The sequence below is a fragment of the Euphorbia lathyris genome, chromosome 9, assembly GCF_963576675.1.
Source record: "Euphorbia lathyris chromosome 9, ddEupLath1.1, whole genome shotgun sequence".
Taxonomy (NCBI): domain Eukaryota; kingdom Viridiplantae; phylum Streptophyta; class Magnoliopsida; order Malpighiales; family Euphorbiaceae; genus Euphorbia; species Euphorbia lathyris.
This window is the reverse complement of record NC_088918.1, coordinates 36,522,790-36,583,737: the sequence shown is the minus strand read 5'-3', so window position 1 is coordinate 36,583,737 and position 60,948 is coordinate 36,522,790. Positions and strand designations below refer to the sequence as shown.

General features: G+C 37.0%; 2 protein-coding genes across 2 annotated transcripts; both read right to left on the bottom strand.

Annotated features, from left to right (window-relative positions):
- Positions 1–248: 248 nt before the first annotated feature.
- Positions 249–4,499, bottom strand: LOC136205183 (replication factor C subunit 3). The gene is made up of 11 exons (XM_065995679.1): positions 4,300–4,499; positions 4,083–4,193; positions 3,853–3,885; positions 3,332–3,497; positions 2,978–3,159; positions 2,411–2,547; positions 2,165–2,263; positions 2,004–2,073; positions 1,844–1,918; positions 1,034–1,079; positions 249–508 (listed from the first exon to the last, which is right to left on the bottom strand). Exons 1-11 carry the CDS (start codon positions 4,381–4,383, stop codon positions 450–452), a joined length of 1,062 nt encoding a protein of 353 aa, XP_065851751.1. The 5' UTR covers positions 4,384–4,499; the 3' UTR covers positions 249–449.
- Positions 4,500–15,994: 11,495 nt separating this feature from the next.
- Positions 15,995–36,021, bottom strand: LOC136205725 (probable polyribonucleotide nucleotidyltransferase 1, chloroplastic). The gene is made up of 25 exons (XM_065996463.1): positions 35,647–36,021; positions 33,297–33,365; positions 32,558–32,664; positions 32,416–32,458; positions 30,809–30,892; positions 30,281–30,345; positions 30,041–30,197; positions 28,345–28,401; positions 27,574–27,687; positions 26,074–26,337; positions 25,747–25,821; positions 24,573–24,686; positions 20,625–20,717; positions 19,923–20,101; positions 19,572–19,755; positions 19,401–19,448; positions 19,136–19,208; positions 18,730–18,803; positions 18,519–18,626; positions 18,351–18,445; positions 18,107–18,170; positions 17,708–17,761; positions 17,574–17,615; positions 16,528–16,889; positions 15,995–16,398 (listed from the first exon to the last, which is right to left on the bottom strand). The coding sequence occupies exons 1-24, from the start codon at positions 35,935–35,937 to the stop codon at positions 16,599–16,601; spliced, it is 2,745 nt and encodes a 914-aa protein (XP_065852535.1). The 5' UTR covers positions 35,938–36,021; the 3' UTR covers positions 15,995–16,398; positions 16,528–16,598.
- Between the last annotated feature and the right edge of the window lie 24,927 nt (positions 36,022–60,948).

The window sequence follows — 60,948 nt, the reverse complement described above, 5'->3', positions numbered from 1 at the left end:
CCCTTGATATTATAATCTACATAAAAGATTGTAACAAAAAAAATCTATAGAAAAGATTATCAATTTTAGCTCACTTATTTTGTTTATATAATGTGTAAATGAAGATTGCAGTTGTTGGTATAGAATCTGAAATTTTGGACTATATATCAGTTCTTTTTCAACCATAATTTTATTATTGTTGCAGATTATCAAGTGCTCAACTGATAAAAAAAAAAAAAAAAATTCAGGGGCAAAATTGAGATTCAGGATAAAATCTAAGCAAAATCACTATTTATCCAAAAGATATACTATAGCCTTAACAATCTCAAGAGCTCAATTCAATCTTCAAAACTTCCGTTATTCTTCAAAAAGTGGGCTAAATAGCAATTACAACACAACCACAATTAGAATGCAGATTCTCAGCATACTTAATTAAACATCCATAAATGCTGATGTCTTCTTATTCTTTTTCACCCAAATGTTTCAATAAGGAAAGCTTTATAGATGCTCATGAACTTGGCCACAAAAGCTGCAAAGTTTAATTTAACACTTAACCTCAGTAAAGCAATACACAAGGACAGATAAATCAAGCAGTTAAGTTAAGTTAAGCTATGTAATTACCAAATGCCATCAATTCAATCATTTTCATGTGCTTCCCAAACCACAACACGCTCCACCAAAGATCTCATACATTTTTAAAGGAAAATAGCATCCTAAGGCCCCTAGCTTTTCCAATTTTTATTGATCAAGCCCTCGGTTGTTCGGTTTGACACAATGAGCCCTCTATCGATTCTAATCGCACACATTCAGTTAACAAAGTTGAACTGTAAGAAATGCAATTTCACGCTCTTTCAATTGAATTTGATGTTCACAGCTACCGAATTTGGTAACCGGGAGCTTAATGGTCAAGGTCTCCGATGCTCAAAATGAAAGATCAAGGGCTCAAATCAATAAAAATTGAAAAGTCTAGGGGCTTCATTTTCTAAATAAGACCATAAACAGAGCATGCATTAGATTTTATTATTACTAAAAATTCCAGCAATAAATTGAGTACCTTCGAGGTGAAATATGGCTTTCTGTCCTAGTCGCATCCTGTGTTCCTGCGGGAAACAAGAAATTACACAGTTGAATAGAAGAAGAAAACAATTGTAGAATTAAAACAGAAAAGAAAAATAGAAACATCATATCCTTCACTTCACAGCTAAGACAAACATTCAAGTGTAAACACAATGATAATAATTGCTGGTTCACTTAACTGTTCATTTTGCACAAAACTAAACGGAATCTCTCAACTTCTGATTCTCAAATTAATTCAATTTCACCCAAGACAAGGCACCCCTGAATGTTTGTTATATTTATCTACTGGTGACTTATGAATTATGACCCCTTAGAACGAAATCTCACTTTCATCTAGATGACATCACTTGCAAGTTGCAAATGGATGGATATGAAGAATCAACATTTGAAATTAAACCTGAAACATGACTGACTACTAGTACAAATAGAGAAATCTTCCACAGGTCCCACAGATAATCCATAATTTTTGTAAAAAATGTGGGAACTACACAATAATAACAATCTCTGAAGTGTAAAAATCTCTGCAGAAAATTCATTGTTGAGTCTTTTCAGACATTATCAGGTTATGCTCACTTGCAAAATATGTCAAAAGGAGAAAAAAAAACATTGATCTAAAAAGCAGGTTTAGGATTTTGCAGCAAAAAATGTTAAGGTAAGATCAATATAAGTATAACCTAATTTATGTGCACATATTGACAGTCACATGACAGACTGCAAGGTTTAAGTTGCATCTGATCATAAGTAGGAGCAAGAATGGAAGTGACCCTTGTTGCAAAAAGCTACTTACATAATATGCTGCCCAATGGGAGACCTCATGCTTTAATTCCTCATCTAATTTCTTCAATAATTCATAAAGCAATCTCTGAGATAAAGAGAAAATGAATAAAGTTTCAGCATTAAAATTGAAAATGCGATGCTCAGAAAACTGCGTCAAATGGGATATTTACCTTCAAAATTATCTGAGGAGGAATACAATTAATAAGTAGTTCATACAACTTTCCTCGAACTTGAAAAAGCCTAACAGTTCACAAGGCTTGTACAATAAGAATGCTGGAATAGATAAACAAGCAGTTTAAACATTATGAAATATTTTCACAAATAACCAGACCTTTTAGGACTCTGCTCCCTCATTATATCAGATGCTATTTCAGAAACATATTCCTCCCAGTCCATAGGAGGTATGGCTTGATTACTTGTAAAAGGATACCTGGAGCAAATTGCAGAAAGCCACAAAACCATTACAAAAAACCCTTTTACACAATAATTTCTAGCAATGCAATTGCCATTTAAAGTAAAAAGAAATGGAGAAACACAATCGCTATATATAAAAAAAAGGTGGCGTGCTGGCACTAACTGCTGGACACGGCAAGTCTCAAATGACAGTATAGCTCTCCTCAAACTGCGATTTGATTTTTCAGCTACACGGCCAGCAAATCCAGGAGGAAGTTGCAGCCCTTCTTTCTTCCCAATGAATTCCAATATCTTAACAATCTGAGGAAGGAATATGGAAAATCATAATATGAGTCAAACAAAAAGAACTTAGAATACCCAGTTTGCAAGACTATCTGAAAATTTTACAGAATCGATGCTACCAAAAAGGAACAATTTTCTGAGCTTTTCACCACAGCTGCTACAAAACAACCAAACCCTTGGTGTGGTAAATAAATCTCTCCCTCAACCTAACACCATCCCGGTATGTAGAAGCTAGGAATTCTTGCACTTGTAAGCACCTTCGACACACTCCAACACCGCACCCAACATAAACACCCCCACCCTTGCCAGCACTCAGACACACAAAATCAAATAAAAAAACATTACCTCGTCCAATTATATTCACTTTTTGGTCAACATGCTTTATTTAACTGCACTTAACTGATTCAAAGGTAAAAATACCCAAGAAGACAACAAAACCTTTACTCACCTGTTCCTCTGAAGGTGCATTTATTCGCACATTCAGACAACGAGAGTGAATCGCTTCGATAACCTTTGAAGAACCATTGCAGCATAGAATCAACCGGCAAGAGGAACTGTATTTCTCCATAGATCTACGAAGAGAATGTTGTGCTTCTCTTGAAAGCTTGTCAACCTCATTAAGCACTAGTACTGAAATATCAAACGTAGAACAACATCAGAGCACTATTGTGCCAAGTGAAAAACTATAAGACAATTGCCAAAAGAGAGAGAAACTAAAGCTGAACTGTAAGGTCTATGAGATGTGTATGTTGCTTATGTTCACTGAGAGACAGAAGTTAGGGAAGAGGTGAATTGGAATTACCTTTATATCCTTTTTTCCCTTTTGCATCAATGGGACGATTAGCCATGTCCTTAATTAGCTCTTGTACTAGATATCTGTCCTGAAAGCCTGCATCAGCAGGACTCAGCTCAATGTGATTTGTGCTTGACAGCATGGTAACCTCCAGTTCAATAGTCCTACTTCCAGCCTGATGGTATTACAAAAGCAAATGAGTTTATCTTTTAATAAAATAATCATCATAGCTGCATTTAACACTTCTGTCAAACCTGCAACGCTATATGAATTCAGAAACTAATATAACAAACACTTCAAGCACTTAAATCCTATATTTGAACAATTACTTGGAACATTTAAAACCACACTCATGCATTAACAATGAAAAAGTATGATCTTACTGATGAAATATACAGATTAAAATAGAAAAGCTAGCTGCAGATACATATCAAAATAGAGGAGCCTAAAAGTAATAACAAATATTTCAGCTATCCAGAAACCCATTAAGCAAATTAAAGTGGGAAACAAAAGGAGAAAGAGAAACTTACATCGATTTTCCAAGTCCTATTTTCCACCTTCACCTGCAACAAAATAAAAAATTTAGTTAACTGGTCGGGGAAAAAAACGAAATCAAACAACATCGGCAGTTCTGAGAAAATTACACATCATGTTAACAAAGAAAAAAAATGCCTCACAAGTTCATTCGACTCACTTACTCCAAAGCCAAAGACAATACTTTAATCAGAAAAATGTTACAATCTAAAGAGAAATTCTAGACCTTTTCAGCACTGGGACCAAAAATCTGACGAATAAGAGCCATGATTAGGGTTTTCTTGCCAGCACCAGAGGGACCATAGAAGAGCAAATGCGGAAAATCTTGTTCCGCGACCTTCAAAATCAGAAAACAAAAAGAACCCCATTAGCGCAGTAAAAACCTAGAATAACTCTGAAACAGATTGGATCAGTTAGAAATTTGAAATTAGGCAGAGGAGTACCAGCTTCTTGAGGTTTAGGGCAATGTCTTCATGGGCCATAATCTGGTCAAGGGTTTTAGGTCTGTACTTGTCCACCCACAACATCTTCTTCTGCTTACGATTCTTCAGAGAAGAGACTAAATTTTCTGCGAGAGAAAAGTGGCGGGAAAAAGAGTTCCTCCAGGCACCAGTTGCAGAGTGTAAATATGATTAAGCAGCCAATTTTGCACTCCATATTATTTGCTCTTGTATTTTGGGGGATCAAATATCAATACTGTCCCTTAGTTTTTCTCGAATTTCATTTATACCCTTCTAAAATGAGATAAGTACCAAAATATCTCATCAATAGCATTTTTATCTCTAGTAACATAAATAGTACAAATATATCTATTTGTTTAATGTGATATTCATTTAATTATGCGATAACATCTACCCGTGAGTATTTTCATTGGAGAAATTTAACTAATTTTGACTGAAAAACTAACCAATTTATTAAATTTTTTTATCACATTATAAAATTTTTGACACATGACATATAAGAAAAAACAATAATTTTTTATATAGACTTAACATGTAGATGAATAAGAAAAAAAATCAATTCCCATCTTATCCATATATTAAATCTGTATATCATAAAAATAATAAATCAATTTCTACATGTTGTCAAAGATCGTATAATATGATAAAAAAAATTTAATAAATTAGTTAATTCTTTGAAAGAGTAGTTTATTGATTGAATCAGATTCATAAGGGTGTGAACGAAGTTTTACTCATATAACATCTATTTCAATGAGGCATAGTGACTAGGTTCATGAAATTAAGATGAGACTTATATTTGTAGGAAATATAGTGGGAGCACATAATGATTTTATGCGGAGAAAGAAGTAGATAACCAGAGCCTCAATGATTGACTTCTATTTTTTAAAGAACGGAGGTTAGTAGATGGTGCTCTAAACCCAGATTCTTGTTAAGTAAAATGCTTACACAATATGTAAGATGAGTTTGCTATTTGAAAGTTCCAAACAACTTTTGAGGTTCTCGATCAGATCAATGTACCAATTCTATCCTAACTTTTTTCACCATGATTTCCTTAGATTTTCCTCATTTTTTATGAGAATTGCTAGAAACATGCACAAGCAAACTATTTAGTGAACAACTTGCAAAATAGACAAAATTAAAGGGAAATATGCCTTGAACAACATCTGATTATTTCAAAACAACCATGAAATCTCTAACATAAACTAGTATAATTTTCTCTCATCCATAGTCGTTTTGAGGAAAATATTTCTGCTTTTGCTTGGTGTCTGAGAAACATCACATGAGTGGCATTGGAAGTCATGATGCACCCGCATTAAGAGGCAGAGGCAGTCATGCAGAAAAAAAGGAACCATGGACCAAAGAGGTAGAAGGTCATTAAAGCAAAAATTGACAAATTACTCACTTGAGAGCACATCGAGACAATACACTTTCCTCGTGGCAATCAAATGTGGTCTTAGTAAGAAAGACTAGTGGCAAATAGAGAATGTGCATCGACTTCCCAAATCTCAATAAATTTCAATAAAACATGTCCAAAAGACTTGTATTTCCCCTGCATGGACATTTTAATAGACTCCACAGCCGGCTACGTCGTTTACTCCTTGTAAGATGCAACAAATGGATATCACCACATCCCAGTGGCCGAGGGGGGCAAGGAGACGATGTACTTCATTACTCTAAAGGGAACATATTGCTACAAGAAAATGCCTTTCGGTCTTAAGAACACCGAAGCAGCCTACTAGCAGCCGGTAAACAATATCTTCAAATACTTGATTGGAGATCAAATAATTGTCACCATATTTGAATTTTCATGGTCCATATCTCATAATTGTCATCATATATATGCATGTATATTAATGCCTAGAACATACATAACATTTTTAACATAAAATTAATTATAAATTAATAACCGTTAGAATAAAAAAAATTAACAATGTCAACTATGATCTTCTAAAATCTCAATATTGTTTATTAACTGCTTAAGAATCTTTTTAAAGTTACATAAAATTTGAGTTTTTACACTAATATCAAATAAAACTCCATCCTACCCTTACCTAAACTTTAAACTTTTGATTACCAAAAAAAAATAAAACTCCATCCACAACTAAAATAGAATATAATAATAACAAATATTATTACAAAAATAACGTTATTAAATTCATTAAATTATAAACAATAGTCGAAAGATTTTTAGTCGAAAGATTTTTTCTAATGGGCTCTGCTAGGGTTTGGCTCTGATTGGGGCTCTCTGCCGCCGTTCTTCCTTTCTGCCACCGCTGTTTGGAATTTGCAGATCTGTGGCTTACGATTTAGGGGGCTCTGCTTGGGTTTGGCTCTGCTAGGGGCTCTTCTCACAGTCGCCGATCTTCTTCTCTGCCGCAGCTCTTCTCCGCCGCCGTTTGGAATTCGCGGATCTGTGTCGCCGGTCCGCTCGTTCTTTCTCTCTCTCTCTTTCATCATCGCGGATTTGTTCGTCGCTCTGATCACTTTTGTTGCCTGCCGCCGCCTTCCGATCGGCTTTGTGGAGTGCAACGTCTTCTCTTTGGTCTCTGCGTTATCGATTCTTATTTTATTTGTTGAAGGTTTCCACTGATCCAAAAATTAATTGATTAATTGTTGGAGGATCCCACAGATCTTAAATAATTAATTGATTAGTTGTTGGAGGATTCACTGATCTTAAAAAATAAATAATGATCAGTGTTAGCAAAATTAAAATGAACATTAAGTAAATCCCTATGGTTACTACTCTCTTATAAGCAACTCTTTCAAAATAAAAAAGAGCAAGTACAAAGGGTAATTAAAAAATTTACTGGGCGGAGATCCGAAAACTTCTCCTGGGCGATTTTGGCGATCTGCGTTTGGCGAGGGAGTAGTGGGTGTCTGGCATCTGTGTCCTGTATTTGATCCGATGAAGGAGCGTGACTGCTCGAGGGAGAGGGAGAGAGCAAGGGTGTTGCCGGGGGAGCGCCTTGGGGGCCGCTTCTGGGCGGGCAGAGATGATGGGAAGGGGAGCGGAAGTAAGGTAGGGCTGGCAGGGGAGAGAGAGAGAGGTGGTAGTAGGGTTGAGGGGGCGGCCGGTTCTGCTAGGGGGGGATTCGGGGATTCTGCTGGTGTGGATCTGTGCTCGATCCGCAAGCGGGGTGAGCAGCTTGATTGCGGCGAGTCCACTGGAGATGGGAGGGAAGCACTGATGGGAGAAAGCGAGCATGTCCAGGAGGCCGGGCAAGGCGAGCAGCTTGATTGCGGCAGATCCGCTAGAGATCAGAGGGAAGCAGTGATGGAAGATAGCGAGCATGTCCAGGAGGCCGACCAGGCAATCCAGGCGAGCAGGCCGGCAGTCCAAGGGATTATGCCGGCAGTCCAGGAGGGCGGGCCGGCAGTCCAGGGGGCTGCGACTTTCATCGTTTCCTCGTCCGACTTGGTTGTGGCGCCAAAGACTTTTAGTGAGGTTTTAAAGATTAAGTCTAACGAGAAAAATTTGGGGAGAAACTGCTGGAGAGATACTGTGATGGGGGTGGTAAAGGAAGAACCCGTGTTAGATGAGGAATTTGTTAAGGAGGATTCAGAGGAGGCCTATTCCGACTCTGATATTGAAGATGGGGATCAGGATGACCCGTTATGTCCTGTAATTCGCCTATCTTCGGCAGATAAACGCGCCCTCAGGTCTAAATGGAAGTTAGCTCTAATAGTTATTGTGCTTGGTAAGAGGATTAGTTTCAATTATTTCGCCCAGAGAATCCAGGCGCAGTGGGCTAAAAAAGGTAAAGTCACCATTACTGACTTAGAGAATGACTATTATGTCATCAAATTCACTAGGGCGGAGGACTTCAATGCTGTTATTAACGGGGGCCCGTATATTATTTCTAATCACGTTCTGGCTTTAAGGTCATGGGTTTCAAATTTTAATCCTCATGATTGTTCTGTTAATAGGATTCTAACTTGGGTAAGATTCCCGGACTTACCTATTGAGTACTATAATGAAAGCTTTCTTAATAAAGTTGGTGGTCTTGTGGGGAAAGTTCACCATGTGGATAAAACCACCATTGGGGCAGTAAGAGGTAAGTTCGCCAGGGTCTGTATCGATATCGATCTTGCTAAACCTCTTTTGTCTAAATTCTGTGTTCAGAATTCGGTTTACTATATTGAATATGAAGGCATTCATAATATTTGCTTTGAGTGCGGTATGTTTGGCCATACTTATGAAGGGTGTCCTAAGAGAGAGAAGCTGGTCGAGGAGGTGATGATGGCTGAGAAAGAGAAGGAAGAGGAGAGTCGAGGTGATGGGAGGAACTTTGGCCCATTGATGCTGGCTAAAAGGTCAGGTAGGAGAAGGACTCAGGCATCTGTTGTCCAGAACCGTCCTTCGGACATTAGTAAGGAGATGAAATCTCTCCAGATTGCACCTGAGATCAAGGAGAAGCTCCCCATTTTGAAAGTTGGTTCTGGTAAGGATTCGTCCCTCGGTTTTGGATCTAGATTTGGGGTTCTGTCTATTGAGGATGCTCAGAGTTCGGACCACTCAAACGAGCATATGGAGTTAAGCATGCTTGGGTTGGAATCTGTTGAGCCGGAGGCCAATAAAGTGGAAACTGTGAACCCTCTGTTTGAGTCCAAAGCTATTGCCCTGGAAAGCCATTTTCATGCTCCATTTGGGAAGAAGAAGCTTAATGAGGTTAGTAACCCTAAAATCTTTATTGATAATTCAAATACTAAGGCTATAGGGGTCAATAAAATGAATATGAAAAAACCTAAGGGTAATCAGAAAAACAACCATAGCTATTTGGATGTTTGGGATAAAAGGGGGCCAGCTGGTATCTCGTTAAGGCTCGCAGGAGCCCCAAATAAGTACCTAGTTTAGGTTGGTGGGCCTGTGGTTAGTAGTCTGCCGTTTGATGGATTTTTTCGTTTGGAATGTTAGAGGTGCGGCTAGTAAGGCTACTCGTATCCATGTTAAAGATTTAATTAAGCAATTTAATCCTTCTTGTTTTGCTTTGCTGGAAACCAAGATCAGTGGTAGTAAAGCAGATGAGGTGGTTAAAAAGTTTAGAAACTGGAATTGTGTCAGATCGGAGGCTACTGGCCGGGCTGGGGGCATTTGGCTTTTCTGGAAGCCAGATCGTGTTAAGTTTGACATTATCAGTATGGATAAACAATTTATTCACAGTAAGATTAGTTATCCTGGGAACAAACCTTTCTTGATCACCCTTATTTATGTTGATCACATCATTGCCAATCGCAAAAGGTTATGGAAGGTTCTGTATAATATGAGTACAAGTATTTTGGATGCTTGGGTTGTGGCTGGGGATTTTAATGATATTGGCCTCATAAGCGATCAAAGAGGGGGTGAGAACCACTATGTTAACAGATGTCTTAACCATAAGCAGAATATGGATTTACGTGGGCTTTCTGATCTGGGAGCTGCTGGCCATAAATTTACTTGGAAGTGCAATAACGTTTTCGTTCGTTTGGATAAAGTGTATACGAATATGGCAGCTATCTGTAGTTTTCCCGAAGTGAAAGTGTTAAATCTTCCTTTCCGTCACTCTGATCACTGTCCTATTTTAGTTAATTTGGTTAAGAGCCATCGGACCAAAGGGGATAGACCTTTCAGGTACCAGGTGGCCTGGGAATCTCACCCTGAGTTTAAAAGCTTTGTTCAGGAGAATTGGCAGCCCCACTCCAATGTTCTCCTTGCAGCTCCAATGTTCTCCTTGCAGCTGAGGGGTTTAGAAGAAATGTGGTGGGATGGAATAGAAATATCTTTGGCCACATTATCAGAAGGAAGAATAAGCTTCTGAGCAGAAACGAAGGCATTCAACATAATTTGGAGATTAGATTTGATCATAGTTTGAATTGTCTTCTCAGATCTCTCCAGAATGAATTAGAAGCTGTGTTGAGGCAGGAAGAGTTTCTTTGGTTTCAGAAATCAAGGAAGACTTGGATCAAAGATGGAGACCGCAACACCAGGTTTTTCCACCTTTCTACTATTATTAGAAGGCAAAGGAATCAGATTGATGCTATCAAAGATTCAAATGGAGACTGGGTCTTTGAGGATGAGGACATTCGTCGCCTGGCCCTTAATTTTTATAAAGACTTATTCAAAGAGGAGAGTGTGGATCTGGATAAAGCTCTTTCTAGAACTACATTTCCTAGATTGGAAGAGGAATCGATTCGGGAAGCTTTCCATTCTATTGACCAGAAGGATATTGATCTGGCCTTCTCTAGTATTGGTGCCACTAAAGCTCCTGGGATTGATGGTATTCCTGCCTGTTTTTACCACAAACATTGGGATATTGTTAAGGAAGGTGTTTATAGTTTTATTAAAGGAGTTTTCAGTGGTACTGAAGATATTAGGCTTGTGAACAAAACTCTTCTGGTCTTGATTCCGAAAGTTGAGAAGCCATCCTCCTTTCTTCAAATGAGGCCTATTAGTCTATGCAATGTGTTGTACAAAGCTATTACTAAAATTGTGGCTAATAGGATCCGAAAAATTCTTTTTGATATTATCAGCCAGAATCAAGGTAGTTTTGTTCCTGGCAGACAAATGATGGATAATGTCATTATTGCCCAGGAGATGGTTCACTCCATGAAAATCAAGAAGGGTAGGAAAGGTACTGTGGCTCTCAAACTGGATCTAAAGAAAGCTTATGACCGTTTAAACTGGAATTTTCTTCTGGATAGTTTAAAGAGAGTCGGCATTCCGGATAACTGGAGGAGTTTAATCGAGGTCTGCATCTCTTCCCCCGTGTTTCAGGTTCTGATAAATGGTGATATGTCGGAGGAATTTTCTCCTTCTCGGGGTATCCGTCAAGGGGACCCTATGAGCCATTTCTTATTTGTTATTGCTATGGAAAGGTTGTCCCACCTGATCCAAGAGGTTGTGGGTAATGGTAAGTTCCACCCTGTTTCCATCAACAGGTTCTGCCCTTCGATCACCCATTTATTCTTCGCAGATGATGTTATGATCTTTGTGGAAGGGAATGAGGAGCAAATCGGTGTGGTTATGGACATCCTTAACTGTTTCTGCGCTGCTTCTGGCCAAAAGCTCAATATCCAAAAATCCAGGATGTTGTGTTCTAAAAACATGAGTAAGAGTGTCTACAAAAGGCTAAGTGAAATATCAGGTATTCCTCTGACCAACTCCTTGGGTAAGTATCTTGGAGTCCCCCTCCATAGTGACAGAGTCTCTAAAGCTTCCTTTAAAGAGACTATTGACAAAGCTAGTGGGAACTGTGCCATTTGGAAAGCTAATACTCTTTCTCTTGCTGGCCGTCTCACTTTGATTCAATCTGTCAACAATGCGGCTGCTAATCATATTATGCAGGCTTGTAGATTGCCGGAGCCTGTTCTCAATGAGCTTGATAAGATCAATCGGCGTTTCCTTTGGGGGAACTCGACGGAGGGGAAGAAGATCCACCTGGTTCCTTGGAAGGAGGTCTGCCAACCTAAAAGTATGGGAGGCCTGGGGATTAGACAAGCCAAAGACAATAATAAAGTTTTATTAATGAAGCTTCTTTGGAGAATGTGGCAGCTCCCCTCTTCTCTTTGGGTCCGTCTCCTTTGTGGTAAATATAGAAAAGATAAGATTTTTGGGGGCCCCAATGAGCGCGTTGTCAATTGTTCTTTTCTTTGGAAAGGCCTCAGTTCTGTGTTTTTCGAGTTTTGCTCTGGGATAGGTTGGGAGGTGGGGAATGGGAAGTCTATCAGCTTCTGGAATGACATCTGGGTTGGAGGCAAATCTCTGGTAGAGGTGTGTAGATCCTCGCCGCCTAGTAATATCCGTAATTGGAAGATCGCTGATGTGGTGGATGCTGAGGGGGATTGGATTTGGTCTAAATTTGACTCTCTTTTTTTAGTCTGGATATGCTCCTAAGGATTAGAGGGGTTAAGATAAGTAACAGGGAGGAAGATAGGGATAGTCATTGTTGGGCCTTGATAAATAATGGGGCTTATACCTGCAAATCTGCCTTTGAAGCTTTCAACCAAAATGGGACGGGTCCTCACTCTGAAGTTTGGAAAATCATTTGGGCCTTAAAAATTCCTTACCGCATTAGGAGCTTTCTGTGGCTTGGTGTTAAGGATAGGCTGCTCACTAATTCGGATAGAAATAGGCGGCATCTGGTGGATTCAGGTGCTTGCAGCAGATGCACAGGGCATGTTGAAACTTTGTGCCATGCTCTTAGGGACTGTACTAGGAGTAAAGAGGTGTGGAGGAAAGTTCTCCCTCATCACCTTCTTTCTACTTTCCTGGCTCACTCTGAGATTGACTGATTTATTGATGGAGTTAGTGGGAAGTCATTGGCTAACCTTGAGCATGGTGATATTTTTGCTATTGTCTGTCACCAGATTTGGAAGTGGAGGAATGGGGAGATTTTTGGAAAGAAAATTGTTTCTATTCCTAATTTAGTTGAGTTCTTCTCGGAAAAATTATTAAATATTACTGATAGCTTCAAAGGAGATTCTCTTGCTAGGTCGACCCAGAAGAAGAATGTCCACCTCCTTGGTTGGAGCAGGCCTAGAGAAGGGGTAGTGAAATTAAACACGGATGGTTCTTACCTTAAAGATGGTAAGATTGCTGCAGGAGGTGTTCTTAGAGATGATATGTCAAACCCGATCCAAAATAGAATCGGATATGACAGTGAGACATTACCACAGACGTGAACGAGTCGGAAGTAACATCTCACAATCAAATGTTAAGAATTACAAATCTTTGATTTTACTTAAAAACATTTTCTACATATACTTTTACTTTTGTAAAAGGTCGAAAATCATTTATAATTTTCAATTACGAATCCTTTTCTCGTGCATTTTACCAAAACGAGTTCGAAACATGGAAAATTACTCCAATTCTAACATGATAACTTTTAATTTGTCTTGTATCGATAAAATTTAATATCGTTAAAAGTAAATATTCTTATCGGACTACTTTCGATCACCGAAACTTCTAAACCGAATTACTATTAGACTTGTTAACTACTAAGTGTATATTCGTCCTAATTTTATATTCAAATTATTCTACTACTTTTTATATTCGAACTTTACACTGATTTTAATTGATAAATATCGGTATTAGTCCTTCTAATTTATAATTCGATAAATTAACGTCACTTAATTAAATTTTAAACCAACATTTTATGAGATTTATTTACGTTTGTAACCGAAATTGTAACTATAACACTAAACTGGTATCGTTAATTATGACCGAAGGTTCAGTTAGACTCGTAACATTGCTAGAAGTCTATCTGTACCAATTTTTCTTTATTTTATTATTATTTGCAATATATAAAAATTCAGATTGACTATTTAATAATTAATCGGCACCAATTCTTTTCGTTACCGAAAAGTACAAAGAACCATCTATTTTAATATATAACTGTCTAATTATAACCTTATTAAAAAGAAAATAACATTAAATATTACCTCTTATATGAGTAAAGTTGTAAATTCTAGTCGATCCACACGAAACTCTTTACTTTAACTCGAGATCGTTGTACCTTTAGTCCGACCATACGAGGTTATTTTGTTCTAATCTAAGGCCTTAATTATTCTTAAAATATTTTGTAAAATAAAAATAGAATCTCTACTTACTTTTCTTTTTATGAAATTCATTTTCATAAAACTAATTTTGTATATTGGAAACTTAAGAAAACCATGTGTTTATAAACAAAATACTTTTTTGTTTTATTTGTACTTTCAAAATCGTTTTCTGCATAAAAGTTACCCATTCTTTTTTATTATCATTTTTTTTTTCCTTTCTTTCAAGATCCACCCCTTTCTATTTATATTGGAAATATATGACCACATGTCAGATGAAAAACACAATTGAATATGAAATAGACACCTCCATATACACATGTCACTTAAAAAATACACATGTTAAAGATTAATGTATCATATTCCATGTATATAATAATAATAAATTTTAAATATATATTAATGTACTCTTCCAAAACTATTACTTTTTGATTTGTGATATTAATATATGTGTATATATATTTTATTGAAAATTTAACTTCTTTTATTCTTATTTTTATTTTTATTTGTTTAAACAAAAACGTAATCACCATATAGTTATAAGAAAATATTAGTCAAGGTCCTCCTAATTGATAATTTCTTTTAAAATTGACCCAAAACTTTTAATTTAAACACATTAAATTAAATTCAATGGTATAATTGATACTAAAAAAAATCTATATCGAATATTTTTAGACACAGATGTGACATGATAGGGGCGCCTGGTTGTCTGGGTTTGTCCAGAATCTGGGTTTGGATTCGTCCTTTTCGGTTGAGCTTTGGGGGATTTTCTCTGGCCTTAAACTTGCCAAGAGCCTGGGTTTGAAGAAGTTGATTGTTGAGTCAGACAACCTGGTGGCCATCAAAATGATTTCCGATAATAATGCTATTTGTTTAAATAGCCGAAATCTTATCAAAGGTATTAGAAGGTTCTGCTCTTCCTTTGATTTCATAAAATTCAACCATATCTTCAGAGAACAGAACCGGATTGTGGATCGCTTGGCGGCTGCTGGTCATGAGGGGATGTTGGGCGTCTCGACCTTTTCTTATCCTCCTGTTTTTCTTTCTTCTCCTCTTTTTGAAGATGTTGTGGGGGTTAGCTTCCCTAGACTAATCCCAGTCTAGGTTTTTGTTTTTTGGGTTTTCCTTTTCTTTTCGTGTCCCTACCAAAAAAAAATAAACAATAGAAATCAATAAAACAACTAATGAGTTACTCTATACTGTATAACCACGTGAATAAATGAAGAAATCTTTCTTTAAATTCCCATCTTGGTTTATCAAGGTTTTACAGAAATTCAACTTAAACTCGATTTCACATCCAGGGGCGAATCCAGGATTTCTCCCCCATGGGGGCAAGCAATACGATTAAAATAATTTTTATCCAAAAAATAATAATTATAAAAACCAGAGATCAAAGCTCAAGTTCAAGTAAAATAGTAACAGAAATATCAAATCAAAATTCAAGTAGGAGCAAAAAAAAAATACCAAAGCAGAGAGGCAAAGATCGGAGATGGAGTGCTGGACTAACGATCCAATTACGAAGAGATTGGCTGCCGATTTTGATTTAATCTTACTTAGGATTAGGGATTTCAATTTAGGCTTAAGAAGAAAGAGGAATAGGAAGAAGAAATAAAGAGATTAAAGAGAGTAAGAGAGACAGATAGTTTGTTTTAGGACATATTTAGTTTTACATTTAAATATTTACTTTTTATTTTTTTTATTTTTGTTGTAATTAAAACGACATAGTTCTAATTAAATAAAACGATGTTGTTTTGCTTTAAAACATAATTAAAAAAAATATTAAATTTAAAATCATTCTTCATCCTCAATTATAAAACCAGTGAACCTTAAACTTCCATTGATGAAGGGGGCAAAGCTCTAAAACTTCAAAATTAATACGTGGGTTAAAAAAAAATATAAATATCAGTGAGGGCAACTGCCCCCAATGCCCCCATGCTGGATTCCCCCCTGTTCACATCAGTTTCACATAACTTGTATTATGAATTTGTTGTCTCGATTTAAGCTGCATTTATGACAAATGTATTAGAATCGTAATTTCTTCTATATGGGTCTGTTTCATTTCAGCTGTTCTTGATGAATATTGTTTTCGATGGATGTGTTTTGTTTAAAGCTGGAGTTTCTTTGATTTGTGTTGAAAGCTCTCCAATTGAATTGAAACACAGAAAATATTATAAATTTCAGATCGGATCTTAGAAATCAAAGATGGATTGTTTGTGTTTGGGGTACAACTTTTGATCCGAGGAAAAGCAAATTATATAGTTCATTGAAGCATTGGAGTATCTATTGTTAAATCAAGTGACTTCACATAACAGCAATAAAAGATTCAAGAATGAAGCACATTTTAAACATCTAAGAGAGAATGAAGAAACAGAAAAATGGGTGAGGAGATAAACATGGGAATGTTGTCAAGGCCACCTTCATTCACCAATCTTATTATTGATTTTGACTCTGAGACTTGCACAAAATTTCTCCCTTCTTTTCCTCTGCTAAAAGTGGAGCATCAAAAACCCTTGAGCTCTACTGCACTTTTTGGATCCAATCAACTAATTCCTGAGACAATGCACAAAATAACTCAACTTCTTCCTTTACATACATGAATGTCAAATATGCAAGCTGAGGTGTGCATAAGCTAAGCAGGAGGGGAAGAGTGCGAGAAAGGGAGAGTTAATTGCGGCATACCTCCAGTTTGCAGCTCAGCTATCACCTTCAGCATATTACATTGTGAATAAACAATGAAGATAATTAGCTCGTTATCCAATTTTGGCCTCTCCATTCACCAAACTACTTTCACCTTTGCCAGCAATGCCACTCACTACTTTTTTACTTCCTTTTTTCGGTTTGTCTTCGACGTCTCTAGTGTTGCTGGCTACTCTCTTGAAAACCTTCTTTTGTGAAACTGGAGCATCCTCTCCTGCATCGGTTTTTGAAGAAATCCCTACTGGGGAGCTGGTTTCATCCTTCTGCTTTGCACTGGGATTCTCTGTAGTTGGTTCAGGAAGTAGTGCCTTGCGACTCAGCCGAAGCTGTCCCTTCTCATTTACCTGCATTACATAGAAAAGATCACTAGAGAACTGTTATAGTATGAGCAAATGTGAACATAGTTAGCTGTCATAAAAGAATTCCAGGCAGCAATTATAGGGATTAGTGTATTCATCTTAAGTTTAATATATTCATATAGTCTGATTATATGGTGTCCCATGTATCTCTTGCTATTTACATGGTTTGTTACAAAGAACAATTTTTCTAGGGTGGTGTTATTTCAACATAAACATTGATATATCCAGTAAGTTTGATGAAGTGGTATTAACCTAACAGTTGAGATACAGGGCAATGCACCACAGAAATAAGAACTGGAAAAATGGACAGCAATCTACTTTCAGATTCCCTTCTTTCTTTATTTCTCCTTTCTTTTACTTAATGTTAATATTATAAAAAAAAAAAGGGCGGCCCGGTCGCATTACGCGTCCCCGCTGAGCGAGGGTCCGGGGAGGGGTCCCACCACAAGGGTGTATTGGGGGCAAGCCTTCCCTTGCCAATTTAATTGGCAAGAGGCCGCTCCTAAGACTCGAACCCGTGACCTCAGGTCACACGGCAACAACGTTTTACCGTTGCGCCAAGGCTCGCCCTCTAATATTATACAAAAAAAAAAATTAAATGAAGTAAGTCTATGTTAGTGACTTCGTAGGGTTAAGGCTTGAAACAACAACAAAATATGAAGTTCTTACCTCAATAAGCTTAACATCAATACGGTCTCCAACTTTAAAAGCCTGTAAAAGAAATAGCACTAGAAGAATTACTCTTTACATAATTGAAGAAAAATGTCTATTATAGCTCCTAAAGAAAGCAAATGAGGACTTACATCTTCAGCTTTTGGCAGCCAGCTTGATGTTAGTTCACTTATATGGCAAAGCCCCTGCATGAGTTAAAAAGTTCAGTTAGTCTTGTATTTCTTTGCTTTACCATGGAAAGTAAGTCCTAACCTTCACATCTACTATATAACAAGTTGAAAATGATACATAGAACATTAATAAAAAAATGAAAACCTTAATTTCCTAAGATCTGATTGAAACATTTCAATAATCAGTAATCACAACGACAGAAAATGACATAGATGAAAAATTGGGACTGATGATAATTTTTCCCATTCAACAAATAGCACACTGTTCAAATGTGATCCAGATGACTATTAAGGAAGAAAGGTAATGAAAATATATATTATTTTGTCATAAGCATTCAAGTTTATAGAAAAGAACTATACCTCACGGCCTGGAGCTATCTCAACAAAAACTCCATAAGGAGCCACTGATTTGATTTCACAGTTCCTAGTAAGTAAAAAGTTAATGTCGCATTAAGGAAATATTTACCAAAATAAAAATGCCAATGGCTCAATGAGGATGATACCTCACCCATCATAATAAACTTTTTTTTTACCTAGATGTGAATAGAAGTAAAAAATAGGAACAAACAAATAACAGCAAAAAGTAGCTAACAAGAAGGCATACATGTATATATCACCAAGATTTGGAACCATTGTAAGATTACTGATGATTGATTTGGATTTCTCTAGACTTGACAAATCCTTAGCTGTAATTTTTACCTGAAAAAGCAATTGCATAAGTGATCATGCCATATACAAAACAATCAAAGGTGAGCTTCATTACTGATCTTACAATTCCTTTATCATCTGTTTCAATAGAATCTACTCCTGTTTCTTCTATGATACTTCTCACCTTCTTCCCACCAGAACCAATGATCATATTAACTTTCTCTGGATTGACCTGGAAAAAGTTATCCCAGTCAAAAAGTACTTTACACAGCAAATAATCCGATTTAAAATATGTTTTCAGCTGGTCAAACAATGGAAAAATGCTTGGAAGATACCTTCATAACATGTATCAATGGAGCATACTTGGAGAGCCTTTTAGAAGGGGGAGGAGAGGATTTTAACATTTCAGCTGAATGATTAAAAAATATAAAATTAGTTCAAATAGCCTGATCAATATGATCAGAAGAATTTTCACCAAGCCCCCACAATAATTCCTAGAACAAATGTCAAGGAGGAGCATATTACAGTTATAGTTCATTATGAAAATGGCAAGTTATTCTACAATTGTTAAATATAATAGGGAGACTGAAAAATGTAAAGGAATTCCATAAAGTTAAACTGTGAGTTGAAATCCTTGTGAAAATAAGACCAAACCTAGATGCGCTCTGCTTAAACATAATGCCACCAAACTATTTTCATAACATATTCCCTCAAACTAAAGAACAAGCTTGATGACTGTACCAAGTATGTGCTTCCGGCCTTCTTTTGCCTGTAGTAGTGCCGTTCTCATAATAGGTAAAGTGACTCCTCCAACCTATAACACAAGAGTAAATGATTATAATTTATATAGTTATGGAACACCATAAAGTGAAGGCCAGTGAGCCTTTTGTTCTCTAGTCATTTGGTTTCCTTAGAGAGGATGTTTGGAGGCATAGGAGCATGACTAGACACAAAATAGGACATTTGTATGGAAGAGAAAATATAAATATGTCTACATGGTTATGACCTTTATGTCCATCTGAAATGCAGTTACACCATCCTCATTTCCAGCTACCTGTCACCATCATTCTTAAAGGGATGAATTTCTTAATGTTTCACTGCAGCATAAAAGCTTGACAAGCATTTTGAAATTTTCATACAAGCATGAGAATGATATAGTAGCATTAGCATATATTACCTTGAAATCCATATCTCCAGATGCGTCTTCACCTCCAGTTATGTCAGACAGAATCAGTGGTGTCCCATCACCCCCAAACTCTTCAGTATCCAAAACCATACCCATGGCTATCCCAGCAATCAAGCTTTTTATTGGCACCCCAGAATCTTGTAAGGCCAAGCAACCTCCACAAACAGAGGCCATGCTATTTAACAACAAATGTAAGATGTGATTGACATTTCAATGTATTGATCTACAATTCTTACATTGGAAAAGAGTTATTAACATTAGAAAAAATCAAAGCAAGATTCAGAAGGAACTATAAGATAAACCAATTGCAAAATCAGATAAATCCCTTTTTTGGCTTCTGACCTGGAGGATCCATTGCTTTCAGTGATGGTGCTTTCAACTCGAATAATATAGGGGAAATCATCTTCAGAAGGCAATATAGGTTGAAGAGCTCTCTCTGCAAGCATTCCATGCCCAATTTCTCTTCTACTGGGCGCCCCAATTCTCCCTACCTCCCCAACACAAGATGGGGGAAATGTGTACTAATACCATCACATCAAGAATACTCAAAACAGTCAGCAAGTTTGTTTATCAGGAAGGAAAACAATAGTGTAACAGAAAACACATGCACATTTGTCAACAGCAGAATGAAGAAACTTCAGGTGACATAAGACAAACAGGGGCTTAATCTCCTATAGATAAGGGAAATAGATCATCATCAGAAGAAAAAAGTGTGAGGTACATTCCATGAAGGAATGAGTTTCCCGTAAAAAATGCATCCATATATCTCTGGCTTATTTATACTTAAATTGGTAGGCACATATTAGTTAGTCCGGACAACCATTCAGTCATCTCCAATTCCTAAGAACCACACACACACACAGATACAAGTGAAAAATTGAATACAGCTATTTTACAAATGGGAGAAAATAGTGAAGCAAAACAATCAATTCAAGAATAGTAGTTATAAGTTTACACACACAGGACAAAATGATGATTTTAGTATAAGAATAGTCTTGCAATCAAAGAAGAAACCATTTTAAGAAGAAAAGGCATCAAAGATACCTGAAGATAGAACCTCTTGAACTCCTCCTCTTCGACAAGGTTATCCACTCTCTGTGCCATCTGTTTATCACCAAGTGTGACCACTGCTAATGCCTGTAAGAGAAAAATGATTTTTAACACACTAAGAAGCAGAAGTTCACAAGAAGGCAGCATACAAAGTACAACTGCGCAGCTAGACAGAAATGCCCAAACTCCAAAGATAGTGATTCGCATAATAAGTATAAGACCAACCACAATCAGCTTACAACATGTTATTGCTCACCGAACCAAAATTTAAAACGTGAAGAATTGGCAATGACCAATCATAATAATCCATAAATCAAATGAATTTGGATAAGAAATAGAATGGCAGACTTGAAAGAGTTGCTTGATAAGCAGATCAACTAGGATATATAGTTCAAAGTGGCAGAGCATGTATGTATGTCCTATTTCAACAAGGATGATTTATTTCGTACTAAATTTCTCTCTGTTCCTTTGCCGGTTCGGCAGGATTGGCTGCTTTGCTTATGCTCGGTAAGTTCCATGTCGTTTGTAGTCTCTCATGTTTTTCGCGAAGGGAACCTGATAGCGGACTCCTTAGCTAATTATGGGAAAACTTCGTCTAGCCTTGCATGGTGGGACACTCTCCCTGTTTTTTGTTCCTCTTCCTTCTTTTGTAACTCAGGTGGTCGTACTGTGTACCGTTTCACCTGAGGTTTTGTTTCTGTTACTCTTTGTTTGTTTCACTTTGATTTTTTGATTTAATAATATCGGTTCAGGGTGTGGATGGTTGCTCGGGGGTGCCAACCTAGCTGGGATGTCCGACTGTCATCCCATCTGATACCAGCCTTTACTCAAAAAAAGAAAAGGGGGAGAGGGGATAAAACAATATGATATCAACATGGAAAGCATTTGATACAAAATAAGTAAAAAGGAAGTATCAGAATCTAATTGGGTATAAGTGGAAAATGGAATGGAAGCCACTTTAGGCATTGTAAAACCATTTATTAGCTAATTCAAAAGAGAAACACAGAAAATCAATGCTCAAACATGCTTTAGTATCAACAAAATACATAGGAGGCCGCCAGGCTAACAGTGATCAAGTAACTTCGCAGGAAGGGAAGTTTACACAGACATATAAAGGCATCGATTCACACACACACACAAAAAAAAAAGGGTCTTTCACTTAGAGGTTCGAAACTCTTGCACTCATCACCAAACTGTGTAGTGGTGTTAAGCAACCTGCAGCAACAGCTGCTGCATCTGACAGCCCAAACAGTTAAGGTTTTCCTTTTCCACTGGTTTATAAAAGATCTACTCATGGCAATAAGAGAACATGATGGATGAATTATATCATATATGTTGTAGGCTGAGACAAATAATTAGTTTGAATTTATTTGGATCTCTATTTTTGGTAAGAATCCCTGTAGGGATACCTTGCTGATATTTTGGAAATCCATGGCAGTAATTATTTGCTGAATTTTGAGAGTAAATTTAGGGATCCTATTCCTAAAATATCTTACTGCATCCCTACATAAGGGTTGATTGGAACATAAATTTATTCTGAGTTTCACCAAGAGTTTTCTTTTAACAAGAGAACAGAGGGTTCTCTCTGAGGAGCTCTCATCCTTTTTTACAACAAAAGGCAAGAAATGTTGCTGGAATAAACTTCTTTAAGGACTTCCACATGTAAGGACCATCAACTGGATCCAGGTCTAAAGCTACTGCACCTAAAACTTGGTGTTAGAGCCAGCTGTCATGACAAAGCCTAGCAATATCCAGCAACAATTTGAATTACTATGGCCACGTATCAAGAAGACAGAGCAAGGGATAGAGCTGAAAGGAAAGAGAGTGAGCAGCCAATTAAGCAAGGCTATATGAATTATCTACTCAGCTTGAGGAGCTAACAAGAGATCGAGCTGCCAACAGAGTAGAGGTAGATAAATGAAACAGAACAGCTTAAATAGCGGGCTTAGAGCGGCTAGTTAAAAGCATGGAGGAGGACATTTTGTGCCAAGATACTCAAAGCTTGAAATCCCTCACTATGATGGCACTTCAGATCCTTTCAGGTGGCTTGAATCACTGGGAGTTTTTTTTTCAGTCAGAGTAACGCCTTGGAATGTGAGACTAGTTAGCTCCCTTCCAACAAGTTTATACAGTTAGAGAAAAGGTACATCAGAATTTGAAGGTGAATAGTAATTTACATTTATGGCCACCTATAAGAAGTAATATACTCAGAATTATCAAAACTACGTCAGACAGGATCAGTAGAGAATTGACTACAACAGAATTTTGAACAGCTAGAAGCCCAAGCAACCTCATTAACTTCGGAGCAAAGAGTAGATATTTTTATCAACTGCCTCAAGGAGTTCATAGCGGTAGAAGTGAAATCATGGATTTGAGAAAAGCTATGATGACTCAACTATATGAGCGAAGAGGTAACTTCAGAGGGAGGAGTCATCAGACCAGCGTAGGACTTCAACTAGTAGTTGACTCAACTATGTGAAGCAGTTGAATAGGGTTGACAAAGAGGAACGAAGGTCAAAAGGGAAACTGCTTGAATTCCAACAAGGCCCGAAGCCAATGCACCAATACAAACAGTTGTTTTGGCTTAAAAAGGTAGATGACGAGAGCTCTAAATATGAAGATGAACCTCAAATTCCTTTCATGCCATCATCGGTGTACCAAAATTGAAGACTTTGCAGGTGTAAGGATTCATTGGTGGAAAGCCTTTGACAGTTTTGATTGATTTTGGAAGTAGCCATAACTTTAAGAATGAAGCTTTGACAGATCACCTGAGGATAGGGCCGAACTCAAGGTTAGAAATTAAAAAAAAAAAAAAGAGAGAGAGTTAAATTTAGTAAACAGAGAAAATGACGCAGCTAATCAACTATGCCTTTCAGCCTGATCTTAGGCCCTAACTGTAAAAATTATATTGTCTAGGAGTTTATATGCTACACAAATACAGCTGGTTAATAAAATATTATAGTTTGGTTGATTCTTGTTGCCCTTGTTCGGTTTTGGTGCACTGTTAGGAGTTAGTTGGCAGCTAAAATTGGGATTTTAAAAGACGAGTTCAGGTTTTGGGTAGGTATGGGAGAGAGAATTGGATGCACTTACAAGTTTCCAACTTCGATAGAATTCTATCTCCTCAAATTCGGCATGATTTAAATTGCAGGAAGTCCTAACAGAATTTGAGGACCTCTTTCAAGTACCAGATATATTGCCCCTGAGTACAGTTGCAATAGAAAAACTGAATTGCTCCTGGGGTGGGTCCTGTAATATACGAAGGACAAAATTGAGAAGCAGCGTGAGAAAATGATGTAAACCGGAGTAATATAGGCAGTCAATCCCCCTTCTCATCACAGGTGCTTCTGGTCTAAAAATGGGATGGAAATGGAGGCTTTGTGTGGATTACCATTCCTTAAATTGTTCTACTGTTAAGGGCAAGTTACCATCCTAGTTACTGACTAAATACTAGAGGAATTATATTGAAAAAACAAACTTTCATACACAGCCTGGGGAAAAAGATTGAATTATCCCGAACCTGCCTCCGCCGCCATCACACAAACCATTTATGATGCATTTTGAATTCTAATTTCTAAGGCTGTATCTTCATTGCAATCTTCCAGGAATTCTTTATCATTATGTTTTTTTTTTTTTTCCTTAGTTGTTTTTCCCGATTCTCTAGAGCTGTATCTTGATCAATTGCTATCTTTAATCAATATCAGTCCTTTGCAGTTGTGGGTTTGTATTTGTTTGTATCAATTGAGTTTGCGCTTCTTTTGTGTGATTTGTATCCCAGAGGCCATCAACTAGATCCAAGTCTAGAGCTATTGCAGTTAAAAGGTAATCAATCATATCCCATTTCATGGAGAGGGGCTAAAAAAAGGAAACCCGCATAAAGAAGAACACATATTTAGGTGCACAGATACACATCAGTAAGACAAAATTTACACCCATTCAAACCTGTGTTTCTCCACGAGTGAAAAGAACACTTCCATGGGCCCTTGGGAGCAATCCACATCTTGAGTTAATTGGACGTATTCCATCTGGGGTTCGCCCATCACTTCTTTTCCCTCCCTGTTACAATTGCAACAATGCAAAATGAACATAAGATGTCAAAATACCGGTATCATTCATATTTGGAAAAGAACAGTCTTGTCACAGTTTAGCTTCAGATTGCTTCAACTATATCTACATCCATAGTGACATCAAAATGCAAGAAACCCACCGTATAGAATCTAAATAATGTTGTCATACACTAAATGAAAATTCAAAGATGGCAACGTAAGTTATTAAATTATGATTTCAACATCTATTCATAAATCTGCTAATAGCATAGGTAGTAGTGATGTGAAGTCGTACTCAAGCAAGAATAATCCAGATTATGTTTTATGTGTTAACTGCCTACACTTTTCAAGCAAATTTTGCTTTTTACTGAGTTATATATAAATTGCGAAATTGTTAAAACAATTTATTTTCCTCCTATTAAAAAGTTGTTGATACAAGTAAGATGCAGCATTCCATATGCAGTTGAATTAGAGATTTGGGCTATAAAACTTTATTTATCAAATAGCTCAGGTTGCTCTTGAAAAATATTGTGTTTAGAACGGTCTAATATATTTTTTTTAAGAAATAAATTAGGGACAGCAAAGTTTGTAAACGACCAAGAAAATCCAGGCAACAATCTCCATCATTTCTTTCTGAAGCCGTGGAAGGATCTAATATTCTTTTCAGAGTTTTGAAAGAAAGGGAAGAGCCAAAATAGCTATTTTCCTTCTGAAATAGCAATTAGCAGTTGTTTCTCAAATCTCAATCCTAAAACACTCTCATTCTCCTGTTTGGAGTATAAAAGCAAAAAGGAGAACCAAATGGGCACTATTATTTTATCCCTTAATTGACTTGTAATTAAGAGTAGAGTATATATTACAAACAGAAAAAACAATAATATACTTTGTAAGTTTTGCCTGAAGCCCGGCCAAAAAATTTCCTCCTAAATTGGTCAGACATTGAAGAAAATCCCTAGTTCAAGGAATTCTGTCCAGAATTGCAGCATGAGGTACAATATTCTTCTTTTACTAATGGAAAAGAAAGGATAATGGATAGATAAACAACTAAAACTGACAATAGTCCCTCATACCTCTACGATACGTTTCCGCAGGAATTTGGAAGAAACTTCTTTGAACACCAATTTCACATCTACCTCAGAAAACAGCTAAAAGAAGATAATAAAAATTCCGCATTAGGAGTGCTGATACACACACACACATATATATATATATAAAGAAAAAGACAATGAGTAGAAAATTATATATAGAGAAAATATATTAAGGCTATAAACAAAATAAAGAAGTATTAAAATCGAGCTGAGAAGAAACCGGTGTGGAGGTCTATAGATATATATACATAACTCTATCAAGCATTCAAACAAGTGAAAGTAAAAAAAAAAAAATGAGATGAGACTGACCAAAGGAGGGGCTTTTCGTGAAATTGGCTTTATATGAACATCACCTTCATCTACTTCACCGTCGACAATGACCTCCTCATCCTCATCTTCAACCTCTAGCATATCTGCAACAGTTTCGGTGGCTCCAAAAGAAACATCCTTACTTACATATCCCTTTTCCGTAAGTATACTAATAACCTTTTCTTCCAATGATGCAAGGGCCTTTCTTCTAGGTATTTTGTTGCTAATCTGCAGCGCTTTCACCAAAGCATCACCAGCAATCTCCTGTCAGAGACAAATAAAAACGTTCATAATTGTATAGTTGTTAAAAGGATTAACACTTTGATGGTAGATTTGGTACTTCTAACTTCTAAGAACTGATAAATGATTTTAGAAAGGAGGAAAGAAAAAGAATAAGGTTTCTGTTAAAAAAAAAAAAAAAGTTAAGACAAGTATAATTGAACAAGCAGACTTGGGAACAGAATGAAAATGTTCACGGGTTAGGCTAGGCAGGACTTGACTGCACAATCATTCAAAAAACGTATGCTCAGGCTTGAGCCAGCCCACCTAGGCAGACCTACGTCTTTGCCAAGCTCAACCCACAGTTAAAATTAAAATCACCAGCACAGCCCAATCCAACCCACTTCACCTTTATAATATATTTAAATAAACCTTCAACTATAAATATATACACACTTAAAATTTATAAATCAAATAATGAATAACCAATCAAAATTAAGGACGATGAAAACAACACTAGAGAAGATGACCAAAATGCAATTTTGCAATAAGATGATAGAATATAAATAAATAAATAATCAAATTTGTTGAACACCAAGAATATAAATTGAAAATTCCCCTATAGCCCCCTGTCCACTTATAATCCTTACTCTCCTGCTTGCTATCTTAGTACCTTCGTAAATAGAGATTCTCACTTGAGTACTTGCTTTCTTAGTAACTTACAATGCTGTGAAAGCAGATGGAACTAGGAGTCAACTTGAAACCGGACGAAAAATAGAACACAGATTTCTATTTTCATATAATGTATACATATATATTTGGCGGTCCAGGATTGGGCTTTACATAGCATCAAAAGACTAGTACACCTACACCTATTATTCGGGCTGAACTGGGCTTGGGTCAGGTTGACGGTAAAAATAGTCTAAGTCCGTTTTTAGCATGCGGGCCTTGAATAGGTTTAGAACTAAAGCTTCCTATAAGATCCCTCCAATCAAAGTAATGTCAAATCACCCTTGGTAATGTGAAAGTTGACTTGTTGACTTATTCTATCAATACTGATGAATGAATTGCTTGCAGGTGAGCAACAACTAGAATGAACTTCTAAACTTTGCTTATACAGTTAGACTACATTTACGATCTCTTATACTCTGCAACTAAGACTTATATTCCAGAATACATACCAAACCTTTAGATGATAAAGAAAGCATAATAATAATTGGGAAGATAGCTGTCATTTAAATAGGAAACACAAGACAAATTCAACAGGAATGATAAGCATACCTTCACATAATCATATAGCTCAGGAGGAGGTAATTTTATAGAATCGGACATTTTTGGCTTTCCGCACTCCCTAACCAATGTGTCCACCTCATTGCAAATAACCCGTACTGCATCCTGACTTTAGTAAACAGGCAAGAATATAAGTATCTATGTGCCATTTATTTTCAGTAGTATAATATTTTTAAAGAATCTCAGAACAGGTGATCAGTTAAATGCTCAATAACCAGATTCCCAGAAAAGGCAATATAGAAATATTCAACCACAGCTAGCAAATAAATGACCAATAAATTTTGACATACTAAAAGGTTAAAACTATATATGTGTCATGATTATTAGAGTAATTAAGGGGAAGCATTTAGGTATTATTTAGGTGGTTAATTGTCTTAGATTAAGTTATTAACTAGTAGCGGTTGACTGAATTAATATCAGTAATTAATGTGATTGACTTATGTAGATTGACTTCTTTTTACATCCTCACATCTTTCCCCTGTACCTAACTCCTTACTAGAACCTTCTGTCATTGAGTCACTATTTATTGGGTTATTTATTGTCACTCCTTAAGAATTCTCATGCACACAAGGACTAGCACCTTTTTACAATTATTTTCTTTGTCAAAAAAAAAAGGAAAAGGCTATATTTTTCTCCATAATGCATCAAGAAACATCAACCACGAACCATAGGCTATACCAAATAATTTCAAGAAGAGAACCAAAGTAATACTGACATGTAACCATGAAATGGAAGACACGCAACATAAACAAAACAAACAACCTGACCAATTTGTAATGCTTCGAGCAACTTTTCTTCTGGGAGGAAATTGCAATAACCCTGCAACAGAGAAAAGTAATTGATAATGGGGAAACTTTCCAGCAAATGCAACAAAAGTTAGTAAACAAGACATATCTCACTCTCTAACTTATTTAATCTCCATAATATATAACATAATGCAGCTTGCTAATTGCAATAACCCTGCAACAGAGAAAAGTAACTGATAGTGGTGAAACTTGCCAGCAAATGCAACATAAGTTGCTTAGTAAACAAGACATATCTCACTCTCTAACTTATTTAATGTCCATAAGATATAACATAATGTAGCTTAATAATTGGTTTTGCGCTAATACAGATAAAAGTGGTATGCCTGAGGATAAGAATATAAGATCAAAAAGAATAGCCTATGTTGCACGGAAACGAAAACGGGAAATGAAACGGATACGGAAACAGATACCGGGAAACGTTATTTCTAAGAAAAATTAGCTAGGAAACGGTAATGGAAATGGAAAAGAAACAGAAATGGAAACGGACACGAAACACAGAAGAAGAAACTTCTTAACGTTAGCATCTAAAATAAATACATTAGGCAGTAATTAGGAGGAAATGACATCTAAAGATGTTGATAGAAGGAAGTTGGTCATATCTCGAAGCTTAAGTTCAAGATACAAGTTGAAATACGTCTGCCATGCATTGTTATGCAATGAGTCAGCTAGGGCATGCTCCAACCACCAATTAGTTCAAAGGATGCCAATGTAAGTGACCACAAATTAACAATAAATGACAAGTATTTTGGTGTTGAAGATGATATCTAATGATCAAAGAGACAACCCTGTTGCTTTATTTGTTCTTGCAACTCCCCTGTGGAAGCACAAGAAGACTGGAGAAGTCACGAGGTATATGACATTGTAGATAATGGTAGTATTGAGCACAACGAATCAAATAAAGTAGCAAGTAAACTCAATTTAGCATCGGTATGCATCCTTATGCTTATTAAGCCTTATGGATTCAAAACGGTGGAGAGATTTAAATTACTTAAAGCTTATGTTGCAATCTTGACAAGACTACCTACCAATTTTGCTGGTAAGGGTAGTTATCTTTTCAATTAAAGTCAAGAGTAGGTAAAAGCTCCAACAATCTCCCAATTTTGGCCAAAGAGAAGATAATTGGTGACACATCACTTGTCTCATACTCCTAGGGCTGTGTTTGGACAGCCAACAAGGAAGAACATCTAATGATTTTAGACATTTTCATTTTCAACATGAAAGAATGCAAAAAGGCCAGCAATGAATTTTGAAGAATAGCTGAAAATTAATTGGCGTATACTTCAAGATATAGAAGCATCCAATCCCAAATGACAAACCATTCAAATTATATTTCCTTTTTTGGGGTTTAATTTTAATTATGATTCTATTGCATTTTTATCAGGATTTCTATTTGATGGGTCTTATATTTGGTTACAATTCTTCATTTCCTTTTTAGTTGAGGATTTTTTCTAATTAGTATAAATAGGTCCATTGATAAACAAAATCACTTATTCCTATTCAGAAGGCACGATTGTAGACATCTGAGCATACTTAACCTATTATCTACATAACATTATCTTGATAAAAGAAAAAAGTATTCATCTATTCAAATAAAGAATATATACTTGTGTGAGAAACATTGAGTTCAAACAATTATACAATAAAAGTATAACCTCTATCATCAATATTGCATCATCTGTGCCTGCCAAAATCAAATCAAGCTCTGACTCTTCCATCTCCTTGTTCGTTGGGTTCACAATAAACCTCTCACCAACAAGACCAACTCGAACTCCTGCAATTACTTTTGCAGTTGGCACTTCTGAAAGAGCTCTGTGGTAGATAAATGTAAAAGTTTAAAAAATATATGCATTGATTTAACAGAATAACTGTATCTAATCTATGGTAAAACTTACAATGCTATTCCAGCTGCTGTAACTGCCAGGGCATCAGGGGAATGCAAACCATCGTAGCTCAAAACCTACAAGGAAATAGATATTTTCTAGTTTAGCAAACGAACTGGCAAACGTGCTACAAAACCCTTACTCCTTTAAGAAAATTTTTGATAGTTCAGGGAGATAGCAAAAACTTGTGTGAAAACAAATCAAATTCTTCAATTAATTCTTGTATAACTTACTTAGCCATGCGGCTATAATTGATTGATGGCCTCAAATCTCATCCTTAGATATCATATCATGTATTCAGCTTATTGTTTGATGATATAATCAAAGTTCTTTATTTAAAGTCTAAAAAGGTATCCTCAGGTTCAGCAAACAGACAAGCAAAAGTGCTAACTATCCTTCTTCAAGCAAATTTTGATAATTCAGAAAGAAAGCAGAAACTTGTGTCGAAGAAAATCAAGTTCTTCAAATGATTCATATATAATCCTATCAAAGATAGTAGTATTCAAGTATAACAAATTTTCAAGGATTCGTACAGCTTACCCAAGATAGTATCTGTGTCTCGTGGTAAAAACCCTTTGGCATAGTTGGGCGCAAAGGCCTATCAATCAATCTACATATGAGAACCTAGAAGCAAAAAAGAAACATATGTATAATTATATAGAGAGAGAGAGAAATAGAGAAATACCAAAACTTTTAGATGTAAACAGGAAAGCTGCCATAAATTTCAGCATAGCATTAAATTGAAAAAACAAATAACTATATATTTAGCCTTGCTCTTCCCCCATTGTCCAAGTAAACCAGTTTTACAATAATAAATTGAATCGACTCAATTGAGCCACAACATTCTAGCTAATTAGCTATGGCGTCAAGAATGCACATGAATCAAGAAATAGACATTTTACAGGGAGAAAGAAGGAAAAGATAGTGATGTGATCCTTAGAATAGAGAGAAATGGGAAAAGAAACTAGCAAAAGCATCAGAAAAAAGCAACCATACAAAAAATAGAAAGCAGGGAGGGAACTTCAATAGGATAACTTAGTTATGCATTTTTGCAAACCAAAGATGCAAGCTCATCAATTTATGCCCAATGGGACCATGATTTGGTATTTGATTTCCATCTCATTAACTGCAAACAGATCTCATAATATTCAAGCGTGGAACTGAGTGAAACTTTCGACTGAGATCATAATGTGTTTTGCATTTCTATTCAAGCAATCCGTCAAAAGATTTGACATTTACAAGTGTTGTGCGGATTTAACAAAAGATAAATAAAACGGAAATCGAAACACAGATTTACGTGGTTCACCAACGTTGTGTTGGCTAGTCCACGGGCAGAAGTAGAATAGCTTTTATTAGGAGGCGGAAAATCAGAATACAAATTAGGTTTACATAATAGAGTATTTATAGTACTCAATCTAACCTAATCCGACTTGGAACCCACGATGTCCTCACGATGTCGCTTCCAAGTAGAAAACCGAAAGCCAATACTAATCCGAATAGGAAACAAGATATACCGTGGGCAGGGGGCGCATCGCCCCCTGGACCTCCCGACTCGCTGACCGGGCAGCGAGACCCCGTTGCTTCCTGTCGTAGTGTGTTATACTGATTCAAGGCATTACGACAACAAGTAATCCATGTTCTGAACTATGTATACCTTGAGAAATTGTTAGCAATTGAGCATAATCATTCTTTCAACTTATAGATGAACAATGTGGTATTCACTAGTATAAAACCACAACCCAACCGACCCTCCAAATCAAGCTAATGCTGAATTGAAATTTACTTGTGCTTGATAACAAAATAAAATGGTGATGGTATGGGTGCAAATCCTTTAAGAGTATAATTAGAAATACACCTGGTCATTGGGAAGGTTCAGGCCAGACCCAATCAGGCTTGGGAATATATATATATATATATATATATTGTGACCCAAGTTAGGCCTCAAAGCAATATAAATCTAAAGCCAATCCACCTTAATATCAGGCTTGGGTGAAGCTAGGCCCAAGCAAAAAACTTTTTCCCAATCAAGTATTTTACTACTGAGGTGTGGCAGGTCCATAGCCTGTGAACAGGTGTACCTAAAGGACAATTACTTCAGCTATTAGCTCATTCAGAATCCCTTATTCTTGGTAATGGATAGCTCATACCTCATGGTCTTTTGCCTTCCCTTCTCGTTTGAAAAATCCTCCACTAGAGCAATTCACATATGGAACAAAAAGCACATCCTTCTTTAAGTCATATGTAAAACAGATAAATGAATAAGCAATTTCGAACAGCATCAAGACATACCTAGTCCGACCTGCTGCTGAAAAACGCTCTTGATAATTTACAGAAAGAGGGAAAAAATCAGATGGCTCACTAGGAACATCATCCAAACAAACCGATGTGTAGATAATCTGGAAAAAAAAACATTAATAAATTGGTCGCGACAAGCAAGCAAGCAAAGATCATTTATGAAACCACCAGTCAAAATTTCAACAAGACAGTTACGGAACTTACACAGATCATAATTGCAATAATGAAAATTGAAACATAAGCATGTGAAGAAATATAATGCTATGTTCACAGAACCATGCCAAAGGCTTTAAGGTTATACCCTACCAAATTTCATTTACTTCCCTAAAATTTTCAGCCCAGCCACCTCCATTACTGCGTGCAAGCAATTCATATTGATTTATCAGATTCTTAATTTTTTTGACAAAAAGCACTCAGCCATCTAATTAATTCCAAGAGGTGATTAAAAAACCACGTTCTCTTGTGGCAGGCAGTGCAGCAAAGTGTCTTTACCGACGTAGCCAACACCCATTGGAAAACAAAATTAACATTTTTAACTGAACGATTTTGCAATATAAGTATGTATGAACAAGAAATGTTAACACATGAACATTGGTACATTAAAATCTTCAGAACTTCTTACACAAAGAAAAAACAACCAACATCAGAATAATCAGAGGAAAAGGTACTGATAATAAATTTATCTGTTTGAAATTAAAGAACAGATAAACCAGATACTCAAGTTGCAACTAACAGTTTCTCCATCTGTGACCATGACAGAACCACTAGCTTGTCTCCCAATATGACCTGTCTCAACCAAAATCTGGGGAAAAAATATAAAGAAAAACACATATTAATAAATGTGCACTTATGCATCAATTATAAATCTAAAAATAGTTCGCAAAGGAACATATAAAAGTTCGAAGTGGCCTTAAATTATCTATTTTAGCTAGATAGATCCTCAACTTGAAAATTCTGGCGAATTCACCCACCACAACTCAACTCAATGCTTTACAATGAGTCAACTCACAAGTTGAAAGAAATTACCCAAATGTTTTGACATTGAATTTGACCAGAAATAAAAATAATTTGGCAATTTGTCCAACAAATACTAGTTCATGGATCAATATATACTTCTACCCACATAGAAACAGTTTTTGAACTTCAAGACAATTAAGCACAATGCTTATAAAATGAAGTTCGTCTTGTGTGAATCAGAGGATAAAGGAAAAGTCTTCCAAACAAACAGAATGAACTAAAATCAAGCATACTTGAAATATTGTGGTAACTTGATTTTGTTACAGACCATAGAAATAGCGAGGAATCCATGGGTAACTTGTTACAAATACACACATATATATACGTAAAAGGAGAAGAGACCCATCCCATGCTTACATTATTACACTCCCCCTCAAGCTGGAGCATGGATTTTAATCATGCCCAGCTTGCTACAAATACAAATAACAGTCTTAAACACAATACAACTCAAAAACAAAACAAATAATACAACTCAAAAACAGATTAAACAAATAACAAAAGGAGAGGTCAAGAACGCAATAATCACTGCCAACCCACACAAAGAATCCAAACACTAATCCAAGTTGAACAAACCATACAGGAAGGTCGGAAATGACAAGGCAACGCCGGAACACCAAAAGTCACCGGAAACGGTGCTGCCATGCACTGGGAGATTGGTCACCGGAATTTTCAGATCGGACGGTCGGCGGAAGAGGAAGTTCGTGGGAGGGGCGGTGATACTAAGTCTTTGGAACACTAGGTCCAAACAGTCTGCCTTGTGAGCAGACAGTATTGCTGAAAGAAATAGCCCAAAAATATAAACCCAGAAATTCTGCTCACAAGGCAGAAAATAAATTCTGGAATCTCAATCCAGAAACCCAAAACAGAAGTACAAACCATGTTACAGACCATGTGAATATACTTGAAACACATGGGATACCATATAGACTAAAACTATATGAATACATTTCATTCAAGGAGAATACACATATATATACACATTAAGGATACTACCTAGACAGACCCATACCTACAAGACCCAAAACAGAAATAGAAGCCAAAACAAGGCTATGATACCATGTTACAGACCATGGAAATAGAGAGGAATCCATGGGATACCATGTAGACTAAGATACTACATTGATATATTTTAACTTGTGACAAATACACAAATATATATACATAGAAGGAGAGCAGACCCATACCATGCTTACATTATTACAGATTTGTCTTGTATATTTTACTTCGACACTTCCTCTCTATTGTTCATACATTTTTTTCTCCCATCAGAAGGAAAAGGCTTTGTTGATACGTTGCAGATAATGGTGGTATTCACCTTAATATTAACAAACGTTTTTTCAAAATCCATGGTGAAGACATAACATTCACAGAACTATCTTGATAAGACCATACCACCTACTTATATTGAGACCTTATAGCATTTTCTTCACCTCGGTTCTTGAATACTTAAGACACGAAGCTTATAACTATTAGTAACTCTCAGGAATCTTGGAGGTGCCCCTTCTTCTGCAGACAAGTCAACTCTACTATCCATTATCATTACAAACACCCATACTTCTACAATAAGCTCCATTATGAAACTTGTTCCTTCTTTGATGGCCGTCACATTTGTGGGAAGCCAAATTTTTGTAGTCTACTACACAAATCATTTCACAAGCAGCTGCACTCATGGAAAGGGGATGAACACAAAAGACAGAGTTTGAGGGCATGGATTTTGATAAAACAAATGACACTCTCTTAAGTTACCCACAAAACAAACTACATTTAAGTTTTTGTGAAAAAAGATATATCTTCTTATATCAAAATCATGTCCGTAAACCAGAATTTAACTCTGCCGTAGGCAGTACGAACTCCATAACAAAATTGAATTCAGAATTTAAAACATAAACAATTTGAGTTCAAAGAAGAACTAAGACAAAAGGAAAAACTAGTGCACCCAAACTAAAGGAAAACTAATATCACATTAAATGAAACTCTATTTAAAAATTAAGCACAACAGTAAGGCCACGAGAATTCATAATAGGCTCAGCAATTAGAGTTCAAAAAATAGACATTTTCAGTCTTACATGTCTATCTCCAAAGGGTATTTTGACAGAGAAAGCTTGAGAGGAAGGCTGGAGAGCATCGAGTATAACTGATTCCGGAACTCCCGGGTCACTCAAAGCTCTTGCACCGAACTGTTGGCTTCTTTTACTATGAAAAAACAGAGAAGGAGAGCGAAAATTGGAAATTCGTCTACTGCCAAAGCGACGGCAATTTGGGGAAAAAAAGAGCCTACAACAAGTAGTGGAGTGGGGAAATGGAGAGCTGTTTAGATAATAAGGTAGAGAGTGGAGGCTGCTAGGGTTTATCAGCATTTTGTTGCAGAGTTGAGCAGCAGAGAGAGAGAGAGAAGTAGGAGAGAAAGAAAGGACGGAAGAGAGAAAGGGACTTTATCCGTTTGGAAGGCGCGCAAAAATGGTGGCGTGGTTTAATCCTGAACTGTTTTGTTGTCTGCGAGTTGGACCTGGGCTTTCTTAAATATGCAAGCTCGGCCTGTTTAATTTTAAAATAAAATTTACAAGGATTTAAACGTGAAAACGTTACAAAACACAAGAATATGGAAAAAAAAACCCGCAAAAAATATAAAAAGGTGAACAAATATGAAAAATATAAAAACGCAAAAAAAACACTTGAAAAAACACAAAACATGAACAACGCGAAAAAATGACAAAACACAAAGTATACAAAAACGTGAAAAATACGAAAAACACGAAAACGTGAAAAAATACTAAAAATGTTAAAACACAAAAACGCGAAAATACGTGAGAAACACGATAAAACATGAAAAGACAAAGAATGCAAACAAAACACAAAAACGTAAAAAACACGAAAATGTTAAAAATACGAAAACATGAAAAAACGTGAATAACACGAAAAAATAACAAAATGTGAAAAATAAAAAAACGCGAAAAGAAAACATGAAAAAGGGAAAACCCAAAAAACTAAACGTGAAAACGTGAAAAAATGAAGAAATGCAAAAAAAAACACAATAACGTTAATAGCACGAGAAAACATACAAAAAATGCCAAGAATGTGAAAAAACGTTTTTCATGTTTTTAACAATAATTTTTTTTCATATTTTCGTGTTTTTCCACTTTTTTTTCCTAATGAATTTATATTCCATCCTTTGTTATTCTATTCAATTCAATTACATTCCGCGAACCAAACGACACCTTACAGTTTATGTGTATTTTTGGTGCTTAATTTGTGCTTAATACATGTGAATCTATTTTCTGTGTTTTATATATACAATTGAAAATAAAAAAAATACAGAAAATCTATATTTAGTGGTTGAAAAATATTTTCCAGTGTTGTAGCCAAACATTGGTTTATTATTTTCCAGTGTTATTGTCAAACACACGAAAATATTTTATTTTCCTGCACAATATTTTCTCTGCATAAAATTTTCCATAACATAATATTTTCCCCAAACAAACTGGGTCTTATATTATTTTATTTTACAGAGAATTTACATGAAATGTCATGTTTTGTGGTTATATTTCCGTGTGTAATAAATACATGTGATTATTATTTTATAATTTTTATTTTAAATACTGTTTTTTATGTTTTCATTTTTTATTGTATCTTTTTTATTTTTTTTCTGTGTTATTCTGCGTTATTTGTTATTTGGCTATTCATACCACTTTTTTTCTATTTTGATTTCTATTGCTTCTAGTTTTGAAGAATGTAACAATGCTACAAATGATTAACGATTTGAATATTTTTAAACCTTTTAGTAGTGTTTGTAAGAGAAAAATGGTTACGAAAGACCGTATCCCTTAATAAGCAAAAAAAAAAAATTAGTGAAAAAGTTACATGTTGATGAGAAGACATATTTTCTGAAAAAATAATGTGAGTTAGATTGTTGAGTATGTTTCAAATAAGGATAAGAATGTTGGTAAAAATATAGATGAGAGAAGGCGAGTGAAAGAGGTTAGAAAAGAAATCACGAATGTAGTCTTTGAATGAGTTTTCTGTTAAATCTAAGAGGAATGAAATTGTTATGATTCATAAATTGGAGGTATGTTGATTTTTGGTTTTGGTTTATTTTGTATTTCGTCAATTTCATAAGCTTTGTGCTTTTTTTTTATTGAATTTTTATAAGTTTTGGAAGATTTGGAATCGAGTGAAATCAATGAAATTGGATGAAGGTTAATGAAATTGAAATAAATTATATTAAATTGATTGGATGAATTAAATGAAATTAAATGATATTTATTACAATATAATGAAATCGTAAAATTTATGAAGTTGTTTAAATTCGTTGAATTTTGTTTAAAAAATTTATATATATATATATATATATATATTAGTCTTTAATGTTTTTTAATTATATATATATTGTTTTTTTTGTTTGTTTTTTATACTGTGACATTATAGTTATGTGCTATATAAAAGCAAAATTGATTAAAGAGCAATGGATCAATTTATTAAAAAAAAACGTTTTGGTAACTTTAATTATTTAGGTGATTTTGCTTATCAAAATCAGATGATTCATTGTTTTATGATGAGAGGGGTTTATCAAAAGGATAAGTTGTGTATTTATATTCAAGTTGATGATATGAACGTGAAGTTTAGGATTCATGATGTTGTTGGTGGGTTGAGTTGTTTGGATAATATGCAATATTTATTGGGACATGGTAGATTGTTGATCGATAAATATTTTGGTAAAAAGTTTTTGGTGACTGTATGTTGATGATGTAGAATATGTTTGCTTGAAATACAATAACATTAAATGGGAGTTTGATGAGGACCATGTAAAAGTTTTTATGGTTTATTTTTTTGAATGTTTCCTTTTGTGGAAAATAGGGAAGAAGCCTGTACACATGCATTGTGTTTGCTTTGGTATTTGTGGAGTCTAATTATTTATTAGGCAATAATTGTTTGATATGACTATCTATTATTTGAAATAGAATTGTTCAACTCTGAATACTCAAACCATGTACAAACTGTATGGATGTCTATGTTTTTTTTCAACTATAAGTCTATGGGGTGTGTAGTTTAGTTGAAGGCTTATTTGCACTACAAGAAAATAGCTAGTTAGCGACCGATTTTAGCGATCAGATAAAAATCGGTCGCTAATTGTTTTACCAGTCGCAAAAATTGGGGGAGATATTGGCGCCCGTGTTATGGAATAAAAAGAAAAAGAAAAAAGACATTAAAAATAAAAAAATATAAAACGATATGAGAAAAAGAAAAACCTAATTGCCTCGACTTAAAGCCCCCTTTCCTCTTTATCTGCTCTCGACCTCGACCTAGTCCCCTCTCCTCTCTTCTCTACTTTCCGATCTTGACCTAACCACCCTCTCCTCTCTTCCTTACTTTCCGATCTTGATCTAAGCCCCATCTCATATCTTCTTCTCTAACCTAATTCCTCTGCCTTCAGACCTCTACCTGATCCCTCTCTTTTCTATACGGCTTCCTTCTCCAGTTAACTCTAATGGGGTGTCTTTGAGTAGGTGGAACATTTTGTGTGTTTGATGGAGTTTTTTGGTAAATATTGTTCACTGATTCAACCCTATCTTCCTAGATTAATGCTTGTTTTCAATTCATTTTTCAGTCTTTGTGATTGTGCATAATGAGAGCAAAAAGAGGAAACGGCAAAAGAAATTAGGGTATGTTTATTCTGATTTTGTTCTATATGGTTCTTAAAAAATATATCACCATTGTTATATAAACATTATTGAGGTTTGTATTTATAAAATAGAGTTAATGTTCCATATTTTTTTTTATAAATATGTAGTTTTGTATTCTTTATAGGTTTATACCTGAAACTAAAGGGTTGGCCTTCGAGGAGGTTGAAATTCTAAGTGAAGGAATTTCTTAGACATAAGATGAGTTAAGATTGCCAATTCCATCTATATTTGGTTGATGTGGATGATGCAAAAGTTCTATAGATCTTTATTATGATGATGATTGTTTACTGCTCTAGTGTTTATTATTGTTTTAGTTTAAGTTTCATTTAGTTCATTACCTAGTCAGAAAACTCATATTTGCTCTATACTTTTCCAATGTCAAAATTGTTTGAGTTGATGGTTTTGTTTGTCTATGTATTTTGGCTACAACTTTCTTGTGTTGAGTTGACCTAAGCTACTTATTTGTAAGTTGTACAAATTTTCAAAAAGTAAAAAACACGAGCATAAGTCAGTAGTGATGGATTTATTTGCAGGAATATTATTGATATTAATGCTGATGATAATGGGTTTATGTTTGAGTAATTGTTATGATTATAATGATGCTTTGGGTAAAAGTGTATTGTTCTTTGAAGGGCAGAGGTCTGGGAAATTACCTTCTTCTCAAAGGCTTCATTGGAGAAAGGATTATGCTCTTCGTGATGGCTATCAGATTGGTGTATGTCTATTTTTTGTCCCTTTTCTATTATTTTATTTTACTTTTTTGATTTCAATTTCAATTTGTATCATTGAGATTGCACAAACTCTATATATAGTTTACAGCTTATCATTTACAAGTAACTAAATTTTGATAGACTAAAGAATTGAAAAACATAATTTAAATGTTTGTTGACTGGAACACAAAGGTTGATTTGGTGGGAGGATACTACAATGCTGAGACAATGTGAAATTCAACTTTCCAATGGCATTTTCAACAATAATGTTATCATGGAGTGTGGTTAAGGTTTGATGACTAGTGGAGAATTTCCGATAGGTTTTCGTCTCTGTGGGGGCGTCGTTGGGTTCGACGGGGGGAAGCTCCGATGCCAAAGTCAGTATAGAAGAACAAGAGAGCAAACTGAATTGACAAAGGGTAAGTGAAGGTGTACCTTGATGGCTCGAGATACCAGCTATATATAGTCATGGAGTTGTAACCTTTAGTAACTAAAAAGTCTCTATTAATGTTCAATTAATGGCGGTTACTGATTCCCTTTAAGCATATCCGTTTAGGAAATTGATTGCTTATTAATGGTCTTTTAGTGCGGGATCGGCTCAGTTGTTTCAATAGCAGATTGGGCGGTTATGGCGATTCGCCTCTTAGGTTCGCCCACGGATCTCTTGTGGTGAGATATTGGTGATCCGCCTGTCGGATCCCTTTGCTCAATACGCCGTGATACGCCGGTATCAGGTGATCAACACGTGGCTATTTTAGGCGGATATCCTTTTTGATCCTTGGGATAATATCACAATGTTATCAGAAGCCCCCCTAAAGTTCCTTTAAAGTCCTTTAGGGCTTTTGAGCTTCTTCGCGCGCCGTCATGATTACCTGCATTAATGGTCACTCTGTTCAATGTCAATCGATGGGTGACACGTGTTGTGGGCGCGCCGCTCGAGAAGAGAGAAAACGTCTTCTTCCTTCTTCTTTTTCTCTTTCTTCCTCATTTGCTCTTCTTCTCCATTTTCTTTTGCGCTTTCCTTGCTCAGAGCTTTTCTTGGAGTTTCAGAGTTCTTCGAAGCTTTTACTTTCATGTAAGTTCATTTTTTTCACTCTATTTTTTCTGAATGTTTAGGAGCTCTTCTTCATCCTCCGAATCGACCTTTGAGCTTTTTAATTTGACTTCTTCCTCTGAAATCGCCGTTAGCTGGACCACTTCTTCATCGGAAAATTCTTACTCTTCCGAGGATACAGTTAGCTCTAATTTAGCTGAGTTGCGTAACTCGGCGCAAAATAGTGGTCGAACTCGTTCAAGTAGAATTCAAAAATTTTCTGTCCTCATTACCGGTATTGCTCCGGCAATAGATTCTAGGCGAGTTTTCGGGATGGCGGCCTCTTCTTCTATCCCGACTAGGAAAAAGGTGCCCCGTGCGACGTCTACTCCATCTCGCATGAGCGCCGCGGATCTAGCGGATCTGGCGAATCATTTTCCGTGGATAAAGGACTATGAGACTCAATTGGCGGCTCCTCATCAACGACCCACCTATCCGCCAAGCGGATATCTGACTGTATATTGTAGTCATGTAGAAAGAGGGTTCCGACTCCCTCTTCCAAAGATGATGGCGGACATACTCGCTTACTTTGACATCACTGTCAGCCAATTACATCCAAATGGCTGGTTAGATCTAGCTTTAGATTGTTACCTAGCTTCAAACTTAGGGGTAGTGTGCACCCCTCGTGTCTTTCGATCATTTCATAAACCGTCACAGCAAAAGTTTAAGTCTTTCCTCACGTTTGCAAAGTTTGGAGTATATTCGCCGTTTAGCGGCAAGATATCCAACGTCCATCTTTGGGACGAAAAATTCTTCTATGTCAAGATACAAGAGGGCGAGTCCTTAGGCTTTCCATCGTACTGGAATGCTAAACCTTTGCATATGGCGGGAGACATGCGTATATTGACAAATAGTGATGAGGTAGTAGCAGATCTCATGAAGAGTGTCAGGGCGGATGCCTGGACATATGCTGACACTTTGGACTTCATGATGAATGACATTCCCTTAATTCGCCGAGAAGGGGGCCAGTTCATTTACTCAAAGTTTGCACAATTTGATGAAGGTAACCTTGTTCTTTTCTTTGAACCTTGATTACTTTATTGTTCTCTTTGCCAGGGGTTTATCTAAGGCCAATCACGCTCTTGTAGAGATGTGTAAGAAAATGAAGGAGGAGGAGGCTCGAAAGAGAGGGCAGGCAACGGATCCTCAGAAGGGTGCAGGGAAATGTCCTGCGGATATAATGGCCGATCCGCCTCTGAAGAAAAGGAAGCCTGCAGCTTCTGGCGGACAAAGGTTCATGGCGGATGCCATGAAATCCGCAAGGCCCTTGGCGGAGTAGGAACAAGTAAGCTGTTTCACCTTTTCCTCTTGCCATATTTTGAATTTAAGTTCTGACTTTCCCATCTTTGTGTAGATGGCGAACCCTGACTTGGGCGGTTACTGGTCCGCCAAACATGGTATCCAGGGATCTTTGGAGAATGAGTCTGTCATTAATGACCTGGATGAGGCTCTTGGTTAGTTGGGCGAGGTGCAGAAGAACCAAAACCAGATCCCAGGATCAACCCATGTCCGAATGGGAAAGACAGAGCTGCTAACGGTAAGTGCCTTCTGTCCTTTTGTTTGGTTTGAATAAATGATCTCCTTTGGGGAGAGTTTTGCCATTGTTCTTTCGTTTGAATGAACTGTTTGTCTTGATAGATGTATACTCGCTTGCGTGCCATGGAAGTTGAGCTCCTTCAAGGTGTGGCGGATAAGGCCACTATAGAAAAGTTGGAGAAAGAAGTCGCTGACGCTAACGCGAATGACGCGTCCGCCATTGCCCTCAAGGATGCTGAGAACCAAAAGCTGAAGGAAAAGATCGAAGCGGATGCTAAGGAGCATGAGGATGCCTTAGCAGATGCTGAATTCATGGCGGGGGAGCAAGCTTTCTTTTACGGCGAATGGATCATGGCGTACGTCCAACTGGCGAATCCTGAGATTGATTTTATTGATCCGGAGTTCGCCGTTCCTGATCCGGATGTTGTCCTTAAATATCGCAAAATCCCGGACGTCAAGGATTACATCCGTGATCAAGTTCGGAAATGGATGAAGGGACCCGCCGAAGAAAGCAAACCTACTGCAAGCATCAAGCTGGTGGACCTTGAAGAAGTACCTCCAAAGGCGGGTGAGGAGCTGATAACTGATGGCACTCTTCCTCTTGAGGGAACTGCTTCTGTGCAAAAGGAAATCTCTTTGTTGGGCGTATCCGGAGCCGTTGAGAAGGAAGCCCCTCAAGAAGACGCATCAGGCAAGAAGAATGTTAAGGAGGATGCTCCTGTCAATGTTTAATTTTTGTTTGTAAAACTTTAAGTACAGTTGTTTAATCCTTGCTATTATTTATTTTACTTTTACGTTTGCGTAAGTAAATTTATAGGCTTTTAGGATTTGTTTTGAAGTAGGTGGCCAGCCATACTCCATAATACGAACCTTTGTGAAGGTTTGAAGCTGTTCTATTCCTTTAGAGGAAGTTAAGCTGCCTTAGGGATCGTCTTGCTACCTATCTTTGAGGTGAATCGATCCGCCTTTAGGACTTGTGAACCCTTCTTTGGGAAGGGTGTAAGAGAGTGTAAAGATCTCGCATCCGAGAAATGTTTTAACTCTATCTCTAATGGTGATCAATTAAGGATTGATTCGCCCATGAGATTGATCTCCTATCTTTGAGGAGAAAAAGTAGCTATGTGATAGCAGTATTGTGTGGGAAATGTTGGGTGCCCCCCTTTTTTTTAGACTGGAATATTTATATTACTGCAAGAAAATACTTAAAAAGAATATTGACAATAGAACAATTGCTTTTTATTGATAGGAGATACGCTTTATTACAGCAAGCGGGTCTTATATGTGAGCCTCATTAAAACCTTTAATAAGAAAAACCTCATGGGAAAAAAGCTTACTAAAGGAAAAATAGTACTCAAGACCTTGTTTACATTCTATTTTCGGGTGAAATATTTGCGGAGATTTTGGAGATTCCATGTACGCGGTAGCGTGTTTCCCTCTATGTCTTGAATCTTAAATGTGGCGAACCCAATCTTGTCAACTATTCTGTATGGGCCTATCCAGTTGAGCCCCAGCTTTCCTTTTCCTTCCTTGGATTGGATTTTGTCTGTTTTACGGAGTACGAGGTCTCCCACATTCAAGTTTACAAGTTTGGCATTCTTGTCATGATAAGCTGCGATTCGCTGCTTGTAAGCCGCCATGCGTACGTATGCCTTCTCTCGCCTTTCCTCCACTTGATCAAGACTTTCTTTCAACCTTTGGCTATTTTCATCCTCGCAATAGAATGCAACTCTGTCACTTGGGATCTATATTTCAACTGGGATTACAGCTTCGACACCGTGACAAAGGGCGAATGGCGTCTCGCCTGTAGCTGTTCTGGGAGTAGTGCGATACGCCCATAGGACGCTCGTTAACTGATCTGCCCATTTCTTGTCATGCTCTCCCAATCTTTTCTTTATTCCTTTAACGATTGTCCGGTTTGTAACTTCGGTCATACCATTTGACTGAGGATAATAAACTGAGGCGAATCTGTTCAGAATGCCCAATTCCTCACAGAAAGTTTTAAACTCTGCACAGTTGAATTGCATTCCATTTCAGTTATAATCGTATGAGGAACTCCATACCTTCCAACGATGTTATCTTTGACAAACTCCACCATTCGCTCAGCATTGATAGAGGAGATAGCCTCAGCCTCTACCCATTTGGTGAAATGATCCACAGCCACTACAACACACTTCCTTTGCCTTCTGGTGGGAGGAAATGGTCCAACTATGTCAATTCCCCAAACCGCAAAGGGTCGACCTTCGATGATAGGCCTTTGAAGGTGTTTAGCAGTGTGTGATTCATTTGCATGAATCTGACAATTATGGCAAGACTCCAAAAACTTTTGAGCATCAAGTTATGTCGTAGGCCAATAAAATCCCGCTAACCTGGATTTCCTCAAAATGGAGGCAGATGCCTCGTGAGCTCCACATACACCTTCATGCAACTCTTTGAGGATCTGTTGTCCCTCTTCTGGCATAATGCATTTCAGCCAGGGGTGGCTAAAAGACTTCCTACACAGGCAATCATTTATCACGAAGAAATAGGCCGCCTTCCTGACTATCTGCCGAGCTTCTTCCTTGTCCATAGGTAGAGCTCCATTTATCAGATACCGGCGGATTGTAGATCTCCAATCACTTTCTACTATCGTGAGTATGGATACTTCCTCCAAAGCGAACGCGGGAGCTACTTTGACTTCGAATGGGCATTCTGGATCCGCCCAGTTCTCCTTACTAGAAGCCATTTTAGCTAGGTGATCCGCTTCTGTGTTTGATCCTCGAGGTACATGGATCAGTTCCCACTTAGTTTCTTTGGCTTCTGTGTTTGATCCTCGAGGTACCTGGTTGACCATTAACTTGGAATCACTATAGATCACAATCCGCTTGGGAGTGATTTCTTTTAGCAGGCGCAACCCCAATATTAGGGCCTCATATTCCGCCGCGTTGTTGGTTGCAAGGAAATCCAATTTTGCTGCGTACCGTAGCTTTATATATTGGGGACCTTTGATCACGATGCCTATACCTGCACCTTCCGTTGAGGAGGCTCCATCCGTATACATCGTCCATTCCTCGACTTTTGATTTGGGGAGATTCATTCCCTCTTCAGTTAATTCATTCACAAAGTCTGCCAAGACTTGACTCTTCAAGGCTGATCTGCTCTTATATCGTACATCAAATTCTCCAAGGCGGATTGCCCACTCCATCAGTCTCCCTGAAGTTTCTGGTTTTTGCAATACCTTCCTCATGGGTATACTTGTACGAACTATGACAGTATGTGCTTGAAAGTAAGGCCTGAGGCGAATGGAGGTGGTGACGACGGCCAGTGCCATTTTGTCCAACTTGGAATATCGGGTTTCAGCATCTTTTAATACTTTGCTCACGTAATAGATAGGATATTGCTGACCCTCTTCTTCCCTTATCATGACCGTGCAAACAGCCTTATCTGTAACTAAAACATACATGTAGAGGTTCTCACCTTTCAAGGGACGACTCATAAGGGGTGGTTCCGTGAGAAACCGTTTGATCCCCTGGAAAGCTTTCTCGCAGTTCTCGCTCCACTCAAACGCCGTTTGCTTCTTGATCACCTCATAAAAGGGTTGGCATCGTCGGGCTGAACATGAGATGAACCTGCCCAAGGCTACGATACGCCCATTAAGACGTTGCACTTCCCTAATATTCTGTGGCGCTTTCATCTCCAAAACTGCTTTGATTTTATCAGGGTTTGGGCTCACTCCCTTCTGGCTAATCATGAATCCCAAGAACTTTCCATATGTCACCCCAAAGGTACACTTCTCCGGGTTCAATTTAATGTTGTGATGTCGGAGTACGCCCAGTACCTCCTTTATGTCATCTGCATGCTTCTCTACAGTGGTACTTTTGATGATCATATCGTCCACATAGACAGAAAAGTTTTCACCTTTGCTTTCTACGAATATTTTGTTCATCATCCGCTGATAAGTCGCACCCGCGTTCTTAAGCCCAAAGGGCATGACTTTAAAGTAATAGGTGGCTTGGTGAGTTACGAACGAAGTTTTGATCCTATCCGAAGGCTCCATTGGGATCTGATAGTAACTCGACTTCACGTCGGTGAAGGAGTACATGGCGTGTCCCGCGGTTCCATCTACTAGGATATCAATGCATGGCAGGGGGTAGTTGTCTTTGGGACAAGCTTTGTTGAGGTCTGTGAAGTCAATACACATGCGGTATGATCCGCCCGCCTTCTTGACTAGAACCACATTCGCCAGCCATTATGTGTAAAGTACTTCTTCGATGGCATCCGCCTGTTTAAGCTTAGTGATCTCTTCTTCTATCACTTTATGCCTCTCCGGGCCATGATTTCTTCGTTTTTGGGCTACCGGTACCGTGTCTTTGTCGATGTTGAGTTTGTGAGTGATCATATCTGGACTAATCCCGGGGAGAATCTCACCTTTCCATGCAAAGACATCTTCTGACTCATGGAGAACCTTGGTGATAGCTTCCTTAATTTCTCCCTTTAGCCCTTTAGCCATCCGTACCTGCTTTTCATCCGCCATGAGGTACATCTCTGTTTCACCCAAGGCCATTGTGACAAGCTCTTCTTCATCCTCATCTTTAGGCTGTGGGCGAATCATCAATGATGCTGAATACGTCTCTTGAGCCACCTTTTGACTTCCTCTGATCATTACACCTCCCTTGACCGTGGGGATGTAAAGAGTTAAGTGGCGTATAGAGATAAGAGCTGCCGCCTCGAAAATAAAGGGTCGCCCAAGGATGATATTGTAGGCTAACTGGCCATCCAGGATGGAGAATTCCAGATCGCCTTTCCAGACTTGATCTTCATCAGCTAACTCACAGTCCAGTGTTACCTGGCCCTTTGTTTGGATGGTGTGTCCTGTTACTCCTAGAATGTCCACTATGGTGGTTTCCACTTGGATTGGGTCGACCATGAGTTTGGCGAATGCTCCTCTTGTGATGACATTGCACGAACTCCCCGTATCAATCATCACTCTTTTCATCTCCCAGCCTTCCACCATCATAGTAACGACCATGGCATCTGCATGAGGGGAGATCTCTGGACTGGTATCCGCAAAAGGGATTAAGTGACGCCTTGTCTAGAGCAGTGGTTTTTGCCTTTTTCAACACAGGCTGGTACCCAGGTCCGCCTGCTATGACATTGATGGTCCCGTTTGCCTTCTTCTTCTGATCATCTCTGGATCTATCACCATCTCCCTTCTTACCATCATTTTGGATGAACCGGTCCAACTTTCCTCTTTCGATAAGCCTTTCTATCTCTCTGGCTAATTCCCAGCATGCGTTAGTGTCATGGCCATTCTTCATGTGGTATTTGCAATAATTTTTGGGATTTTTACCAGTGTTGGTGTACTTCCCTCCTTTTGGTTCGGGGTATGAAATGCTCCGCTTGTGCTGACTGTTCTCAATCCATATGAGCACTTCGCTTTTAGAGGCATTGAGTGGCGTAAATGACGACACAAATGCCGATTTGTTCTTAGAGCCTCTTCGCCGACCTCTAGAGGACGAGTCTTGGTGCTTGTCTTTCTCCTTATCTCGATGGCGAGATTCGCCCCTGTCCTTCTTGGGCGGAGATAATGACTCTCTGCGAATGTCACCTACCTCCATGAAGTCCTTGCATCTTTCAATTAATTATGCCATACTTCTGGGCTTCTTCCGAATTAAATCTTCTTGCAAGCGTTTACACGTGGTGTTTTTTGCCAGAGCCTCCGCTGCCATGGAGACATCCACATCAGCAATTCGTATACACAATTTGTTGAAATTGTCTACATATTCTCGAAGGGGTTCATTCGCCTTCTGCTTTAATTCGAAAAGCTTCCATGACTTGACCACTGGAGGAATACATCCGGCGAATTTAGCACAAAACTCTCTACTCAATTGATCCCAACTGTCGATTGATCCGGGAGGTAAAGATTGGAACCAATCATAGGCGGGGCCTCCCAAGGTGGTGATAAACATCCGGCATAAGACCGCCTCACTTGCACGGTTAAGGCTGAGCAACATTCGGTACTTTCTTGCATGGGCTTCTAGGTTGTCCGCTCCCATGTAAACGGGTATATTAGGTATTTTAAAATGCCTCTCCGTTTCCTCAGCTTCGATCCATGCTATAAAGGGCGAATCGCGATTAGCGAATGGATTATGTCGGGCATTCTCCTCATTAATGCGAAGCACCGCAGCTCTCACACGATCATCAAAATTCTCCGGACCCGCCCTCGGCGGTCTTCTAGGGGGAGATCTACTTGGAGAAGATGAGGAGCTAGATCCTGACGATGGATCTGATGGCGAATGCCCACCTCCACCACCCTATCCTCCAAGAGGAGCTTGGCCGTTATTCCCTTCATGGTCTCCCGAAGGAACGCTTCTATCCTCTCCTTGGTTTGGTGGTGGCGGTGGACTATCCGATCGAGGAGTCTCTACTGGCCTCTTGCTTTGTCTACGACCAGTAGATGGGGGTGATCTACCTCGGCGGGAAGATCTCCGTCTCGGGGGTGAAGGTGATTTCGACCGCTTGCTTTTCCCCTTTCTCCGCTTTTTATGCCGTCGACCTTCTGATCCGCCTTCGGGGAGATTCGACCGCGGGCGACTTGGGTTACCTGATCCGCCCAGATTTAACCCTTGGCCTGCGGATCCTCTAGGGGGAGTTTGGTTATTCCCACGACTTCCTCCTGCTCCATCAGAAAATAATTGCCGATTGAGTGGCGGGTTATTGCCTGCTACGGTAGTAGTCACCATGGAATCCATGGATTGAATTTGGAAGAATGAAGAATTATGGGCGTTTGGTCCTATAGTGGCATATGGCCACTGAGATGACGTAGGATTTTTGTGCCGAAGCTCTGGTACTATCATGAACGACCTTAGGCGTCTTTCCATCTCAGGGCCAAATTCTCTTCCTATGGATCCCGCACACGTTTCAATGAATGTATCCGGCGACATACCCCTTCCATCCTGCGTCGCAGGAGTGCTCATATCAACGTGACCAGCGCTTATTTCAGGTTGACTTGATGGTGTTACCGATGGTGTTTCAACCCCCGAGGAGGGGTTCTGTTCTCCATTCGTCATATCTTTCAATGTGAACGAAAACCCTTTATTTGATTAAGGATTCCACGATCACCGCACCAATTGATGACTAGTGGAGAATTTCTGATAGGTTTCTATCTCTGTGGGGGTGTCGTTGGGTTCGACGGGGGGAAGCTCCGATGCCAAAGTCAGTATAGAAGAACAAGAGAGCAAACTGAATTGACAAAGGGTAAGTGAAGGTGTACCTTGATGGCTCGAGATACCAGCTATATATAGTCATGGAGTTGTAACCTTTAGTAACTAGAAAGTCTCTATTAATGCTCCATTAATGGCGGTTACTGATTCCCTTTAAGCATATCCGTTTAGGAAATTGATTGCTTATTAATGGTCTTTTAGTGCGGGATCGGCTCACCTGTTTCAATAGCAGATTGGGCGGTTATGGCGATTCGCCTCTTAGGTTCGCCCATGGATCTCTTGTGGTGAGATATTGGTGATCCGCCTGTCGGATCCCTTTGCTCAATACGACGTGATACGCCGGTATCAGGTGATCAACACGTGGCTGTTTTAGGCGAATATCCTTTTTGATCCTTAGGATAATATCACAATGTTATCAAGGTTGGTAAATACATGGGATGAGAGCAGCTAAATGCTATTGATGCTATTAAATGGGCAACTGATTAATTTCTGAAAGCAACAAGCATGAATGGGTTTGTTTATGTTTAAGTTGGTGATCCTTATTTTGATCATAATTGTTGGGAAAAGCATGAAGTTATAGACACCGTTAGAACCACTTATGCTGCCTCTAAACACTTCCCTACTTCTAAAGTTTCTGTTGAGATCGTAGCTGCTCTTGCTTCTGCTTTCGTTGCTTTCAGGCCTAACAATCATGCTTATTCTGTTAAGCTTCTTAAAAGAGCTAGAATGGTACGTGCACATTTCAATTTGAGTTTCAACTTGTGATCATGTTTAATACATATCAACCATTAATTATACTTCTCCAAATAAATTAAAACTAGTAGTAACATTGTTTGAATGTTGAATTAGATTTCGAATTTGCAGATGCTTTCCGTGGATCATATAATGACGCTCTTAGACCATGGGTGTGCCTTTTTTACTATAATTACAGTGGATATAAGGTACTGCTCTGCTCAATGTTTACACAAGATCTATTAACCTTAATTAATGGAAATAATTTATTAACATTGAATTATCTCCAAGATGAATTAATTTGGGCAGCAACTTAGTTGTAAAAATGATGGCATTAATGTGCTTGTTTCAAGGGTATGTATATGTATATAATATGTTTTTGCTTTTAGATCGCCTTCTTATTAGTTACTAATTAAATTTTATTTTATTCTGATAACCCTAAGGTATCAAAATAGGCATATGGTTTTTGGAGAAGTATCAATTTAGGCTCTAGATACAAAATAGCACTAATATAGGCTTAACGTTTAAAAAAGGGTACCAATTTAGGCCTCGATAATGGAACGAGACACGTCATTGATATTAATCTATTAAGTTCTGTCAATTGTACGTGGGGGGAGAACTCAGAACTTACCGGAGTAATAAGAATGATGTGTCCAATCCGTTCTCGAGGCCTAAATTGATACCCTTTTTTAAACGTTAAGCCTATATTGGTATTATTTTGTATGTGAAGCCTAAATTGATACTTCCCTAAAAACCATAAGCCTATTTTGGTACCTTATCCCTAGTATTTATATGCATAGATGATCAACAGTTTGTTCTAGTTCGAATCCAATTATTAGAGATGTTGAGACATTTGTATGCAGTGTGTTGCCTGAATCTCCTACTGTTTTGGTTTCGTACTCTTCAGGTATGTATAGGTGCTTTCTGTGATCATTGTATACATAAGTATGTTGTACATTTAATGGTTGTATAAGATATGGCATATTTATCAATTTTAGGTTAGGCAGTGGGCTGAAAAGGCAGTGTTAACCAATCATGGATATTCTTGCCATTTTTATTGTGACCTTAAAAGATAAAACATGGTTGAGATATCTTAACATGTCCTAAAAACCTAGCTATATTCTTTGAGAATATTTATTAGATTTGTGTCACAAAATGGGAACATTAAATAAGGCGACCAACCTATACCTACAATGAGCAAATTTATTATGAACCTAGTGTTGCCGACATATCAGATTGTGTTTTCCTCTACTGAATTTTAGGCTTTTACTTTTTTTCCCATTGATTTTGGGTTAGCTTTTTTAGGAACATTTAACTTTGTTCCTTGGGGTCTGGCCTGCTTTCTATTTTTTTTTCTTCTTTTACTTTATTCGTTTTTCATGTGACATCAGGTATATATTTTCATGTATTGCTCTTCCTCAACGATTTCCTATTGCCTCTAGCATTTTGGGTTCAGTGGAAACCTCCCTAAGGTGGATGAATCTAGGCAAACACGGATGGAGCAACCATCAGTGCCCTGGGAAAGATGCTACCACAAGCAGAGTTTTTCAAAACTCTCGAGGATTCCCTATGGCAGCATTGTTTGATATTCCCTCAGTATTTACATTTGTGGCTGGAGTGCTATATATGTGGTCAATAAGGCTTGGAGTTTTGGATGGCATAAACTGTGGCTTGAGGCGACTCAATGTATGTAGTTGCCGACAAACTTGCTAATTATGGTTTTCATACAAGAGAGGCGCAAGGGTGGGCCTCTTCGCCCGACTTTTGCAACGTTTTGATCAATGATGATATTAATGGTGTTTGTAATTATAGGTTTGTGTAGTTAGGTATTTTTTGCTTGTTCAGACTGAACTTATTTTATTTTCACTTTCTCTACTTTCATTCAATAAAATATTAATTATTTCTAAATATATTTCTAGTTTTCATGAATATTATTTATTGTGATTAATTTATTGTGAAATGTTAAAATATGTTTATAATTGTAATTATAATTATATATAAAATTTATAATTAGAATTAAATAAATAAATTCTCTAGTACATTACAATAGAAAAATTTTCCAGTAAATACCGACAAAAATTCTACCTGAAATTCGTCTTAAATTGACCAGCTTATGTGTTCTCCTAGCCCGTTAGCGACTATTTGTAGTCGCATAATTTGGTTGGTAAAATTGCGACTAAGCAATGACTAAATATATGATCGCTATATTATGTGACTATCGTAAAAAAAATAGTCGACGATAATCTAGCGACTATGCATTTACCGACTGGACGCATTTGGTCGGTAAACTGCTAAATTCAATCGGTAAATCACTTTAGCTACCAAATTAGCTAGTAGAATTATGGTAGCTAACTACCTATTTTCTTGTAGTGTTGGTAAGATGGTGTTTTCAACTAGTCCTGCGATGTTGAATTGGCATTCTATTAGTAAAGGTTACAATAGAAGTTATATGTTGGTTCTTTTATGTTTTCAAAGTTTGCAGAAGATGTATTTATGTTTATGGTTTTCTTTATATGTTGTTTTTGTTTTTTTTCTTAATGATTTTTGTTTTATTTATTTTATTTTATTAGATGAAGATAAATGATATTTTCCATTTGAATATGTTAAATTAAAATAGATTAAATGTATTTTTTGTAAAGATTTTTTAGGTTGTGATGAGTTTTTGAATGTCGTTGGCTCTGATGGAGTGTTTTTGGTGACTTGAGAGAGAATCTTGTTTATTTGAAAGGAATGAAAGCTTGTATATTTGGTGAGCACTCTAAGAAGTTTTTGAGTGGTAAGAGAGAATATAATCTTGTAAGGAATATGATTGTTTCTTTAAGTGATCGTGTGAATGCTAAATAAGGTTTTAAAGATGTTTGAAGATCTTCATAAAATATTGGATGAAGATATACATTGATTAAATATCTTCATTTATTTTGGGTAATTTAAGTAATTTTAATGCACTCAAAATTTACTTAAATTGATTGTTATAGTGGTTGAAATTGGATGAAACTGTGTGAAAGTAATGTAAAGTAACTAAATATCATTGAAAGTGGATATAATTGATTTAAAGTAATATAAAACTTTTTGAAATTCTAAGATCATTTTTGTTTATTATCATTGTTAGTTTTTTTTTTAATTCATTTACTTTAATTTTTTTAAATATTGTATTGTTTTACATAATTTGATTATGAGCGGAGCTGTAAATCTTAAAGTGAGTGATTTTAAGAGGGACGATTATGTTAACGATGTAATCACTTATAATATGGATATGATGATGAATTTGATGATAATGAAAATGAGGTGGTGATGAAGAGGTAAATGAAGTTGTTGTTAAGGAGGGCGGCGGTGGTTATAAGGATGTGGTTGAGACTATTGGTGAGAATGAGGGTAAGTATTGTGCTTTAGATGGTGTTGGTGATAATCATAATAAGGATGATGAAGTTGATGGTCAGAGCTGTTCCTAACCTTTTGTAGGCCCGAGCGAGAGAATAAATTTGGACTTTTAATGCAACATTTCTAATAACAAAACTAAAACCTATATGAAATAGAGGTTGTCCAGTAATGGGCTCCGTTTTTATCAAATACAAACAATATCATCAACAACTAATGTTATTAGAACCGGACCGGACATCAAACCGGAATTATAAATGGGTCACATGTTGTTTGGTCGGACCGGATGGCTCGGATTGGTCGGACCAGATGACATAATAAATAAATAATATTTATATATTAATTAATTTAAATATATATATATATATATATATAATAAATTATAAACAATTTAGTTTCATTTTAAAAAATTTGAAGGAATAGTGTTTGAATTTGAGTTTATTATATTTCATAATAAAGAATAAAGTTGTTAATATAGTAAGAGTCACGTGGGTTTTGAGCTATGTTGTTTAGTTCACCTTCCATCCTTAGAAAAGACCCTTCTCATTCCTTCTTCCTCTCTCTTCAAAATTCCTAAAAAAGACCATTCTCATTCCTTCTTCCTCTCTCATCTAACTCATTCTCATTTTTTCATTTTTTTTCCTTAAATAAGAACAAAAGAAGTAGCAGAGGTGGTTGATTTGTTGTATTCTTCTATTTCCTTAGCAAATCAATATTCATTAACAAATCGTATCTACTATGAGATGAAGAACTACAAATTTTTCTGGGCATTCATGTTTCTACTTCATCTCTTCTTTTTTTAAATAAATCTTCAGAAAATCGGGGTTGCACCGGTTTCCAGTCCGATCTCTGGTTCCCGGTTCAACCCTGGGCCTGCCCGGTTTGTTGAAGATTCAACAAACTGGACTACTTCGGATCGGACTCTTGTCCGGTTTTTATAACACTAGCAACAACATAAAAATAAACTTATCTCAAATTTATAAACAAAAACAGTATAAACAATATAAAACAAATCTTAAACTTATAAACAAAAACAGTACAAACCTATAAACTAATCTTAATATTTCTCATCTCATTTACAAACAACAATAAAAAAAACAAAATCAAGCCAAATTAAATCATTTGCAAAAGAAAATTAAATTGAAAAATGTATAGAAAAACAGTATAAAACTCAACTAAAACTAATAATAATCTATCTAAATTAACTTACCATATGCAATAATCAAATGGTAAAGAAACAATCAGCAAAGCAACAACAAATTGGAAGAAGACTGACTGGATGCAGCAGCAAAATCGGAAGGCAGAGAAAGACGCCCAACACAGCAAAGAAAAATCAACGATTCAGAGGGAGAAGAGAAGAAAGATCGCGTTACACAGGCAGAAGAAGAAGATTTGGGAAAGAAGAATTTGAATCCCTAATTAATAGCATGTAGTCTCTGCTTTTCCTCTACATATATGGTATGTTTGTATTTAATAATTTTATTTTATTTATTTTAAGTATATATACTAAAGTAAATTTTTTTTGGGCACCTTAGATTTATAGGCCATGGGCCTACCCCCCACAGTTCAAGGCATATGGTCGGTCCTATTGATGGTGTAAATAAGTTTATTATTTCTCCGATAAAATTTCATGTATCTTTCGATAAAGAGGTTCTTGTTGATGATGCTTTAATTACTTCGACTGTCTATAGCGAAGATATTATTATTGAAGATCCTTATAAAGTTATAGAAAATATCCTTGAATCATTGAAGGTACCTTATATGATAAAGTTATTGATTCAATTGAACATCAAGCAGTGCAAACTCTTACTATTTTGAAGCTTTGGATATTTTCATTTTAGTGTTTTCTATTTTTTTTATTAATACTTTTTAAAAAAAAATTTAAGATACCAATAATATATTTATGCGTGTTATTTTATGATTGATTCAATTGAACATCAAGCAGTGCAAACTCTTACTATTTTGAAGCTTTGGATATTTTCATTTTAGTGTTTTCTATTTTTTTATTAATACTTTTTGTTTAGATTTATGATACCAAGAATATACTTATGCGTGTTATTTTATGTTTTTTTAATTTGTGTTTATTTTGTTATGAATTTCAATAATTTCCAAAGGTTTTTTATGTGCTTTCATGATTTTTTTTTGTCAATTTAAGGAGTTTATGAACTGTTTGAAAATGAATGAAACTATCTTAAAGTACATTAAAATGTTATTAATACATATGAAATTTGCTAAAATCCGATTAATGGTATCTTAATAAAATATTTCAGTAAGTTTTTAATGTTTGTGTTGTAGTTTTTATTTGTTATTTATTTGTTTTTCTTTAATTAATGTTAGGAAAGTGACAATGGTGATAATGGAGATAATTTTTTTCTCTTCAGAATGAAATTATTAATCAAAGTGGAAGTCAAAAGAAGAAAAATTATGTTTCTGATTAAAATAATTGTTATTTTGAATCAAATTTTAGTTAATCTAATATTTGTTTTGATGTTTATGGGAAAAAAATTGTTTAAGAAACATGTACATTATAAATTGGAGTGACAATGTATATCAGAAAAACAATTAATAATTGGACGAACCATTATGATTTGAAAGGAATGAATATGAAAAATATATTATTATTGTTGTTTTTATATTTCTTTTCTTTGGTGATAGGTAATAATTATTTTTTATTTTATGTAAAGTTCAAAAGAAGTATTTTAATAATAAAAGTAATAACTTGAAATAGCGTTTTAATTTGGGAGTTATATCAGTTGGATCAAAGTCTTTTTTATGAATTATTTACTAAACATATTAATATGTCTAATTTTGTAAGTTTATTTAAAAAGATTTTGAACACATTCTCCACCATATTGAGTAACTACTCCATGTTACCTTCCACGATGAATTGATTCTCACACTTTTAACTTTTCTTCTTTTTAATTGGCTCACAAAATACACGTTTAAAATCTTAAATGATCTTTTGATTTTTCCATGATTTACCTTAGGTTCCCCTGAGGTTCACCTTAAAAAGTAGCTTTCAAAAAACCTAACTAGATGTAATTTAGGCCAATTAATACATTTAAAAATTATATAAAGCCAAAAAATTAATTATGGTGCAAACAGTTAGTTAAGACTTTCATGTAATGTAAGGTAATGTCAATATGTTTTTTGTTTTTTCAGCATAAGGATTTTTTTTACCTTTTGTGAAATAAAAGGCTTCATGATAATGATATCAAGTTAAAAATTCATAATAAATGATACCTGATTTTATCAATTTATTGATGGTTTGGATGAATGTGTCATTCAAGAAATTGAGTGTTGTGGATGTAATTTGGACTTTATGCACGGTCGTGGTTAAAAGTGGGCAGGCGTGGATGAAGTTGTGATTCCTATCAATTTTGTGGATTGTCATTTAGCTCGCTTTGTGATTGATGAGAGAAAATTGTATATGTACAACTTGTTGAATTATGAAGTGTTCAATAATCATAAAAATATGCAATGAAGTATGCCAAAATTATATAAATGTATCTTCATGTTTTTTTTTTACTCCGGGAGACCGTCTAGAGTTGTTTGACTTTGAAGATTGCATTGGCAAATCTTTGAATTATTCGTGGGATTTTGAGTGTGTGAAGGGTATGGTTTAGCAGAATCACAAGTAATATGCTTTTATATTATAAGTTTGTACATAAGTTAACATTCATTTCTTTATATTGTTTATTTGTTTTATTTTTGTTATTAATACTTCCTTACAATTACTACACCATAGATTGCCTATAGCAACCAATTTTCAAAAATTGTTGCCGTTAATAGTTGCATTTCTTTACATGATCTAACTTTTTTCTTTTACTCATGTTTATGTAAGTCAAATGCAACCATGATTGAGTTTACTGAGTAAAAATAGTATAATAATTTTTCTTAGATAGTCATATAAAAAAATAATAAAAAGCAACTAAAAATAAATTATATACTAATTAATTAATATATTAAGAATTTTGTATTTAATTGGTGTATTAATAATTTTTCGAATTAATTAAGAATTAGTCAAGAAATAAGAATTTCTTAATATTTTCATTTCCCACCACCCTCAATTTTCACTTCCCTCCAATTTTCACTTCCACACTATTTTCATTTTCCCCCAATAATTTAATCCAATTTTTGCTTCTCACTCATTCACTTATCCATTTCCCACTCATTCACTTTACCCTAATAATTGACTTTTCAATTTCCCACTTTTTTACACTTTACAATTTTCACTTTCCACTCACTTTCACGATCTCAAATTCACTCTGCGTTCTTGCCTTTTCCCCATTTCTTTTGCGTTCTTGCCTTTTCCCTTTTACTCATTTCTCTTGCGTTCTTGCCTTCCCATCAAACCGATCAGGCTCACGAGATTAGAGAATGATGAGAAACCGATTAGGCTCACATTTTCCCCTTTACCCAGTTCGCTGGAGTCAAACGTTTTTAGGTCTTCTAACCTAACAGACTCACTTGAATCAGCAAGGCTCTTTCTTTTAGGTAACCTCTGATTCTTCTGTAACTTGTTTTTAATTGCTCATTGTAAGTCATATGTTTTTCCTGATGTCTATATTGCTTCTTTGAGTTATCAATAACTGTCGATTGACCCTGCTTTACTAGTTATGTTTTGTTATGCTCAGGTAGCATTATTGTCACAAGTCTCCAGAACATAGTCAGGACTGAGGGTGTTAAGGGACTATACTGAGGGTTCTCCCCCACAATAATAGCACTCCTACCAAACTTGGTTGTAAGTTATTTTTTTCTTCGTATTTTCTATGGGGACATTGTTCGAAGTGCATTTAGGGTGATAATAATGTGATTCCCTGAGCTAGCATGCTAGATGCCGCTGATTAGGCATGCTATTAGTATTTGTGATATTACACATTTGTGCCTTTGGTAATCTTGCCTCTGTGAGTCTCCATTTTTTTAAGAGTCATGCTAGTTTACAATGGGTGTGAAGTATATATAATGGTGTTTGTTGAGTATATAGTGGAGCAGAAACCTATTCCCAATCATAGTGATTAAAAAATACATAGAATAAGGTATACAACTTTGTTTTATTTGTATAATAGAATGGAGCAAGTTGATGGATACGAGACAAAGAATTTAAATGTGAAAGGATTGAAGGAGCGTGAAGATTATGAGTAGAATGTTGGTTATTTTGAATATTTTTTTGTACAAAGTATTTAACTAATGTGTGTCAATAATATTAATATTGTAGTTGTTTTTGCAAATGAAATATAGTATAAACCATTCAGAGATGTATAATGACAGATTTTTCTTTCCTTTGATTGCTCCAGCTGGTCTGTGAGTTCCGGTCATAGTTCGTCGTTGTTTTTCTGTTTCGTCCCCCACCCTCTCCATTGTCATCGGTTATCGAGGTTGCTTTCCCTATGGACATGTCCCACCCTCAAACCCCCACATCCGCCACACCTACACCTATCATTAACCTTTCCGAATCACCCGAGTCCTCTTCCCGGGGCAAGCGGGTGCTGATCGGGAAGCTGATTACAGATAAGAAGTTTAGCATCAATGTGATTAGGTCCATCCTAAACCAGGCTTGGCGACATTGCGAGTCCTTCTCAATGAGTAGGGTAAGCCCAAATACTTTCTCATTTGAGTTCTTGTGCGAGAGCCACTCTTCTCGTATCCTGCAAGAACGGCCCTGACTCATTCATAACCAACTCTTTGCTATCCATGAATGGCCACCTGATCTCACTTTGCATCAGATTAAAATGGATAGTAATCCCTTCTGGATTCAGTTCATTGGTATGCCCCCAAACCTGATCAACAACCAGAATGCGGATGTCATCAGTTCCCTGTTTTGTAGTCTAGAGGAGGTGGATTTGGCTCCGTGGAGAGCGAGTATAAGGTTGAGGGTCACTCTGGATGTTTCCAAACCACTAGTGCAATGTTTTAAGGGCCTTACTACCCTTCCCTCTCAAGGAACGAAGTCCATTAGATACGAGAAGTTACCGGATTTTTGCTACGGTTGCGGCATTATTGGCCACATTAACCGGAACTGTCCTGCCCTCCCAAAGATCGGGGGTCAAGCTGGGGGTCTGAAGGAAACTGGAATGTTTGGGCCGTGGATGGTTGCTTTTCCCCAACGAAGGCATCCTCCCCCCCAGGGGCATCCTCTCTCTGTGGCGGAGGATCCTCTCCCGGGGTTTGCCTCCCAACTCCGGCTAGCTGGCCCTAGTTCTACGGACGTGGAGGTGCCCCTGCCTCCTCCTACTGGGGCGCCGGCTTCCCAGCTATTGGTTTCGTCCGGCGAGGGGGTTGGTGGCATTGTTGCCAGTTATGCGAGAGGGGACCCCAGGGCTATTCAAACTTTCCCGGGTCTTACGGTTGACCCAGCAGTTGATTTCGGAGGCCCTCGTCTCCTACTGTAATAGGTGATACTACTGTTCTCCCCAAGGATTTTGCTGCGAGAGCTGTTGTAGATTTTCCGCTGCCTGACCCTATGCCCAGTCTCCCACCTAATCCGTTTTACATCTTCCACGTTGGACCAAGCCCAATAAGCAAACCCGCAAGTTTTAACCCCCCCCCTTGACCCTTTTGTCTCTAAGGCCCACCACAAGCTTTCTCTCTTGGGTCGTGGGGATCCAGTTGGAGTGACTGCTCTAGATAGGATTCCCCAGGATTGGGCCCTTGAACCCTATGAGTCCCAACCGCTGGATGCGCTTATCCTTATGCACGTGGCTTTGCTAAATGAACAGAAGAGGAACGGGGATGGCGAAGCGAGGCAGGATCCTTTAGATGACCACTTCCTCGTGGTTCAAAAGTCCGACCCTGCTGCGGATGGTTCACCTGCCGACGATGCGGCTCAACGGAGGAGGGACGGGGATCCCCGAAAATGGAAAAAGATGGCACGTGCTTCTGGAGGTCAAAACTCTGTGGTCATTGAGGATATTACGGAGGCAGGGGATGTGGAATCGCCTAGGGCAAGGCAGGGAAAGAGGAAATGGGTTGAGGATATGTTGCAGATGTTACCTAATCAGTCTAAGGCAAAGTTGGGGGATCATCTCCTTCTTGAGGATACTGT

Bases quoted from the DNA above. Each gene is read 5' to 3' on its own strand.
- LOC136205183 (XM_065995679.1), bottom strand. From the start codon at position 4,383: ATGTTGTGGGTGGACAAGTACAGACCTAAAACCCTTGACCAGATTATG. The intron at 3,498-3,852 runs GTAAGTTTCTCT...TAATACCATCAG, and splicing joins ATAGGACTTGGAAAATCGAT to GCTGGAAGTAGGACTATTGA. The intron at 2,074-2,164 runs GTCTGGTTATTT...GTGAACTGTTAG, and splicing joins AGGGAGCAGAGTCCTAAAAG to GCTTTTTCAAGTTCGAGGAA.
- LOC136205725 (XM_065996463.1), bottom strand. From the start codon at position 35,937: ATGCTGATAAACCCTAGCAGCCTCCACTCTCTACCTTATTATCTAAAC. The intron at 33,366-35,646 runs GTAAGACTGAAA...TTTTTTCCCCAG, and splicing joins TACCCTTTGGAGATAGACAT to ATTTTGGTTGAGACAGGTCA. The intron at 19,756-19,922 runs GTCAGAAGCCAA...GTTGTTAAATAG, and splicing joins GAAAGCAATGGATCCTCCAG to CATGGCCTCTGTTTGTGGAG.